The 71,480-nt window shown below is 38.8% G+C and overlaps 5 protein-coding genes across 6 annotated transcripts in view; all 5 read left to right on the top strand.

The window, feature by feature from the left end:
- LOC111587636 (E3 ubiquitin-protein ligase MARCHF9-like) overlaps positions 1–8,357 on the top strand; it is a 13,756-nt gene extending 5,399 nt beyond the window's left edge. For both annotated transcript variants that reach the window (XM_023297680.3, XM_055010986.1), the window contains 3 exons: positions 2,444–2,599; positions 4,995–5,187; positions 7,239–8,357. In XM_023297680.3, the coding sequence (XP_023153448.1) occupies positions 2,444–2,599; positions 4,995–5,187; positions 7,239–7,558 (669 nt within the window). In that variant the 3' untranslated portion in view covers positions 7,559–8,357. The remainder of the gene's footprint in view (positions 1–2,443; positions 2,600–4,994; positions 5,188–7,238) is intronic.
- Positions 8,358–9,043: 686 nt separating this feature from the next.
- On the top strand, positions 9,044–19,396 carry mettl1 (methyltransferase 1, tRNA methylguanosine). Its single transcript, XM_023297681.3, has 6 exons — positions 9,044–9,259; positions 9,675–9,802; positions 10,973–11,157; positions 16,202–16,315; positions 17,639–17,740; positions 18,902–19,396. Exons 1-6 carry the CDS (start codon positions 9,180–9,182, stop codon positions 19,016–19,018), a joined length of 726 nt encoding a protein of 241 aa, XP_023153449.1. The 5' UTR covers positions 9,044–9,179; the 3' UTR covers positions 19,019–19,396.
- Positions 19,397–30,969: 11,573 nt separating this feature from the next.
- Positions 30,970–37,144, top strand: LOC111587639 (25-hydroxyvitamin D-1 alpha hydroxylase, mitochondrial). Its single transcript, XM_023297682.3, has 9 exons — positions 30,970–31,281; positions 31,814–32,004; positions 32,389–32,579; positions 33,465–33,665; positions 34,432–34,595; positions 34,679–34,845; positions 34,932–35,013; positions 35,169–35,366; positions 35,954–37,144. Exons 1-9 carry the CDS (start codon positions 31,048–31,050, stop codon positions 36,065–36,067), a joined length of 1,542 nt encoding a protein of 513 aa, XP_023153450.2. The 5' UTR covers positions 30,970–31,047; the 3' UTR covers positions 36,068–37,144.
- Positions 37,145–38,220: 1,076 nt separating this feature from the next.
- On the top strand, positions 38,221–45,371 carry mcrs1 (microspherule protein 1). Its single transcript, XM_023297685.3, has 14 exons — positions 38,221–38,381; positions 39,822–39,979; positions 40,291–40,429; positions 40,525–40,689; positions 40,857–40,966; positions 41,083–41,191; positions 41,412–41,550; positions 41,957–42,032; positions 42,793–42,821; positions 43,748–43,840; positions 43,950–44,032; positions 44,182–44,269; positions 44,724–44,851; positions 44,962–45,371. The coding sequence occupies exons 2-14, from the start codon at positions 39,822–39,824 to the stop codon at positions 45,046–45,048; spliced, it is 1,404 nt and encodes a 467-aa protein (XP_023153453.1). The 5' UTR covers positions 38,221–38,381; the 3' UTR covers positions 45,049–45,371.
- Positions 45,372–54,207: 8,836 nt separating this feature from the next.
- suox (sulfite oxidase) lies at positions 54,208–63,381 on the top strand. The gene is made up of 5 exons (XM_023297690.3): positions 54,208–54,364; positions 58,325–58,395; positions 58,654–58,831; positions 59,552–59,821; positions 60,939–63,381. The coding sequence occupies exons 2-5, from the start codon at positions 58,337–58,339 to the stop codon at positions 62,160–62,162; spliced, it is 1,731 nt and encodes a 576-aa protein (XP_023153458.2). The 5' UTR covers positions 54,208–54,364; positions 58,325–58,336; the 3' UTR covers positions 62,163–63,381.
- The last annotated feature ends 8,099 nt before the right edge of the window (positions 63,382–71,480 follow it).

The raw sequence follows: 71,480 nt of genomic DNA, 5'->3' as shown, positions 1-71,480 counted from the left end.
AAAATATGCATCAGAATAAATGAGAGAAATAAAGGTGCATCTCTATAATGGGCATCTATCACTTATCAAAATGCAAACAGGCCACAAAGGTGAAAGAATACTGACTGTCCTTAGTGCTGGTCTGCAGTCCAAAGAGAAACTGAGGCAGTCTACTTTTAAATAGAAAAGTCTTTTATTAATACATGAAAAGCCGGCGCATTTTAACTTCATCAGGTCGTGCAGTGCAATGGGAGCAGGTGCTGCATTTAAAATTCATTAAGCCGTCATGTGACACAAGTCAGCTGATATGTGAGAAAACCACATCCAGTACCTGATAAAATTCAACTTTGAACATCTACAAAAGAAAAATATATACTTCACTCTGGTGCATTCAAACCTGTTCATTAGTGGTATTTTTTTAAAGTGATTTTTAGACTTTATGATATCAATTTATTATACATGTAGAAGAATTTGTGATACCATTACAATCTGTGCAATTTCAGTATTTTAACATCACTGTTTTTCTACTCATAGAAGAATCTGTGCATTTAAAGTAACCCTGCGCAATATCTGAATTTTGAAATACAGAAGAATCTTTATAGTATCAGCAGAACTTACATGTATTTCTTGCTTACTTTAGATTTTTCATTCTTATGTTTCTACATTTCTGCACTATCTGTGCTTTGCTGCTGAATGCTGCACATTTGCCCATCATGGGATTAATAAAGGCTTATCATATCTCTTAATATCCTACTATAAAGACGTCACCCCCAAAATAACAAAACGATAAAACAAAATCATAAAACTGCGACCTAAAAATAACCAGTGAAATCAACAACCCTAGTGCTTCTCACAGTCACACAATTGTGTTTATATTGGCGGGAAATTCTAATGTTGGTATGTAAACACAGAAATAGAATCATTCCAAGCAACATATGAAGTTATAAAGTAGAATTGTACTGAGATGTGCTGAGTAGTTGTAGATTTAATTCATTTGATTGATTTCCTTATTTATTCAAAGCATGTTCTTTTCAGGAGATTAGATTATTTCACCTCTAAAATACAGTGACAAAGCTTCAGCAGTACAGCTGCTGACACAAAGTAACTGCTCAAAGAGCCAAATAAAGTTCAAAGTAGTGTGAAGTGACAGTGAAGCTGGTGAAGCAGTAAGTGTTAAAAGAAGCTGTCAGAAGAAGATGAGGAGTCAGCAGGACTAGGATGGTTCAGAAAAGAGTTGCAGGATCCTCTTCACCACTGATGGAGACGATTCAGCACTGTGGGAATAATACATATTTATGAAAGAGTGATTCATCATTGTTCAGAAGAGGTTCCTTATTAGTGCACAAAGCGGTTGTAAGAGAGCGCAAGAGAGAGTTACTTTAAGTCTTAATTTGATCGCATAATTGTCACTTCATTGAACATCTCTGTCTCAGAAAACTGTCGCCACAGTTTCTCATGTGAACCAGAGACAATAAATCTAATCAGTGGAACCTATGGATTGTAAACATGATATGAGTGAAAATGAATGTTATTATCTGATAAAACTATTGTAAAATGCTGTTTAATTTGCAATGTATCTAACAGTATTTGCAGTTTTGCATTATTTTTTATATTTAGATATAATTAAATATCAACTTTTCTCTCTAAATATGATGAATATTACTAACCAACAGCGCAGACAGGGTTGCTTATAAACTCTGTCAATAATTCAAACAAATATATAATATTATACATATTAGTGCTTGCTCCAAGCTGTTGTATCTTTTTATATCCATGATCACTAATAATAGCCTCAGTGACTTCAGTGGATAAAATGTAATGGTAGTTGCTGAGATGTTAAAGCTCATGATAAAGTTCTGTAACTGCTGGTCATTGAAAGAGTCCACGCTTCGTACTGATGTCCACAAAAAGGTTTACTCTTCTCAGAAGTTATATCATTTGGTGGTACACCGTGAAAACTATAAACACAGACATAGCATCACATTCAAATCATGAAATTGCAGTAAAACAAATACCTTTGTCTCTCACTTCTCTCTAAACAAATTATACAGTTCTCTGAAACTTATTAAAAATGAATAATTACCCTGTTCGCCTAGATGACCAACAGAAAACAAATCAAAGCAGACGGGATCTCTCTCTCCTGCGCTGCACCTCAGGTCACATGACAAATAATACACCTTTATCGACCAGGACAAATAAATCAAACAAAAAACTAGACTGAAAATAATAAATTTTACCAGGACAAAATGATCAAAAGCACAACAGGAGAAATATTCTAACACTGCTTTCCAATATAAAATTTACTTAATGATCGCAAAATGACCAACTTCCTGTGTTGTCATGGCGACCTAAGGACTCTTAAACAGCGTCAGCGACAAGTTCTTCATTTTTGCGGTCTCCATTCAAGCCTTGATTGAGTGAGTTCCAACGCTGTAAATGTGCAGCTCCGCTTTGTGTTCTGCAGGGGGAGCTGTTGAGCCCTTGTCGCTGTGACGGCTCCGTTCGCTGCACTCACCAGTCCTGCCTTATCCGCTGGATCAGTGAGAGAGGCTCCTGGAGCTGTGAGCTCTGCTACTTCAAGTACCAGGTTCTGGCCATTAGCACCAAAAACCCACTGCAGGTACAGTCCGAGTGCTCAGTGTGACTCTCTGTGTTCGCTGTGGAAAACTGGAGCTGTGTGAAAAAACGTCCTCGACTTTAGGCTGTCGGGCTCTGTGGTGAACAGCACAAACTTTGCCAGATTTAAGTGACTGATTGGCAGAAAAGCTTAGTAGTCGCATTCAGGGTCATCGATCATAAAGCAAATATAATGTGGTACAGTAGAGGCCATGCAGCATTTACATTCCCACCACCAGCAGCAGCTGTACAAAGGAACTCTGTAAATTTACTCAAATGCTGTACTTCAGTACAGTTTCAAAGTACTCTATGTATTTTCATGCTTCGATTTCACAACACTCCAGAGGGAAATGTTGGACTTTCTGTTCCACCATATTTATTCGACAGCTTTAAGTTATGTATAAAATGAGGGTTTTACACAATAGGTTACATAACAAGCTTTTAAAATACAACACATTACAGAAGATTAAACCACTGCTGTTTAATCTGAGTTGCATTTCGGATGTCTGTGAGTTGTAAACAGCTCCACTAAACAGGGATTTTCTCCTCTAAACTCATATGGTTTCATTTCAATATATGGGACAGAGGATCCAATATCTCACCAAAACACAAAGACTAAAGTTTAACAACTGGAAAAAAGGTTTGTGTATCAGATGTTTGTTTTTTCTTCTTTTCTCTACCATTAATCATCTGACAAGTCCTCAGATTTATCAACTCTGTATATAAAACTGGATATGAAGAAGTTTAAACATGCAGCAGCTTGATGTCATATGTAAGAATGAGTAAAAAAAATATCTTTATGTTAATATTTTAACTTCATTTTGCTGGTAGCATGTATACTTTCACATAAGAAGGACTTTGCTTTTTAAAGGAGAGCTTTTACATTTATGTATTGGTATTGGAAGGATCTGAATAAATTTTCCACAACACTGACCACCAGCACAGACACATTTCAGACTGACTTCGTCCAACATTCACTGATTCCCAGCAGAAAGCTCAGAAGCTCCACATTGCTGTCCAGAGATATTTATGCAGTTTTTATGAACAAAAGTAGAAGAATAAAGCCATGAGGACTTACTGGAAGATGCCAGGGACACATTCATGAGACAGTGCACATTTCAAAGACTTGGCAGCAGTGTGTGGCAGCGACAGGGACGGTAGACGAACAGACGGTATCACCAAATGATTCCACTCTCCGAGTGCTGGAAAACAGATCTTATCAGACACAAAGCACCTTCAGATGCCCTTCTGTCTGGCTGATGCTGTAGCCGTGACCTGCACAGTCAGTCAGCAGACATCTACATGAAGAATAAAATGTCACAGAACACTTTTCAAAAGCAGCAGTTATTAAAAGAAAGACTGTCTTACTGTATGTGAAAATAAAAGTACTTTTTGGAATCTTTAATTGAAAAGATTCCAAAAATTATCTACAATTTACAGTTTATAGTAATTTTAGTGCACTATAGTGACCAGCAGGGGCTCAATGAGGTTCATTCAGAATGGAGAACACAGACGTCTTGACATGTTTTCAGTCAAACTGAAATCTACACGCTGTACAAAAAAAATAAATAAATAAAAATCTGTAATTTTACAGAACTTTTCCATTTTATTGTACAGTATCTTCCACATTTTTGAATTACATGAAACTATGAAATTACAAAAATGATTTGAATTTACAATTCTAGTGTAAAACAATAAATAACATCTGTGACATATATAAATAATCACACACGTACGTGTGTGTGCGTGTGTGTGTGTATTATAGCAATATTTGACCATATTTATTGCTGTTTTTAATTGTTTTTACACACATAAATATCCTTCATTAAACATTAAAAAACAAAAAAATACAGATGTTGAACAAAGGCTAGAAACGATGTTTTGATTATGGAAAATTAAATTTTTTAAAGAGAGAGTTATTTTCCATTATTTTTACAGTATTTTTGGTGCCTTGGCTACAGGAAAATTATTACTTTTTTTTAACAGTGTCGACTTCTGTCAAACACAGCAGAAGTATTTATTTATCAGAAAAGTAAGATTCTGAGACAGTTCGTACTAAACGGATGAAGGGTTTGTGAAGATTATATGAATGTGCACTGTATCCAGCGACAGAAAAGCAAGACAAAGAGAAGCGTGTTTGTGGAATTAGGCCCGCCCTATACTTTACTGCAACCAAACACTGTTTTTTAACCATCAGCTGCACTGATTATTCTCCGAACACATCTGGGAAATATGTGCCAACTTGAAACATGCTGCTCTTCAGACATACAACAGTTTGATTTACAAAGACTTTGTCAGGGATTGAGACCAATCCTGTGCTCTCATCTCACATCATCAAGAAGCAGTTTGCAATTTATACCTGAGACCATTTCAGTCTATTTCTGTCTGTCTGTGTTCAGTGGCAGGCCATCTCTCTGACTGTGATTGAGAAGGTGCAGATTGCAGCCATTATCCTGGGCTCTCTGTTCCTCATTGCAAGTATTTCCTGGTTGGTGTGGTCGTCTCTCAGCCCCTCAGCCAAATGGCAGCGGCAGGACCTTCTCTTCCAGATATGCTACGGCATGTACGGCTTCATGGACATAGTTTGTATAGGTAAGACACAGATGTTACTACTGTTACAGAGTTATTACTCTGCCAACGAACGGCGGAGTTATGTGACGATCGGCATACGTTTGTCTGTCTGTCTGTCTGTGTGAAACATTACTCAAAAACGGAGTAACAGATTTGGATGAAATTTTCAGGGAAGGTCAGAAATGACACAAGGACCAAGTGATTAGATTTTGGCAGTGATGCGGCTTATAGTCTGGATCCACGGATTTGTTAAGGATTTCCCATTGCCAGATATAGCTGCCGGCAGTCGCTGTAACCATAACCTGAACACTGTGTAAGTTACCTGCTGACGATCACATGATTGCGATCCTACTACAAAATGACCATCATTTATCAGCTGGAAATCATACAGGGAACAAATGATTAAACTGTGGGGTGTTTCTGAGTCCCATCAATTCCTGCCGCCTGCTACATATGTAGGTCACGTGATGTAGCAAACCCCAGCCAGACACGTGTTCAGTCAGCCTTATTTTGAACACAAATTCACCTTTCTGTCCTTCACTCATTTCTTCACCATAAGAGCTCGTCTCTATTGCAGCTAGGAGCTTCTAAGTTTAGACACATCCTTTGCTAGACTGCAACAGCGTAGAACCGTTTTCTTTCATCTTAATGTGAATTTTCAGACTTTTCGGAAGCTTCTTAGAGAATCACTTCCTGTGCCGCTGGAATGGTGACAAAGTAAAAGCCCACAGCATTAAAAATACGTCTTCAAAGTAAAAGCAAGGAGGGAACGGTTATTTTAACAGTAGCAAAAAAAGGCTTACCAAAAGTGATGAACTGAACAACAGACCTTTATAAGAAGTAATTTACACGCAATTTCGGTATCCATGCATAACACATACCTGTTCTCAGCGCAAGGTCATTTTTTATTAAAGATTTCATCCGCCGGAAATGATACGTCAACTGAGCAACCTTGGTGGAGTACTGTGCTCTCTGAGTGCTTTTCTAGTTTCGCATTTTGGTTTGAATATATCAACAAATTGAGTGTCAGCTTTGCTTTTACTTTTTATTTTACAGATCTGAAATTTTTAAATCACTTCCTAGAAATTTGATGTATGAAATGTGTAATATGGTGGTTCTAATAGGGAATTTAATAGTATCACCAATTTACTGCTAACACACACACACTTCTAAAGGAGAAGTCTTCTGTCTCTTCATTTATTCCCAGACACTTTCGTTTCCTTGTTGTTTTTATGGCTGAAGATATTTCTTTAGGATTCTGCTGCAAATTTTTGGTTGTTTTCCCGCTGCAGAATGAGTTTGGCACCCATCGAAGCCTCTGTGATGGTTCTGATGGGCTGTCTATCTTACAGGGCCATAACTTTTACACATTTCTGTGTGTGAAGAATCATTTAGTTACCATAATAAATTACTAAAATTAGTTTGGTTTAGGGTTTGGGGTGGTAAAAATCATGCTCCCTGTAATTAAAAGTAAATTGCAGAGCATTTATCAAGAACCTTTGAAGTAAACAATTAGAAAATTCCAGACCAATAAAATAAAGGATTACAATTTGGTTTTGAAACTACCACACCCTTAACCACCCTAATTTTTTTTTGAACAATTGATTTAATCTCACTTGCTGTCATTTAATTTGATCTCCTAGTTTTACATTGTTAATTCATTTCTGAAGGCCACACCTCTTAAATACTGAGACAGTTTCTCTTTACATCTTTAAAGTATCTTTACAGTAACTTCTCTTGAAAATGCATTAAAGTGCATATTTGTATACTGTAAATGCACAGACATAAAATTAGTTCATGCTGCATGTTTGCTGCATACTGCCTTTTCCTGTGTTTTATCTTGTAAAGAGATTTTCACTAAAACGTTTCTCACTAAACCTAATTCCAAAACAGCCACAAACGGGCCTGGTACATTTAATCGTTTTATTTTTGAGAACATATAGTTGGTATTAACTCTGCACCTTCTGTACCTTTCAGTTCTTTCTGATTCTTTTGGAACAAACAACTATTTGTCTATATGTAACCCTGTTCCCTGCCTCCACCTCCCCAACCCCTGTGTCCTTTACACCCAGGCCTTATAATCCATGAAGGATCATCTGTTTACCGGATCTTTAAGCGCTGGCAGGCCGTCAACCAGCAGTGGAAAGTCCTGAATTATGAGAAAGCGAAGGACTTAGGTGACCCCGTCAGTTCCAGCAGTAAAGGTGTTGGTCGTGTTGAGAGGAACTCTTCTCACAGCGGCACAGACGGCAGCCGGAGGGCGAGTCGCCACGTCAGGACTATTCTCCACCACCACTGTGGCTATACTATTTTGCACATCCTCAGCCAGCTGAGACCCAACAACCTGCACAGCAACAACCATGAGGTGGTCATGAGAGTGACGACCGTATGAGGCCGACTGAAGCAGACAAAAGTGCTGCAATGTTTGAAGAAAAGTGTTGACTGAGGTTTAGTACAAAAAGAATTGTAATCTGCCATATAAACACTGCCGTGAACTTGTAATCTTGTATTTTGCTCTCAGATTCTCCCTGAGCTAAGAACAATTATGTATTTCTAAGATTTGGGAAAAAGAGAACGTTACAGTTTTATCTTAAAAGAAAAAGACTGTGAAACAATACGAAAAAAAATACATTTTGAAAAAGACAAAGCTTTGATTATTAAAGCTATTTGCCTTTTTTTTTAACCACCGTGACCAATGTTTCGAAATGTAACTGAACAGAACTTTGTTTTACTTTCTGAAGAAAAAAAAAGTTGTTGTTTGATCTGGATTTGACTCTATAAGAGACAGTTTGATGGTGATAATGATTGTGCTCCTGTGTGACCACCATAACAAAGGTCCCCCTGATTTTCCCATGTATTCCTGAGGGTTCGTCATGATCTGGTTCATCTGAGCTGTTGTCACTTGAAGCAGCACTGTTGGGTCAGATATTAAAAAGCCCTATTAAACTTTGAGATGTGACACGATTGCTTAAAATATATATCATTCATGTTTTGTAATAAAGATTTGGTTGATCTGAGTAGAAAATTTTGTGTTTTGTTTTGTCTCATTTTAGGCCACAAGATGAATGGAACGTGACTTTAAAACAAATGTGAAACTCTTGATATTTACAGATTGAGGTTTATAATCTTAAAATGTAAGTCAAATAAATTAATGTGTCCATGTAGTTTTAATATATCCGTTAAAAAATAAAATAAAATGCATCCCTCTATATCACCTGACCAAACAAATGTCCCCACTGTGGTGTATTTTTGTGTAAAATTACCATGATTCATTATTAGTAGATAAATGAAAATAATTCTTGTTCTACCACATCTTGATCATGTTTCTTTCTGTTGGTATAAATTAAGAAGATTTTTAGTTTAGACTTGCCTCTGACTGCTGGTCTGTGTCTCCACCATAATAACAAAATTATTACCCAAACTAATTAATCAATTATCAAAATAGGTGCAGCTCAGTTTAATAGTTGACAACTACTTGATTCTTCAGTTGTCATTGCATCTCATCTACAGTAAATAGTAAATAAACTTGCTGTTAATGCTGTGCCTTGTCTTACAGTACTACACAACATTAATGAGCTCTAAATACTATACTTCTTCATTTTAAAGACAAACTGTACAACAAATATTTTAAACAAATTTACAATATTTGTTTAAATTTCTATTTAGATTTCAGCCTTACAGCAATAAGTGAAGGCACAATAAAAAAAAAGAAAAGCATGCTCTGTCCTCTTTTTTAAAAGGGGAAATTATAGCTTTTGTATGACGGTATTGAACTAGATATGAGCATTTTAATGAATTAAACCATCCTACATTAAATGTTTCAAACGGTTTCAACAAATCTGGCAACCCTGAGAAGTCGCGTGATGATGACGTAAGAACTCCGCGACGCTCAAGCGGTGGTAAACTAGAAACGAACGTGACTCTGGGAAAGTCGCCGTTCAGAAGTGGATAACTGTGTTTATCTGATAATTATTCGACAGCGAGAACATCGGGTTTATTATTTTTAGTCCAAAATGAGTTCGTCAATGCCGCAGAAGCGCTACTACAGACAGAGAGCCCATTCAAACCCGATGGCACACCACACGTTTGATTAGTGAGTGATGTCCATGTGTCTCCCTTTAACACACCACACAAGGTTTTCTTTACTGTTGACAGTAATATCCGGAGTCTTACCTGTGCATTTGTAAATATACCAGTTTACAACAAAAGCAAGTTCTGGCAGGGAAACATGTAAGCTCACTTCCTGCTGTTGTAGAAGCTAAAAGTTTCACTTTTAGTAACCTCCGATCAGAAATAGTTTTGTAAGATTCCTTCTTCAATTTTGTACAGCCAGTAAGCTTTAGCAATAAAAAAAATTAGCATTTAAAATCTCTACAGTACCATCTCCTTTCAGATACAGTATCATGCTTGATAACTCTCAGAATACAATTGTATTATTACAGTTTTTAAAGACTTCCTTCAGTTGAAAAGTCTCAATTTATTGCCTTCACCTTCTCCTTCCCACTCAGTCCTGTGTGTCCTGAGGAGATGGACTGGTCCACGCTGTATCCAGACTACTTTAGTGGAAGCCAGCCTGAGGAACAGGCCCACAGAGTGGAGTTTGCAGACATCGGATGTGGATACGGGGGGCTTTTAGGTAGTTACATCACAGATCTATCTACCTGTAGCAGAGCTGCACGATTTATCATTTCAGCATCAAAACTGTGGTGTTTGAAATAGTCAAATCCTGGGAAGTGAGATAATTAACTCATCATGCTACAGTTTTGTTGCTGCTTGATACAAAAAGAAAACTATCTGTGTTTGATCTACAGGCGAAGTTTTTCTGGTAAAATATAATTTACTCAGATTTAAGGACAGTTTCTCAGTGATTAGCACTGTTGTCTTGCAGCTAGAAGATCCCTGGTTCGCATCCCAGCCTGGGCCTCAGATCTCTCTGCATGGAGTTTGCATGTTCTCCCTGTGCATGTGTGGGTTTTCTCTGGGTTCTCCGGCTTCCTGTCACAGTCCGATAACATGCTGAGGTTAACTGATAATTCTAAATTGTCCGTAGGTGTAAATGTGAGTGATTGTCTCTATATGTAACCCTGTCATGGACTGTTACCTGTCCAGGGTGTCTCCTGCCATCGCACTAAGTTGGCTGGGATTAAGCGGTGTATAGATAATGGATGGATAGATGGATTATTTAAGGATTCTTGGATAAACAGAGTTTGTTGACATCCAGGTTTCACGTGTGCACAGTGAAATAAGCAAGGAGCAGGATAGAAGAAAGAGAAGAGGAAGAGGTGCTTGCAAAAAAGAAACACAACATCCATTGTTTGGGAGTGACTGGACTACAGAAAGGATGATGTTGACCAATGACAGGTGCTTTGTTGGCAGTGATGTGCATCTGTTGCCACCACACAAGGCAACTGTGGCTTACGTACTGTGATCATTTAAACCAGCACAAAGCTTTGTGTGACAAATGCAAACCTAACTGCTTTGGGTGCTTTTGCCAGTGATGCAACATATTTGAAATGTTCTAAATGGTTAATGCTTTTTTTAAAAAAAAGTCTTCACAGATTTATTTAAAATGTGTTTTTATTTTCAATACCGATGCTCTCCCCAGTCATTCTACAATCATGTATTCTTACCAGATAGAGTTATTCTTTATCTGCTGAAAATTTCTGTCTTTTTTCATGTCACAATTCATATTGCAGAAAAACAGTACATTTTCCCAGTATCATGCAGCCCCAGCTATAATTTTGACAGGCCATAATTTTGCTCTCATACTTGTGTCTTTCTGCTTGTTTATTTGTCTCCATTCCAGTGGAGTTATCGCCACTTTTCCCAGATAAACTCATGCTGGGTTTGGAGATCCGGGTGAAGGTGTCAGATTATGTTCAGGATCGCATCAAGTCGCTGCGTGCCTCTGAACCTGGCAGCTACCAGAACATCGCCTGCCTTCGCAGCAATGCCATGAAGTATCTGCCCAACTTCTTCTCCAAGGGACAGGTAGGTCTGCATGTGTGTGTTTGCTGCTGGTTGATGAAATGATGAATCAGGGATGTTTCTTGGACTCGTTGATGAGCATATCCCTCAAGGGATGTTTGGTCTCGAGACCTTACAAAAGATTTCATTTACAAAAGTACTCGTCCTCTTCTCGCACAACATGGTTCAGTCTATAAAGGCTATTATGAGTGCAATGTAAGAGTTAGGAGTCCAGCAATTCATTTTTCCAGGACCAATATTGATTATTAGTAATCAAGTAGATCTAAAGCTGATATTTGGAACTGATACACAATTGCAGTAAAAATGAAAATCCTAGTGACAAAGTTTAGAATTCAACAAACATCAAAAAACTTTGTTAAACTATTTTGGTTTTATGTTCTTCTTATGTCTAATTAAAGGTGAACTTTTCAGTATTTATCCTTAAGTGTTAATTTACTATTATTTGTGACGTGTAACCAATCAGATAGTGTTGTGGGCGGGACGTTGCTCTGGTGGAGACTGTAGATAAAGTGCCAAAATAGAATATTTTTAAATTAACTTGTTTTTATTGGGAATCAGTTTTAAAAATAACGGGAAAGTGCTGAATATTGTATCTGATAATTGGCCAAACCAATTATTGGGTTTGAGTTAAGAAACTAAATAAGTAACATCAATGTGTTTGTCTTTTTAGATTTTTGTTTGCATTCAAAATATATCTGTGAAATATTTGCATCAAAGGTTGTTTTATCATGTTTTCATTAAAAAAAAAAAATAGAGAGTTTTTTTCACTTTGAAAGTGATTAAAGAAAATGAATTAAAGGCATCCGGCATTTTCACTAGATTACGTTTTTACGAATCTCTTTTGCATTAAATAATAGCGTATAGCGTAAATATTTTTACTCTTCTACGCTGTACAACTCCTCTTTAGTTTTCCTTTGCTTCAGTACCCACATTTGCTGCCTGGGGCTGAACAAATGATTGAAAAATACCTAATAGGGGGTTTACTGGCTGATATTGCGATCTTATTTGTGTTCTAATTTTTAAAGAACTTTTGCTCAGGTCTCACTGTGTAAAAAATGTAAAACATGCGATGGAGCAATGAGCACATGAAGTACCACTAAAATCATGACCATCACACAAGCAGGACAGCAGGATTTTGTAAAACCATTGACACTGCAGTTTAAACTCAGAGTCAGTGAGCTGCAAAATGTACGAGGACTCGCTAAGAAACAGTTTGAATCTGCTCATGTCAGTCAAATCACAACACAAATGGCAGAACCACATAGTATACGTTGGTCAAAGACAACAGAAAGAAAAACTAACCCTGAAAGTTTTAGTCTGCTTGAAATGAATATCATTGAATTATAGTAGAATCTCATTATTTAATAGTCACAACTTGTTTATCCTATTTTTTTTTTCAATTTGTTAATTGCAGTTGTGATTTGAAATCAGTGATTTTTTTAAAGCCCTAATGCCTGAATCAAAATCAGTGTCATTAATTAACCTAAGAAAATTCAGACACTGCCAGCTTCACCAGTACTGGCTCCATGCTTTTTCCTTTTCCTTTCAGTCCATACTAGAGCTGCGACATATGTGACGTAACTGTGCAAGAGGTTGTGGGTCAGAATTGCTAGAAAAGCAAGCTTGGTCGCACATTTCAAAATGTAAGAGAAAGTAGTAGGACATCTGGTATTTATTGGCTTATTACATTTAACGTACTGTGTGTTGGGACATAGTTAATCATTTTCTAGCAAACTACATAGTATGAAAGTATAGATGTGATGTCTGTTTTTGTTGTTGTTTTTTTCCCCAACTGTTAGCATTAAAATTTAATTTCTGTTTAACTTTTTTCATGTAAATAACATTCACTGCTGTTTTTTTCTTTTTACGCTTGGCCACACTGATACAGTGTTTACCTACAGTTTAATACTTTTATGTTAATTTGGAACACCTGCAGCCAATCAGATTTGAGATTTATCAGTGGTACAATCAATTACTAGAAAAACAATCAGAGAGCAGTACTCCGCCAGGGCTGCTCAGTCGTATCATTTCCAACAGCTGAAATCTTGAAAGAAAAATCCATGGATCCAGACTATAAGCTGCATCACTGCCAAAACCTAATCAGTTGGTTCTTGTGTCATTTCTGACCTTCCCTGAAAACTTCATCCAAATCCGTTAATCAGTTTTTGAGTAATGTTGCCAGCCAGACAGACAGACAGACAGACAGACAGACAGACAGACAGACAGACAGACAGACAGACAGACAGACAGACAGACAGACAGACAGACCGACCGACCGACCGACCGACAGACCGACAGACAGACAGACAGACAGACAGACAGACAGACAGACAGACCGACAGACAGACAGACAGACAGACAGACAGACCGACAGACCGACAGACAGACAGACAGACAGACAGACAGACAGACAGACAGACAGACAGACAGACAGACAGACAGACAGACAGCGATTGTCACACAGCTGTTACTCCGCCGAGACGGAGTAATACAGACCAGCACACAGTCTAGATTTGATGCTATAACTATAGCTGGCTTTAATGGTTGGACTAAAGGGAAAATGACAACTATGTGTAACAGTGATGGATCGTTTGTCCAAATAATCTATGAGATTAAATTTCTTCTGCTATTGATTAATTGTCGTGTGATGTAATTTCATACAGTTCATGGTGTTTATATGTTCTTCAGAAAATGTAAACACGCTTTTCTTAGTCTGACTCATGATCAAAGCTGATTCTTGTGCTGACTTTCTCAAGAAGTTTCTCCTTTGAAGCTGATTCAGTGCAAAACATGAATCATCACCACGGACCGAAAGACCCCACATGTACCAATTATTTTCACACAGGATCACTTCTTCCAAACTGTTAAACCACAATCGGTGACCTTTCTTCTTTCTTTTTCTACTAAAGAAATAGTTGAAAAGTGTAAAACTGCTAAAGTGCATCTTTTCATTGCTGTGAGCAATGATCCAGTCGCCTCCAAGCAGAAAGATTTTACTAGAGAATTCTGCTGGCCAACATATTCTAATATACTTTTGGTACCATTGTTTTAAAATGTACCCTGAGGCTCTATTCATCATTCTGCATTAGAATTTATCACTGTTATGACGCTCATCACTGTGAGCTGTAAGGCATGATAGACACCTTGTTTATATATTTATGAAGCTCGTACTAGTTTTTCACGCTGTCACATTACCTCGCTACCGTCCTTTAATGTGGGCCTTCATCATACAGCCACAAATGATCAGATCACACTGCAGGTGCTGACTGTTTTCACTCAGCTAGTTCCGCTCACTGTGCACCTGCAGAACAGTCTGAAGCTGAGCTCATTTTTATTGTTTGGACAATTCAGGTTCTTAATTTTGTCCTATTTTACTTCCAGCTGTTCTTGATTTAATCGATTTGCTTGTTGTGAAAACTCAAGTGCTCTAACTTTTTTCATTATTTTACTAATTTTGTTGATTAATATATATTTTTTTGCTATTGTTAGTTATTTTATTTCCTCACTTGGCTACATTATAAATGAGGCCTCTGTACCTGAATGTCCTCCAAGTTTAAGTGCAGGCTGAATGAAATCAGTGAATGTAAATTCCCCATACTGAGCCTTATTATGTGAATGTGTGCAGTATTGCGATATATCCAATGCGGCGTGTAATAACCTTAAAATAGGGCTTACAGTCTGTCCTGGCACTGCCAAGGCAATAAGAGCGCACAGGCCAAATGTTCCCGACTAAAAATAATTACTTTCCACATGTTCGACATATGGACTGAATTAATTTATACAGATTGCTCAATAAATCCAGGGATTTCACAACAATGGGGTCATTGACTGACACGCAAGGCATCACATCAGCTGAGCAGAGAACAGTGCAAGACGGCATTTATCCGTTCCAATTAGCTGCGGTAATCTATGACTTGTTGAAACTCGCTTTAGATTACACAGTGGGCTTAGTGTACCAGGGTTAATTTAGGTACCCTGGATAAAAACCTTCACCTCAAATGCCCGAAGCAGGTATAAACCAAGAAATGAACACTGGAGAGTAATTGCTGTAACAGTGGCATATTTATGGAACAACCCCATAAGTGTTTCATATAGAAACACATGGACTGATTTCAACCAGTTTTATTTTAGGGCTATTTCAGGTAATTTAATATAATAATTTGACTCCTATTTGTGCGTGCTGAGTTAAGTCTTTGTGAGATTTGGAGCGTTTAGAGGACATCTGCATGGTTTGTACAGAGATGTTTTCGCTTTACGGTGCCCTTAAATAAACTACATCTCAGGTCAATTTACCAGGGATAATCATTGCAGCTGCATCGTACGTTACTATTAGTTGTCTACTTTGCACACAATTAACACAAAAACTGTCCAGACTTTCAAAGTGGAGAATGAGGAGAAGACCACCCAGAGTAGTGCTTAAAATCTCACCCCAATCCTTCTCACATGCATGACATGTCGCAAGTGTTGAAACAGCAGATTCTAAAAGACACGAAATGTTTTTTTCTTTTTTCTTCTTCGTAGTATGTTTTGTAACCCAAAAATAATTCAAAGTGTTGAGGTTTTTCCATCTTCCATCAGCACTCAAGGAGCCCCTGAGGCTGCAGCCGTCCCCAGTGATTATCCCCACATCTCTGTCTGTACCTGACGTTATTTATTTTCACTAATAAAAAGTGACTGGAAAGATTTTTAATATAACAGCCAGACTAATATCGATGGAGCCTGCACTTGCACACTTGTCAAAGACAGACACATAGGGAACTTTATGGGGGGAAAAAAATTCAAGGAGGGAAATTCCAGTTTTGCGATCCACAGTGTTTAACAACCAACCACAGAATAATAACGGGACCACAGTTAAAGTGCGATTCAATAAGTTTTCAGACCTATTTCCTTTTTTTTTTTTGCCTGTAATGGTGTCGTAGATGTGATTTTAAATGGACAAAATTGCCCATTTTTTGCCTGTCAGTGTTTACTTAGTCACCAATTATGACAAAGTTAAAACACCCTTTCAAGTCTGACTCACTGTTAAGCTTTTTTGTGTGTCTTTTAGCTCAGTAAGATGTTCTTCCTCTTCCCTGACCCTCACTTTAAGAAGACCAAGCACAAATGGAGGATCATCAGTTCCACTTTGCTGGCAGAGTACGCCTATACACTGAGAGTCGGGGTACGTATGTGAGGAGTGCTTGTTCCAGCTAGTGATGAAGCAATTAGCCAGTCTACAAAATGTGATTTAAAAAGCAAACAATTCAACCATTTAATGGTTTGAGCTTATTTTTGTTCAGATTTGCCTTTAATGGGTAAGAGCAGCCAAAATTCAAAACAAAATCATATATTGTGTGCCTCTATTTCAGGATCCGTGTTATTCTGTTCTTATTGTCTTTGAATCCAGTAAAAATTATTGTTAAAAAAGTTGGTTGCTGCAGACAAATGCATTTTTGGTGCTCTAGTGAATACTCACAGCTGCTTTGCAGTGCACCCCTTATAATACTGTACTTCCAATTATATATCATTGGAGGGATTTAAGTATATACAACTAAGACTTTTGTCTTAGCTGCAGGACAGTTAAAGTAAACTAGATTTTACTTCTTGATTTCAAAGACATGAACACAAAACTGACATTTCCTCATCACTTTATCTCTTGATTGCACTGAGCAGAAATCCGTGCATTCACTGGAATAAAATTGAGCAACCAGTGCGGCCTGCAGCTGGTTGACGTCTGTACACACCCAGCTCCTGCCTGTCAGAGCAGCAGTGGGACACTTGAACAGAGTGTGAACGCTGATGGAGGTTCTGGGGAACAATGGAAGGCTTGTGTCTAAATTTGGCTTTATCGTTTTTCCTCCAGTGTGTGCATCCGTGTGTGTATGAGTGTGTACATGGACCCTCAGCAACCACAACTGTGCCGGTGGTTTGGGAAGCTGTCAAGAATACGCTCATTCATAGTGGCAGCTCCACAGCATGATTAACCAGAGTCTGTGAGCCTAAATTAAATTGTTTTCAGACTACCACCTGCAACATTAAATGGCAGTGATTAACGTGAATTTTGTGCTGATAACACACCTGCCTTTTCTGGAAAAAAAAAAACAAAACACCCATATGTGCCGTCATGCACCGGTGTGGAAATCTGTGCCACTGCTAAGTTTCTAAGAAATCCCTGTTCTAGTAATTTTATCAGTCCAGTCTCCAAAGTAAACTACATTGACACAGGTGATTCACCTCAGTGCTGTCTGTTGGTTATTTTTATCTTTTCAGATAAATGGCTCCCTGGAGGTGATGAAACAACTTCAACTCTGGGTCTGAAATGTGTTAAAAAGACACACAACTGAGAAAAGATGAAAAAGCTTGCATTTCGGTTCTTGATGTGGTGCATTGAGTTTCCTTTTTGATTTGATAAATGGATCCATGTTTGGCCGCCGCTGAAGGTTCGTTAGCGAACTTCTCCCAGAACCGTGTTAATAACCTCCATGTGTTTGTCTGCTCATGTCAGGGCTTGGTGTATACCATCACAGATGTGGAGGAAGTCCACCTCTGGATGGTGAAGCACTTCACTGAACATCCTCTGTTTGCACGTGTCCCAGATGAAGAGCTGGTATGTGGATGTGGAGCTTTTCTTCACTGTGTTTACAGGTCACGGCACTTGTTGCTCATCTGATCATTAGGGGAAAACAGGTCAAGTGGGGGTACGGCATAGGACTAGTTTTCTGTTTTAGGCATTTTACTTTCTTAGATAGAGGAAATCATTTCTCTGACTAAAATATTTCTATACTAGCAGGCTGGAGTTATTGATTGATTGATTGACTGCCAGCTATGGAAGCATTTGCAGACATTTCCTGCATTCTGCTGACTCTTTTGTATTTGTTTTGTTTTTTTTTGGCAAATAGCAGATAACTTATCAAAAATTCTCAATATCTCCAGATTGACTAGAGAGCTGTGTTATTTAGGTCAGGACAACATGAAGTGAACTCAGAGAACTGTGAGAAGGTGAAACGGATATCCTGTGTTGAAAACATAGCTTATTGTTATTGCATTTCTGTTTGTATGCAGATTAATCTTAATCTGTTAATGAATAAGAATTAGAGATGTTTCCTCCTACTTCTGGTCTGTATGCTGCACTAAGCTACTCGCCTCCTACTGTAGCTTTAACTACATACCTTCTTACAGACATGAAAATGGTATTAATGTATCTCAACAAATGTCCTACTTAAATGACCTCTGGGTTCTAGTCAGTGTAAAGGCAAAGATTAATCATGTTGAAATGTAGTTTCTTTTGTTTTCAGTTAACATTCTTTAAAAGGAACTGCATGTAGGATGTCATCTGGTAGTAAGTTTGCAGATTGCAACAAGCTGAGCACCACTTGGCTCAACTTCCTAATCCAAGTGTTTAGGAAAGCCTACAGTGATCTCTAAAATCCTGAAGGAGCAACAATTTGTTTAAAAAAAATAGTGACGAAAAATGCCAGAACTGCTACTTTTGTAGCTATGAAGGACTCATTTTGGGGGTAACTACAAAACCAAATGATCCTTACTTTCAGGTAATGAGACTCTATAGAAAACAGTTCTGAATATTATGCTCCATTTCTACTAATACAATACTCAGAATCCTACAGACTGGTCTTTTAACTACAACAATGAATACTGTTGTTGATGACTTAAAGCCAATGAAAAAACGGTGAGAATAAACTGTCACAAATCCTAATTTAGGTGCACTACATTCCGACATGTGACTCGGTCTTCTGTCTTCTTCTGGCAGGTGGACGATGTCATTGTAGGTCGTTTGGGTACGTGTACAGAGGAAGGAAAGAAAGTCCAGAGAAATGGAGGGAAGAACTTCCTTGCAGTTTTCCGGAGGACTGAGGACTCACATTGAGATCGTCATCATGCATGGAGGATAACGGATTCTGGGGTTTGTTCTCCCAGCAGATGTACAGTGATATTTTGTCTTTCTTGCATTTCCTTACAAACATTTAGAGTATTACCAGAAAAAAGACTTGTTTGATTCTTTTTTTGTTGTTGTTTTTTTTAAAAAGCTTTTTCATGTAATTAATATATTTCATTCCTCACAAGAAAGAATCCAAGAGTAGTAAATCGTAAATGGATTTAGGATTGACTTGTGTATTGTGAAGCTTTCTTTTTAATTATTGCCTTTTTTAATGATGTTCTTCGGTTTCTTTTGACAAACTGTATGATGCTGTCTTGGATTTCTTGTGAAGCTGTAAAGATCTTAAAGTAAAACAACTACTCAGAACATTAAATGTCTATATGTTGTATTCAGAATCACACATCTCACATTAACAGCTGACAAAGTTAGCAGGAGCGCAGCACTGAGGAAAACCCAGAGCAGCACTTTCTGACTGCAGTCCAAGAGTTAAAGTTTGAAGAGGAGTTCAGGTGTTAATGAGCAATCTAAGCAACTATTTCTTTTAATCCCACCTCATGAGATAGGATCTCAATGTTCTATTTAAATCAAAAAAACCTCGTCTATGTGATGATATAACTTTGTTGGCGCCTTTATGGTGTTAGTTAACATGCAGTGAAGTCAGAAAACAATTAGAGTTTCCCAACATTCTGCATCTTGCTTTTTGATTTGGGTCATTGTCTGGTTTAAAAATGAAAAGAGTTTTTGATCTAAGAAGAACCTGTTTCGTCAAGAAAAAATAAAAGTTGCTTAATTATGGTCTTTTAAGTATAGTATTTTAAATTACTTAATAGTTCTCTTGTATGTAATTAAACATAATTATTTAAAACCAAAGTGACCACAATTGGTGTATCCTTGACATGTTGTGATATCCAAATAGATAATTTATGTTTTCTGCTAGACGTCTATGGGAAGAATTTTTGTGAAGTTCAAATCAAAGTGTGTAACAGAAACGGTAGCTTTCTGTTCATTTTATGATTTTAGCTGCATATTACAGGTTTGGTATTTCAGTCTGTCAGGGGTTTGGAAATGGGACAGTGCAGGTTTGAAGTCCTGCTGCTGCAGACTGTGGTGAGCAGGTTAGCACCTGCCTTAATGACTGGAACCCAGGGACTGGAAAGCTTTAGATGAGAACAGTAATTGAAGCACTCAAACTAAAAGTCATAATAATAATAATTAGAAACCGTTACACTTTTGTGTCCTTTCCTCACCATATTTGAAAATACTCAAGGTTTAAGACTCCAGGTTTTCTGTTACACAATTCACCTCTTCTCCGTGGTTTTCATGTTGTAGGTGAGGACAGGTAAAATACAGTCACGCAGCAGTATTTAATCAGGTCCTTGAAACTGAACATTTGAAGCTCTGAATTGTCATCTTTGTCCATGAAGCTCTTATTCACAGATCCATGAGCAGTAAAGCATTCCCAGATAAATTGAATTTCTTTTCATTTTTGGATATTTAAAGTGATTCTCTCGGCCATGAGTGGAGAAACCAATTACTCAACTGCATTTTTTTTTTTTAATCGCATGACATGAAATTTTGCAAGAAGAAAAAGTTAAAATTTCATCTATGACAACTAAGCAACTCCGTCTACTGAGAAAGGCCATGAGATGTGATTGAAAATTTTGTTAACTTCAACTTAATGGACCTTGAAGATTTTTGGACGAAGCTTTGATGAACCAAGGAATGCAAATCATTTCCATAAGTCTACATATGCTTCACTAAATACAGGAAGTATTCACAGGATATTTTAATGGTGTGAAGGTTAATCAGTCCATCAAATCTGTGATGATGTTGAGGAGCCGCTCTTCTGTTATCACTTATTATTGCCATATGGCAACAAAGCCGATCGAGCCAGCCATAGTACATCATGCAGCATTTTAGTACCATCAGGTCATCGAACAAGAGTTTAATTAAATGCTCTGCAGGGGAATCAAAGAAAGAGAAACTTAATGATTAGCATTTGGCAGCACCAGTGAAGCGATGTGGATGTTGCCTTTGCTTCATACGCAAAGAATCTCTTCCATCTGGACGTCAGAATGTTATTGAGGTCAGAGGTAATTCCCCTCTGAACGTGTTTACAGAGGCAGCTGCCCACTGGTGTTGTCTATACATCATCAAAATACCCCCATTACACTATATATTCTTTACATCACAATGCACAAGCATGTGTCGCAACTTGAACCACTAATTACATCACATCTTTCTCAGCTGTTGTTTTCTTTCCTTTAAGCCAAATGCATATGATTTAACGTAAAGCCACTCTCATACCTGACCCTACATATGGATACAGCTATTGTTGGACTGTTTGGGATATTCAGATTTTAGTGAAGAATAGTTGACATGTACACAGGATTTTTTTCAATTAGTTTTTTATCCTTTAGTCTCTAAATGAAAACACAAAAATGTGATATAAGTGCTGTCAAGAACTAAAGCTATAAACAGTGATGCAACCTTAACCCTGAAGCCATGCTGTGCTAATCAGAGGCTTGAAAAAGAAGCTATTACTGGTTCCAGTAGACTACCAATAATGGTGCGTTGGGCACGGAGATATCATGGCAGTTCTGAGTTTCCAGTGACTCCTAAAACTCAGAATTTTCTATGATGGAATCATTGAAACACATGACAAAAAAAAAATCATGCATTTTGGTTCATATATTTATTGTAGGTATTTTGTGAATATGACAAAATCTGCTGTGTCAAAAATCTACATAAATGCTAATATTTAATATTTTGTCCTTTGGCCATGTTTACCTCAGCTAGGCACTATTGGTGTCCATCAACAAGACTGCCATGACACATATGGTCTTTACAAGCGTATGCAAGTTCACGACTGCATTTGTGGAGTGACAGTGAAGAGGAGTTATTCCTTGGTGTAATTTATATGAAAACATGTATAAAGTTCTCTTATCAAGGCCAGTACTAGCACTATTTTGGCCACATCCACCAATGTGTGAAATGAAGAACGAAGATATCAGCACACAGTGTGATGTCACAGGCCAAACACTTAGTTTATATCACTGCAAATGGAGCTTCTGATTATATTTAAATAGGTCTTTTTTTTTTCTCAGTGGCCCAAAAGTGCGTCTGCATTGGAATGTCTATACCGAGGCTTCACAGTGGCTCCATATCGCCTTGCAGCTAGAAGATCCCCGGTTTGCATCCTGGCATGGGATCTTTCTGCATGGAGTTTGCATGTTCTCCCCGTGCATGTGTGGGTTCTCCAGCTTCCTCCTACAGCCTGAAAACATGCTGAAGTTAATTGGTAATTCTAAATTGTCAGTAAGTGTGAATGTGAGAGTGCTTGTTTGTCTCTATATGTAGCCCTGCAATAGACTGGTGACCTGTCCAGGGTGTCCCCTGCCTTCACCCCGAGTCAGCTGGGATAGACTCCACCCCCTTGAGACCCTAATGAGGATGTATAGATAGTGGATGGATGTCTATACCGAATTGCCTCAGAAGAGAAAGTGGACACTCAAGTTTGTATACTAAGTGTGAAACTACCTCCAGCAGCTGATCAGCTTAGCTTAGCACAAAGATTGAAACAGCTAGCCTGACTTTGAGAGTCAGAGATAACAAAATCCATCCATTGGCAGCCTGCACTTTCACAGAGGCCACATTTATTAAACCCCAACTTGGTTTTTGTACAGCTAAAACAAGAAAATTAAACATGCCGATTCATGAATGTGAAGGTTCTGGCTTGCAGATTGATGACAAAGCCAGGGTAACCTTCATTTCAAACTTTGCCTCAAGATGAACTAAGCCATAAATAAAGTACTGATATGAAAGTGTGTTCAGTATTCTCGTATAATTCTGCAAGAAAGTGAATACTTGTCAGCGTGTATTAGGCCAACCTGTTATGTAGTTAAACATGCTGCCCCATTAATTTAAACTACTTCATCTTCCTCAGTCTTTATCCTGACCCAGCAGATGCCATCACAAGCCAACAAGAGGATCTGTGGATGTGTTCGCTTATTGTTTGCATCTGAAATGTATAACTGAACTCAGCATTTTTATGAAGAACGTCTCTGCTGTGTTTCCATTGAAGTTCCTGCTGCTCTTCTTTCAAATTTCATAATGATGTAACACAGTATTTCCTACTTTTTCTGCCAAGTCACTGGCACTATATTCTGTCTCTTTTCCTTCCTAACACTCAGGTCATGACATGTGTTTCTGCTGCCTGACGTCTCCAGCTGGATGTCTGCCCTGCCACCTGAAGCTCAGCCTAAACCAGACTGAGCTGCTGCACTTCCACAGCAGATCCAGACTCGCTCCTTCCCACAACACCAACAATTCTGGTGGGAATTTACACAGCCACATCAGAGAGGCTCATCCTGCAGGTTCACATTCAGTGTCAGATCCTTCCTCATTTGGGATTCTCAGGTCTCAGCTAATGAGGTACCTCTACTGACCCGAGTTTCCAATCTAATCTTCTCAGAGCCGCTAACAAAGAAAAGCTGTTCACTTTATATTCATCTTCCTTTGCTCACCTCATTCTGCACAGCTCCCTGTGGCTATTTATATCCAAGGGAAAAAAAGTCACTTTGTGGTTGAGTCTGTTCTTCAGTCCTGCTCTCTATCAGACTGAAATCACTTTTCTTCTTCATTCTGTGTTTTGTTGCAGATTTATATATCTTCAAAAACAGGAAAAATAGTAATACAATAGTTTTCTTGCATTCATTGTGCATTTTTATGCCTCCACACCAGCGACAGCCAAGCCTTTATCCATTCATCCTATACTCATACATGCGATATCTCACGTATACAAATTTAGCAGAGACACTGTCTTAGAATATCTCAGATGAATTGATCAGATCTTGATGGTGAAAGGTTAAAAGTCACTGTGACCTAAAGTGCAACCAGTTCTGATGAACAGGATAAATCAAGAATGCCAAATTGCATCACCTACAACTTATGTACATATATATATGTACATATATACATAAGGAAGATTGAAATTTGGTGGTCGGGTCACTGTGACATAAAAAAACTTTTTCTTTCCATAACTCATATGCTAATTGTGACAAAATTTCACACAAAAAGTTAAAATGATGATGTTTTTTTAAATCCACGATCTCAGGGGAAGTCTGGACATACAAGGATGTAAACTGCATCTTGACTGATTGGCAGAGACATACAACCATAAGGCAGTAACTCTAGTTCATTCATTTTAAAGGCATCCAGTCAGTGTACTATGTGATGATGACTCTGGTGTGTAGGTGTATTCTTTTTCTTGGCCTTTTTATTTGACAGTCACGGTGAGAGGAAGACAGGAGACAGGAAAGTGGGGAGAAAGATGGGGGAATGACCTGCAGCAAAGGGCCATGGGCAAGAATGGAACCCATGACCGCTGCATGGGGACTACAGCCCCAATTTATGGGTGGCCTGCTCAACCTGTTGAGCTACCCGGGCCGTATAGGTGCATTCTAAAAGTGTTTTCCCAGGGCACTCTGAATAATGTGTTTTAAAAATGTAAATATCAAAAGCAGATATGAACAATGAAAGGTTTACAAATGAATGACACTCAGAATAAAGGAATTCCTATACAGTCCTCCACAAGTCAAGCCAACAAGTCTGCTCTTCAATTCAATTTAAATGCCTTGTTAGAAATCAATATGATGTCTTATTTCTCATTTAAAATGTTGAACTGTCTCATACAAGATCTCTTCTGTTTTACTAAAAAGTCCATTGGATGAACCCTGGAGGCATCTGGCTTCGACATCACTCTTGGCTTAGTTTCATATATTTATGAATATTAATAACAATAATAAAAATTTATTTATATTGCACTTTTCCCAACAAAATTAAAAAGTGCTGAAAAGAGAAAAAAGAAAAGAAAATTAGAAAACATCAATTAAAAACAAGACAAAAATAGATCATAAAGTAGAGTGAAAGAAAATAGGACAAAAAATATAACCTGTCAAAAGTTGGATAGTAAAACAACAACATATCAAATATTTATTAAAGCTTTGATGGACCATGACTTGCTTTTGAAGTGGCTGTGATGCCACAAAACATGCCCATACATAAATGTCTTGAAGTGAGATTTAATCTGAATACACAGGAACTTTGAAAACAGCCTGATGTCAAACTGCCTGGTGAAGCTCAAACAACAGACCTAACAAAGGCAGAGCACATTTTTGAGTAAAAGGGACTTCAAGAAAATTAACTTTTTTTTTAAAGATCATATTCAGTTTGATGTTAAAAGTGAAAAGGCACAGATGTCAGGCTATTATTCAAAAGAAAGCTTTAAGGACAAGAGTATGTGGAACACTGATATAAAAAAGTCAAAGATGAAAACAGCCCAAACCGCTCAATAAAACCTTTCAAACATGACATACACAATGTAAATAACTGTCACTATGGCTGTACCAAACAATGCAATTCATAGCCGGTCCATTATTCTCCAGCCAGCATATGTAAGTGATAAACAGTGCGAAATGTGATCTGTTCAAACTTTTAAAAGTAAACTTTGCTGCTGATGGACACCAGTAATTATGTTGAAGTGGAGAGCAGCTGCAGCCTTCTCAGTAACTGTTTACACCTGCCAGTCATGACATCATGACTGCTTCATTATTTAAGTCGGCTTGCATCAGACGACCAAAATATATGTGCTAAGTGGTCATCATTCATGTCTGGACTGCTGCAGGCTGGCTGGAGCTTCGGCTGAATCTGCACTTTGTCCTTGTTTTGATGGATAGAAATGTCTCTGAGTTTGTAAAGTCTGTGACACAGTTCTAGCATCCCTCTTTTCTTTGTCCTACCTAGAGTTTCTTAACCCATTTATTTTCCTTTGCTTGCAGCACAGCCAGGTTGCGGACGTTGTTCTATTCATCGATCAGTTTGACACTTTGGTCCAGAAGAATTATCAGCGTCCTCAAGAAAGAACTTTAATCATTTTATTACCCCTCTCAACCTTCTGCTTAGTGCCAGTATAACAGCACTACCATGAGGATAAATCTTTTCCATTTTTGACATTCTGCATGAAAAATCTATTTTGCACACAAGATATCAACCAATTTTCTATACAGATTGCAATCCGATTTACTGAGCTCATTTACGCTGATCTGCCCAAACATTAAAGCCACATACAAATGAAGGGAACAACATTGATCGTCTTGCTACAACTTAATGTTCTCCTGGGAAACCTTGGGTCTTGCCATTCATGTGGACGATACTTTGAAATGTAGGAGTCGAACCCTCATACACACTGTTGGACACCAACCACAACCCTTCCAGATGCCAGAGGACAGTGCTTTCTGCCACACCTTAAATACTGTATAGGACTATTTGATGGAGATCACCCACCTGGAGGACTGGTGCAGAGACAACAACCTCCTCCTGAACATCAGCAGGACCAAGGAGCTGATTGTGGACTACAGCAAGAAGCAGCAGAGGGATCAGCGGGCCAGAGGTGGAGGGAGTGAAGAGCTGCAAGTACCTGGGTGTTAACATAATGTAGGACCTGACGTAGTCCTATCACATCAACACCCTGGTGAAGAAAGCTCGACAGCGTCTCTACCACCTCAGATGTCTGAGGGACTATAAGCTCCCTCTCAAGGTGCTCAGGAATTTTTACACCTGCACCACTGAGAGTGTTTTGGCTGAGAGTATCACCACCTGGATGGGCAGCAGCACCCAGCAGGACTTCTTGGCCCTGAGGAGGGTGGTCCGCTCGGCTGAGATCACCATCAGAACCACCCTCCCCAACCTGCAAGACATTTACAACACTGCAGGTTGAAGGCCAGGAAGATTGCTAGTGAGCCCACCCACCCACCCCAGCCACAGACTGTTCTCTCTGCTGCCATCAGGGCGGTGTTACCGCTGCATGATGGTAAACATAGAGAGGATGAGGATGAACTTCTTCCCACAGGCTGTCTGCCTGCTGAACCTGAAACAATAGACTCAATAGACTATCAACCTGCAGATCCTATCCACCATACTGTTTACACTTCGCCTTGTATATATATATATGTTATTTTGCACTATTTGACACTTTTATATTTACACACACACACACAACACACACACACACACACACACACACACACACACACACACACACACACACACACACACACACACACACACACACATATATATATATATATATATATATATATATATATATATATAGGACTCTCCATGTGGTGATGATTCTCCAAGGAATTTTCCTCCAATAGCTCCTAGATCCTTGGTGCAAAGAAGCGGCTCTGATCCTCGTCGCTCCTCTAAGCTCTTCTTGCATCAGAGAAAAAAAAAAGAAAGGATTCCCAGCTACTGACTTATTGGCGACCATTTAACAAACATGTCCATTGACATATCAGAAGTTCAGGGAGGTCCATCACCTCCCTAGACTCAGTCACCTTAACTACACCATCCTCAGCGGCCTGCTGAGTGAGGAAAAACAGTCAGACATATAGTCATTCACTTGGTACACACATATATCTGTATGTGCATGTGTGTGTGTGTGTGTGTGTGTGTGTGTGTGCGTGTGTACAACGACACTCTTCTGATACCACCCAGACAGGCCAACTGCAGACATGAACTCTGACACACTAGTCTGGGAGTACAACAGCCTCCCTTCTGGGCACTGAGCCAATACAGTAAAGGGAAATACCTCTGAGGCTATCCCCACCACTCTATAGCACGATCTACAACTGGGCCACATCTCTCCTCACCACACGACAGCACAAAGAAGCCATTCTTTCTCAGGATTTGTTTTTATGTTATTCATAATCAATATTAATCCCTCATTTCTCAGGCAATCGCACATTAATTATAATGTCTGCTTTTTAGGAGAGTTCCTGTGTGGTCTTAAATTACCAGTCAGCTTTACAAGAAACTGAAGATGAGCATCTGAGCTGCACAGAAAAGTGTCAGAATATGGGTGTCTTTATTAGAAGAATAAAGGGAATAAGAAGTGGGAATGACACTTTTATCACATGTTAAATTTTTTGGTTGATGCAATCAAACTTCAAATTTGACACCAGTGCGAAAACAGCACTTATGCAATACTAGGTTAACTTTACTTGCTGTTCATGGATGGTTGTGACCCCAGTTGGTGTCGCTTATATATATATATACTGCTGTTAGTTCACTGGGTTTCTACCTATAGGACAAGGGGCCTTCTTCATTCCAGAAAGAAATCTTACGGTTGATTTGTTTGCAGAGTGTTGTGTAATACCAAAACTCATCCAGACACGTGTGTTAATGAAAATTTCAGAGGTTACCGTTTATCTCTCAGCCTTCAAGATAACTGCATACGTCTTTGACGTGAAGTCTCGTGTACTTGTCTCGTGCACAGACGTTTTCTGACCGAGCAGATTTGATCTTTGCTCGATGTTGCACTTTCATTCTCATAACTCACCATCAGTTTGTTTGGAGCTCCTAAAACAGAATTCACGTGTTCAGGTCAGGTACTGTAAATAGTGAGGTCAGATATGTAAGGACTGTTGCAGGACTTAGAATAATCTTCTGATATTCCCCCCTTTCCTCTGGAGGCTTTCTCATATGCAGCTGGAGCTGTTGTCATTGATTGCATGTTTGCCAGCTTTAGTTTATTGAACAAAACTTTGCTATGTCACAGTCCTGCTGCTGTTTTTAGCATTCATGCTTCAGGTTTCCTTGCATCTGCGCTATCTCAGAAGTACAACACTCCACACTGTAAGAAAACCCCTAATTAACAAACATCAGCTAGTTATTTTACTTTCTTGGTCTGTCAAGAGCTTAACCTTAGAGACATCTTAACCATAATCAATGTTAGTTGGATTATTTCTCCAAATTGAAAACAGGCCAAAAGCGCAGAAAGTCATTCTCACGGGACTGAATCTTGCTCCAGCCTCCAGCCAAATAAAGCACATTTTATCTGCCCTTTGTTGAGCACTGACACATGAAATTGACCCAGTAATTTCTAAATAAGACAGAGTTTAAGTGGTCTGCACGAGATTGTACACCATCAACTAACAGCTAAAAATCTAAACGTCTAAAGTGGCCCTATAACCCTGCAGCTGGACTTATGATGTTTCAACAACAAGAACTTGTCTGCCTGTTCATAAATGAGTCTAATGTCTACTGTAACACTGGACCAAACCACCACTACTGTACTCCTGTATGAATAATATGCAAGCTGTTGTCATGCTGCACATTGTTACATAAGAAAAAATGGAATGTGTCATTTCTGTAATGACCTTTAGCAGGCTGAGACTCTAATTTAGGCAAAGACCCATAATTCTTCCTTCTTCAGGCTATTTGCACACTGGTGGGATTGTAGCATTTGCCTGGCACGTTATGCTCATAACATGTGATCGAACACAGTTCGGGCCTGGGGATAGGTAGCTGAGAGGATGATTATTAATCATCACTATATTTCACAGTGATTGTGCTGAAACATCACAGAAAAATGACAGTTAAAAAAACTTAACAGCAATCTTTTAGTCATGTAGGAAGTGGGTGATTTGTTGTTTTGCTTTGTTTTTTGGTGGAAGATGGTCTAATGGCAGCAACCCGGAACATTTTGGTCACTTTGCTAACAAGGGGGATGGCATTCCCCCTCATTCCATCTTAAATCACATTAGAGTGTGCTTCTTGGCACTAAACAGCAACCCAGATGTACTTCTTTAGTACTTGCAAGGATGCGTCTGGCTTAAAGTATTAGACGAAAAATGTTTTTAATCTGCCAGTTTGTTGGAGGCAGTTTTAAAGGATGATACCTAAATGTATTCATCAGACCTTCTGATCAGCCATTTCTCTCTGTTTACCTTTCCAGAAATTGATTTTTACAAGGGTCTTTTCTAAGGCTTCCTGTGTTTGCACAGAAGAATTCCATGACCTCTTTTGGGTTCGTCAAAGTTAGACATTTTTCTCATTTATTTCTGTGTATATTTTTGCATGCAACGCCCATGCAAATTCATACAGTTGATAAAATATAATGATTTTTTCCAATCAAGAAGCTTATTCTGTGAGCATTAAACATGATTTAATGTGCCATGATGGATACAGTAAGTTAACTGTAAATTTCCTGCTGAGATGAGGCCCGTTGGTCCCACTGGGAGTGCATGTCTGTCTGGCCTCACTATTCTTTGCCAGTCAGTCTACTGTGTTTCTCCGAATCTGGATGATCTAAGTTTTCTAGTTAGAGCATACGAAATGTGGGAGCAAATGTCAGAGCAGATTCTGAGTACAGCCTCGGGGCTGTTACTTCACAGTCCGCACACATGGTGCTTTGGACAAATTCCAGTTCAAATGAAATCAGGTCAGGATTTTCTCTCTCGCTAGGAAACCCACCAAGTCAGCAAAAGAATTTGTCATAGCTGGGTAAACAAAGCGCCACCAGGTCTGGAAAAGACAGAGAGCATCTCTGCCTAGTTTTCCAATTTGGTGTGAAATAATGCTTCAGTGTTTCAGTCAGTGGAGGCCTGCAGGAGGCCTGTTTGGGATGTTTTATAGTTTTTGGGTCAACGGGGTTTTCTGCCCCCCTGTCTGTTTAAGGTGACTCTAACCTCCAGCCTTCTAATCACTTATATAGACCTGGCCTCGTCCTTTCAGATAAATGGAATCTATAATAACATTGGACTTGTATGCAGATCTAAGCGCACAGGACATCTTCTCCACACGTCAGTTTAAATATGTCAATCTGCTGGACTATCAGAGACCAAAGTGCTTTACAGGGCCAGCGATAAGCCTGAACAGTGACTCTGAAGCCATGTATTATTTATCCAGGACTTCCACGTGTGCTGTATCTGGGATGGTCTGAGTCCAGCCTTCTGATTGGACACACCTTCTTCCCGGCTCACGCCTTCGCAGTCTCATCCCTGCGGGGCGGGACCAGGCCCTGTATCACACCCATGATTGGCCCAGAAAAGAGAACTTCACAGCTTTGTCTTCTCGGGGTTCGAGGAGCAGGTTGAGCGTTATAAATACAGGCTGCAGCCGGGAAAACAAAATGAGCATCGACATCCGAGGGACCCGGTCAGCGCTCCATGATCTTTGTGAGGAGGATGTTGCAGCAAGCGCTCAAAGTGTCCGTCCGGAGCTCCTCTCCTCTGGTCAAGTGGATGGAGAGGTGGGCTGAAGGAGCAGCAGCAGCAGCAGCAGCCGGGCAGGAGGGCACAAAGGAGCTGAGGACTCTGGACGACATGCCCGGACCGTCGGTCGCCAGCTTCGCCTGGGACTTATTTGCCAAACAGGGGCTGTCACGGCTACACGAGATGCAGGTAAGACACTAAAGAGGCGCATAACACTGCAATATCCAATGGAAATCCATAGGATGCATCACAGGAGTAAAAATACGTTTCTTTGCATGTATGTGGTCATAGAGAAAAATCCTGAAAGCGCTGAAACTGCTCACTGATGAGTTTCCACACATTTAGAAATACTCACAATTTGTGAGTGAGAGTTAGTTCTAAAAAGTCTTACTCTATAAAAAAAAAAACACCCCCCACCCCACCCCCACCCCCACCCCCCCAAAAAAACCAACAAAAAAAAAACAGCATTTGTAATAGTTGTTCATTTACTGGTCACAGTTTGTCTCAGTGTATATGTACTGGGAACTTCACACTTTAGGATGTTAATTTAAACGTCTGCCATAATTTCATGCATCTTCAGTGAAAATGATCCGATATTTGTGCATTTCAAACGACTGCAGGCTTCTTATTTCTGCAAACTAAGTGCATCTAAAGATGATGCCAGACATCTAGCAGCCTGCAGGATTTCTAACCAGGTCAAGCCTTTTGTCTCATGTCCCAGCTGGAAGGAGTGCAGCGGTATGGTCCCATGTGGAAGGCCAGCTTTGGTCCCATCCTCACGGTTCATGTGGCAGACCCGGCGCTCATCGAGCAGGTCCTGAGGCAGGAGGGCCAGCACCCCATGCGCTCTGATCTCTCCTCCTGGAAGGACTACAGGAAGCTCAGAGGACATCACTATGGACTTCTGACATCGTGAGTGTCCCTTTATCAACTCAAATTACATTGCAGACTTCCCCTCTCTTCCATATTGTGTTCCATTTAACACCAGACGCCTCCAAGACAATGTTAACCTGAATGTAATGTGGCCAAAAATGTAACAGTCACGGATCATTCTTTCAACTTTGCTTCACTGATAGTAGAAATAGGAAAGACCAGAGCTGGAAGGTACTCAGTTTAACTACAATCTAAGATTTCACCAAGTGTAACAGTGAGAAGCCAGACTTGCAAGAATTTAAATTATTTAATCTCTCCCTGAAAAATGTCTGCCGCCAACTTGGATCCTAAATGCAAATGGTCTTGAGATGTTAAAGAAGCTGAATTGTATGTGCAACTTTTTAATTGAATCTGTGTCTGTAGTGAAGGAGAGGAGTGGCAGGGGGTGAGGAGTCTCCTGGGGAAGCACATGCTGCGGCCCAAAGCGGTGGAAGCTTACGATAAAACGATGAACAGCGTCGTCAGTGACCTCATTGCCAAACTTCGCCTCAGCAGACGTCCTGAAGGCCTCGTCACTGACGTCGCCAGCGAGTTCTATCGCTTCGGCCTCGAGGGTAAGGTTTCATGCTGTCTGAGGTTGCAGCGATACGATGCATCACTATAGCCATGTAAACAGCGGTAATTGGGGCCAGATGCATGCAGGAATATTGTGTGATATCACTGACTTTTTAAGCATACATGCTTGTGAAAGCCTGGCTTGTCTTAATAGCTTCAACATTTCCATCATAGATCAACGAGTAACCTTCATCTCACCTTTGCAGTCTTTTGCTAAAGTTGGTAATACTCCAATATAGAAATACAAATAAAGACCTATTTAAATATAAATAAAGAAATATGATCAGATAAACTGAGTTATCAGACTTACACATCACTTTGTGCACAGCGTTTTCCTGTTATAGCTGGTTTACATGGAGTTACATCCATTGAAATTCCTCTGCCAGATTTTCTCAGACTAAACACAGCTTTAATCAAATGACTGCGTTCGCACGCGCAACTCTCTAACATTTACTTTACTGTCGTCACTGTTTTCCTACTGTTGCATGAAAGCAGCGTATAGACACGAACACTGATGAGAAATGGCTCATCCTGCCAAAATTCCCATTTCTAACGACTCCTTATGTAATATTATAAATTGCCATCAGTGAGACCCTTTTGTCTTAGTCATTTCTGCAAGAGCCAGATATAAATATTGAAAAGTTTGTGTACATCAAGCATGTAGTCGTTACTGACAAGTGGTTTTTTTTCCTCCAGCTCTTAAATTTTAGTTGGTATCAAGGGTTCAAGCCAACAATATTTAAAATCATTTTGTTTTATAGAGCCTCTTGGCCATATTGTTATCAGTCAGTGCTAAGAACTCTTAAGTGCAATTTTATCTAAACAACATACTTCTTCTTCTTCTTCTTCTAAGGTGCTTTGTGTTTTCTATGTGTTTTTAACAGGTATTTCTTCAGTGCTGTTTGAATCCAGAATTGGTTGCCTTGATGAGGTTGTTCCTGAAGAGACGGAGCGCTTCATTCAGTCGATTAACACCATGTTTGTGATGACGCTTCTCACCATGGCCATGCCCAGCTGGATGCACAAGGTGTTCCCTAAACCCTGGAATGTCTTTTGTCAGTGCTGGGACTACATGTTTGAATTTGGTAGGTTGTTTCTCCTCATACAGCATTTGAATTTGGCAGCAAAATGTGTGACCAGGTGGAAACAATTTTAGTGAAAATTCAAAATAAAATACCACTGTGTTTAACAATCATTCTTTTCGAGTACGAAAAAGGAAGATATGATGAAAAAGACATTAAAATGCACAGACGTCAACAGAATATCTAACATATGTGGTAAAAACGTGCGCCAGCGGGGAGATTCAGCAGATTCTAGCGGATATTATAAAGAAGCTGTGGCTATACTCAAGGCTTGGAGATGCATTACACAAGCTAGCACTACAACATGTACCCAAATAAACATGGAGGCGGAACATACTGTATTTCTTTCCACACTTGATGTAATTAGATTTTCCCTCTCCTCACTTCTCATTGGCTGCTGCTGGTTTCCACTCAGCGCTGGGTTTCTATTCGTTCTTACAGTACATTGAGACTTATGCCGATCCGAGACGTCAAACATATTTAAAATAATCATGCTGGTCCAAGCTAGATCAGAAGGCGGGAGATTAAAGTGTTTAACCCTCACGCACTACAAGATCATCTGCAACGAGCATGAAGTCTTCAACTGCAATTAACACGTGGTTTTAGGCACTTGTTAAGAAGGATGACTTGATTTCACTTTATCAAAAATTACACCCAGAGAGCTTTAAGACTTACCGCTGCGTGTCACGATGCTTAAGTGAATCTTTGAGTTTACTTGTACTTGCACATTGTAGCTTGTCTGCTATAATGACCTCTGATCTCTCTGCAGCAAAAGGCCACATTGACCAGCGTCTAACAGCTGAAGAGGAGAAGGTCACTCGAGGAGAGAAGGTGGAGGGCCGATATCTCACCTATTTCTTGTCGCAGACCGGGATGCCCATGAAGACCGTCTACAGCAACGTCACAGAGCTGCTTCTTGCAGGCGTTGACACCGTAAGAATGACTCCTCTGCCATCTTTTTATACCGCTTTTAGTCCAACAGGAAGTTAAAACTGTCCTCCCCTGGGTCGTTTCAGATCTCCAGCACTATGTCCTGGTCGTTGTATGAACTGTCCAGACACCCAGAAGTGCAGGATAAGCTCCGGGAGGAGGTGTTAACTGTACTGGAGGGTCGAAGGATGCCAGAGGCTGCAGATGTGGCCCGCATGCCTCTCCTGAAGGCCACAGTCAAAGAAGTTCTCAGGTATAACTCAAAAGGGTCGGATATTTTGAAGACGCTTTCAATCTTCAAATTTAATTTTGCTAAAAGTGTTGAACCTTTTTTTTCAGGTTGTATCCTGTTATTCCTGCTAATGCAAGGGTCATTACAGAAAGAGACATCCAGGTTGGAGGCTACCTCATCCCTAAAAATGTGAGTCTTAGCACTATTTGTTTGAATTAAGGGTAGAGGTATATGAAACTAGCTCACTATCTAGATCAGAGTTCATGTGATCACTCTAGATGGAGCTTTTACTTTGGTCTGAATGCATGAATGAAAGAATGTGACCATGAAATCTTCCCACCCAGACTCTGATCACACTGTGCCACTTTGCAACATCACGGGATCCAGCGGTGTTTCCAAATCCAGATGATTTCCAGCCCTGTCGATGGCTGAACAGGGACCAGACTCACCACCCCTATGCCTCTGTGCCCTTCGGTGTGGGAAAACGCAGCTGCATAGGACGCCGCATCGCCGAGCTGGAGCTCTATCTTGCATTAGCAAGGGTGAGCTGGCTTGGTTGGTTTTAAAAGCAGATCATTTGTGATGTGACTCTTTTATTTGTTACAGTTACAATGTACTATCGTCAGCAGGAATTGAATGTTTGAGTATCTTTTGAGATAAGAACAGTTTTATTCTCCAGGCAGCTATTTAAGATTGTTTCATTATCCTGTATGTGCATTAAAAATATAAAACATCAAATATACAATAAAATGAGGTTGAAGAGGTTCATCACATGTAATTTTCATGAATACATATATATAAAGGAAATAACGCATTCTAGGACATACTGTACATATACAGATTGTTTGAATTGTTGAATAAGTAGTTTAAATAGTGCATGGTTAAATACCGTTTGTCACAAACTGCAGTATTTCCAGCTAATCCTCTTGCCACACTTGGTCTTGGAATAATGCAAGAAATAAAAAGAAGGAGCTTTAAGCAGTTGTGCAAATCCAGCTCCTAATGAATTAATTTGATTAGTTAATCCAGAGATTTCCCAGTCACTACCCAGCACTTGATATATTTATTTATTTTCTTCATTTCAAGCACCCAGCTCTTAATCTGTTTTCTCTGTTTCTGGTCTCATTAGATCCTTATAGAGTTTGACGTGAAGCCAGACCCAGAGAGAAATTCTGTGAAACCCATGACAAGGACGCTTCTAGTTCCTGAAAATGTCATCAGCCTCCAGTTTAGTGAACGATGACCCGCTCTCCTGAGCTGATCAGTTACGTGAATGTGAACGTGAGTCCCTCTGCAGTAGGAAGGACTAGCGGGCGCCGTTATCACAGGAACCGTGAGCTTGCTGCACGCAGCCGTTCGTGTCAGAGCGGACCTTCAATCTTCAGCACAACGAATGCCAAACCCCTCCGTACCTGCAGTTTATCGTGTGCAGGTCGATACGTGGAGAAGGACAAGTGAAAGAAGGATGAAGAGGGGCGCACAGCTCATCAGTGAGGGATTTCACTGGGAGAAGTGTTGCAACCAATTTAACACTGTTTTTTACTAAAGATGATCACTGCTGAGTGCTTATTTGCACACAGGCCAAGAGCAAACAAGTGATCTCCTTGTGTACTGTTCAACAAATGGTCCTCATTTTATCCTCAGTGAGTCGGACCATGTTACATTTCATGGAATCTGACACAACATGACAGTTTTCAAAGCAGATTTTCCCTGAATCTGGTAACCCCTTCCTGAATCTGATTATGAACCGTGATCTTGTGCGCTCTTAAAAACATAGTATCAGCAATCTCCTGCGTGCCCTGATTGTGCAAACATTTTATTTCAAGAGCGCTTCTGTATTTGTTCAGTATATTCAAAGGCACCAGAGTATTAGAAGAGCTTCAGGCTGGCACATGGAGCAGCTGTTTTTCATATTTTCAGCTCTGACTGAGCTGCTGTGAGGGTGCTGTGTAGATATGATGCCCTATGTAGTGTGTTTTATAAGGGGGAAAAGACTTCTAGTTATGGGTTCCTTAAAGAAAAGGCAGCTGTTGAAATTATTGTATATTACTGTATACGGAGACCTAGTGCCAATGAAATCCCAAACGTAGGCTACTCCGCACTGAGGCTTTGTACATCTGTTCATATCGTCTTCAATTCAACAGTGCAGCACAATGCAAGTTCATCTGTCTTTAATTTTTTTTTTTGCATCTAAACCCACTATGAGCGATTTTTACATAAATTTGTAAATAATAGGCTTCAGGATCTGAATTTTATTTATTCTAATTTAACTCGTTTTGAAACTGTTACTGTAAGTGTCAATAAAAAGTTTCATGCTGGATCTCTGCCTGTTTGTTGATTTCATTTCCCCTAGCTAATGAGAATCCTGTTTATAGCAGTAATATCACCCGTTTCTGTGATGCCCCTCTGTCACGACTCAGCATTTAAGTCGGCTTTACCGCCATCAGCTGCATCAGATTAGGTATTAAACCGATCAAACATGCTTCTAATTGGCGTTAGTTTGATACCAGTAAACAACCACTTGGCACGTAGGCAACAGCGCTTTCAAACGTTTACAAGAAATACAATGCTGAGTATCAAAGTTCCTGTGTGATATGACCATGTGAACTGGTGCAGAGAAAGCTGTGCTGCAGCAGCTGTGGGTCGATAAGTTGGACCAAGTTACTGCTTTGCACGTTGCATCAACCAGATCATGGTAATCCTAGGAACTTCAGTAGAAATCAACTGAACATAGGCAAGAAGTTAAAGAGAAGATCAATATTTTACTGTAAAATAATATACAAATTGTTGAAACAACACTGGAATTGAGAGAAATGTTGCTTTCGTTACCCTGTATTTTGAGATCCTTGTTGGAAAAGGAAAAAGAATCAATGAGGTGTAGTCTGTTAGGGGGAAAAATGCAATAAATTATCATATTAAGGCTGCTTATCTTTAATGGTCTCTTGGACTCTTGAATAATAATAATAATTATTATTATTATTAGTAGTAGTATTAACAGTAATAATAATAATAATAATAATAGTAGCAGTAGGAGTAGTAGTAGTAGTAGTAGTATCAGTATTATTGATGTAGACACATTATAAAGACACAGAGAGTTAACTTTAAACCAATAAACAGTAAGTCAATAAATGTTATTTATAATGTAAACCTATATGGATGTGTAAATGTCACCAGTTTGTAATACATCTATATAAAACAACTGTCAAAAAAAATAAAGTAGCCTACCACTGGAAAAATAAACTACAACAATAACAAAAAAGAAAACATACAAACACCACCAAAAACAAAAACCCATAAATTCAACTTATATTCAGTTAACAGCGGGCCTGTGTTATTCCAGTCCAGCAGGGGGCGGTAATGAACCGCTCCGCTGTTTGATGAAACCATACAGGAAGAAAACAACAGTTTAGCTGAGCGGCTAATGCTAACAAGGCGGACGACAGTAGTTCGAGTTAGTCATGTAGCCGAGACAGCGTATTAATAAAAATACATAAACATACTATACAGGCTCAGTTTAACGGATTAAATTCCACAGCGACGGAAAATAGTCAGGAAAGGTGAGTCTTAAGACAGAGTAGCTGGTTGTATTAGCTCGTTAATCAACCGAAGGCCGCTAACAGAAGGGCGCTATGCTAGCTTAGCTAATGTCAGCTAGCCAACATAAACTAACGTTATTTGGATTAAATCATTCTGTTGAGCCAAACAGAAGGAAGTGAAACAGTGTTTAAACTATCGATATTGATCGCCAGTTACATATGTATTACTTAATACGGCATTTTGAAGGCAGCAGGGCAGGCCCCGTGGCTCACATGACATGTAAACAAAGGTATCGAAAAGCTAATTTGGCTGCTGACTCTCATAAACAGTAACATAGTTGTTGAGAAATGCATTTAATGCAGTGTTATAACGTAAACTTGTAGATAACAGTTGAATCCGGATCACAATCCGTCTGTCTGATTTTAACTTTGTTTTCAATAGGTCTGAACGAATTTTGGAAGAAATAGTTATGTTGCTGACAAATATTGTGATTTGCGATCCAGTTTATTAAAGCTTCAGCTCAATATACGCCTGGTAATGGATTTGAAACGTGATGGATCATTACCACGAGACACCTTGCTCTGTATTCTCTCAGAACATAAACACATAAAATGCCTCACACATCTATTTATTTTACTTTATCAATGGCATAGGAGATAAACCAGTTATCACAAAAGCTGTGGTTGTGTTAAGATGAATAAATACATTACCAATGATTTTTAAAAATGAAGTAATTCTAACAACAAAATAATAGGACCTTTCTGTAAACTGACATTGAAATGAGTGGGTCATTCATTCATGGATCAGGAGCAGCATCTAAGTATTGCACATTTCAAACTGTGATTTGAAATTGAGTGAAATATTTAGGCCTAGCTTTTAATTTAGCTAACATACAAGTATAATACTAGTGTTTCCACAGTGTTATTTAAATATTTACTTGTCATATGAAGCTAAGCTAATCATGAGACTTAAATTAATTTATTATTTATTAATATTTTCCGCTAATTTCAAAATATGTTACAATAAATAGTGTTGAGATTCTGAATCTTATGTTTTTTTGTTTTGTTTTTTTTCTTTTCAAATTATGTAACATTACCCAAAATAAGTTTAGAAGTCAAACTAAACAAAATCAAAGGCAAATAAACTTACATTGTGCTGAACTGTTGAATTGAAAACAATACATACATATTGGCACTGTGTTTTCCTTCTGGCTCACCCCATAGTTACACAAACCTGTGATGCCACCTGCTCTTTCAAAAAAGATAAACCTGCTCTTGGATTGACATTGCATGCAGCCACAGTGTACACAGTGATGAACAGTGCTGCTCTGTGAAGCTAAGTTTAAGGTTCATATTGTGAGGCACAGAAAGGCTGTCAAGTTTTGTCATCTCTTGAGTCTTGATACTCTGAGAAATGTTTCAGTTATTCCCTAATGTGCTTCCTGATCCTGATGTGAACAGATGCAGGCCGGTGATCCTGTGGTCGGTGCGGCGATGGGAGTAGCTGGGGCTCAGAGTCGATCAGAGGATGAGGAGTCTCTTGGAGTGAAAGATGTGAAAAGGACGGCAACACAAGCATTTGGCAGCGGTGTTGTTCCCAAACGCAGAAGTTCATCCAGGTTTGATTTATAGTCTAGTACACTGAATTGTTCTAGCAGTAAACAAACATAGTGTGGTTTGTTGAAAGTAAAAGTTAATACAACTGTTGTGTTGCTTGATGCTGTTTTAAATACCTGATGTTGTATCAAGGAGTTCAGTAAAAGGCAGCTGGACTTTAAGGTTCTTGCTGATGTTTCACTTCTCACCTGAGAGGCTTCATTATAACTGAAGAACCAGATAAAATGCAGCCTCTTTTCTGATACAGCTGGGATCATGAAAGAGCTTCCTTCTTTTACTTTTTCTATACATTTCTACACTATCATGTTCTTAGGTCTATAAAGAGAAAGAAGTTTGACGATGAGCTGGTGGAGAGCAGTCTTGTGAAGTCCTCTAGCAGAGTGAAAGGTCCTCCCGTCATAGAACCTGTCCGCTGTTCAGGAAGTGAACCTTCATCCAGTGAGAAAAAAAAGGTACAAAAAAACCCACAAAGTCGTGGAGGATCTCTTGACCAAGATGATGAACTTGCACAGGTTTGATGAATATTTTTTGTTCCTTTGTGCGACAGGTGACAAAATCAGGAACCGCTCTCACACCCCCTCTCACAATGTTAATAAATCCTGCACCTATGACCAAAAGAGTGAAGAAAAGCAAGCAGCCTTTACATATTACTAAAGACTTGGGACGATGGAAACCTACAGATGACCTGCTGCTAATAAATGCAGTGTTGCAGGTGAGCAGTAGAAAAAATGAAGACCATTGGCAAACAGTCATCAATATTGTCCTGGATTAATGTGATTTCTTTACTGCTTCTCTCAGTTGATGATTTAGTAAGATGTTCCAGTGTGGGTAGTACACACCATCAACCTTGTGTGTTTGTTTTTCCGTGTTTGTCGCCAGACCACTGATCTAACGTCTGTTCATCTGGGGGTCAAGTTCAGCTGTCGTTTCACTTTGCGGGAAATTAAAGAGAGGTGGTACGCTTTGCTGTACGATCCTGTCATCTCAAAGTAAGAAACACAGAGCAACTTTGCACTGTTTCGTGTTTCTATATTTCACTTTTTGTTTACACTGCTATTTTTGAATGTTCTTTTAAGCGCATTCTTGCTTTTGTCTGTCTGTGCAGGCTGGCGTGGCAGGCCATGCGGCAGCTTCACCCAGAAGCAATAGCAGCAATCCAAAGCAAAGCTCTCTTCAGTCAGGCTGAGGAGGCACTGCTGGCAAAGATTGGCTCAGTAAGTGACATTAATACTATATCAGCAGTTAAGGTCGTTTTTTAATGCTGACAGAGTGACACGTTGTGGATAAAGAAAGTGAGGAAAGAGGATTTACCCAGCACTACTGACTTGTTTTCTAGATGTTGCGCAATTGGTCTTTATAAGATTTGTGTTGTTTAAAATGGCACTTAGAATTTCTTTAAAATTGACACGTGACCATTGTATTCCCTCTATACAGACTAGTCAGCCCAAACTGGATGTTTTCCAGGAGCTTCTGAGTAAACATCCTGGTGTCTTTCACCCATCTCGCACTCCCAAGAGCTTGCTGGTCCACTGGCAGCTGCTAAAACAGTACTACTTACTGGATGACCAGAGTGGTGAGTTATGTTACCTACACATTTAAACCAAATGAAAGTCATTTGTTAACACAGTTTGATTTAATGGCAACCTAAAAACAATACAGCTTCAACTCACATGCACATCAAATATCCTTGTAAATCCTCACTGCGTTGTAGGATTTGGAACGTTGTCAAAAACTTTTACAGGAAAGCTCTTTAAATGCATCAGTTATGATGATGATTATTAAGATGATTATTTTGTGTCTACAATTAAGTGTTTTGACCTTTCAAATGGAAAATAGGGTAGCTAACATGGCACTCAGAATGGATGGATAGTTTTCATTTTGACATGCCTATTGTTGTAAATGCAGAATATCTATATAAAATGTTGAGTGTAACATGAGTTGTAATTAATGACATTGTTGACTGTGATTGTGCGTTGCAGTACAGCCCCTTCCTAAAGGTGACCAAGTCCTCAACTTCTCTGATGCTGAGCAGATGGTTGATGATGTAAAGTTAAAGTAAGCTGGCCTTTTACTTTGCAACATTCATGTTTTAACTGCTAATAACATTTCAGTATACAGTGGTCCCTCACCACTTTTCACGGTCTAACTGTATCGGGGATTTTTATATTGTATGTAGTATCGTGGGATTATGCTGTATATCAGTATTTTCATATATTTATTATTTTAATTATTTTTGCAATAAAAGCATTTTCTAGCCTAAAAAAACTGAAAAAATATAATAAATATTAAAAATAATAATTAAAACCTATTAAAAGAGCAGCAGATTGAAATAAAATGCGTAGCCTACAGCGCTGGGTGCTGATTGGCTCATCGACCGTATCATCAGTCTCCTCTGTCTCCCCTGTATAGCAGCGTTCAGCATCTCGCTTTGTCCATTCTCACTGTGCAGTACATTCATCTCATCGTCATCAGTACTGCACAGCTAATTCATCATCATCTTCATCGTTTAAGTTGTAGTATATTCACTGGAGAGTACCAATATAGAAGGTTTAAGAGTGTAGAAAGTGTTTAGGAGCATAGGAAGTGTTTATAAGAGTGTGGAAAGGGTTCATAAAGCCTTAAAATATATCTAAATAATAAAATAGGTATGGTCGCTACTTCGTGGATTTTCACCTATCACGGGAGGGTTTGGAATGTAGCCCCCACCATAGACGAGGGACCACTGTATAGTAAATAACCCTATTTTCCACCCTCTAAGTATTGTGTGACCATGACTTTAAAGCCCTAATCAAGTGAACTGTGTCTTTTCATACAGGGAGAGCAGAGATGAGGTGTTGGAACATGGTGAGAAATCTGATTGTGAAGAAACACATTTATTGCAATTCATTTTACATTAATGTGTGAATGAAGAATTAAGTTCAGTTGCTTCATGATGATTTTAACTTCATAGTTTGACCAGGTAGTAATGATTTTGGTGATTTGCAGCTCAAGCATCAGAATGTAAATTTACATCTTAACATCTTGTTCAACAGCATTTAAGGACTTCTCTAGTAAATTAAAACACAGTATGCTTTTAAAAACAAGTTCAGCCTGTGTCCTCCATTTCAAAAGTTAGTTTTAAATTACATTTAGTATAGTTTTTGTGTAGTCTTCATTCCTTACTCTGTCCTATTCACACAGTCTCAGTGGCACTAAGATAGTAATAGTCAATCAGTTTGACCAGTCAAAACATGATAAATAATTATTCATAAGTCACAAACCTGCATATTCCTACTTTTTTATTTACAGTAATGTACAGTAAACATTTTCGTTAAGGGAAACAAATTGATAACCTGGCTGTTGTCTTCATGGCTTCAGAATCGCAGTGTCATAAAATCATGCAGATAATGGAATGACGATGAATGTGAAGACAAAGATCAACATTTTTGTTCTTACACTGATGACTGATGGATCATAAAAGTGGCAATATTACTAAAAAATATGCTGTAGTAACAAACTATTATCCCAGCAGGATTTTGAATCAGATATTATTGCGCTTTGATATTCTCTTTGTTGTCACCTGAAAGGAAACTGCATATTAGATTTTTTTCCTTCAGGCTTAGCATTAGGGGAGAAACGCTGCAAAATCTGCCAACAGTCAAGTTAGGTTCACAGTCAGTTAGCATGGAGACTGTCTAATAATTAGAGTGAGCTTCCCCTCACCTCTGAGTGTTCATCACTAATGTACTTCCTGAAATAAACCCTCGGTTTACATTCTTGTCCCCTTTCAGAGCTGATGATTTCTGATCGTCACCAGAAAAGGGAGATCAGACAGTTGGAGCAGGAGTTGCCTCGATGGCAGGTTCTTGTGGACAGTATCACAGGTATGTAAACTTCTACGGGTCAAGGACAAGCAGCTGTTATATCTATATTTGTTTTGAGGATTTTTGATTTGTAAAGCTCATTTGTGTTCATGTGTTTGTGCTCCACCAGGGATGAGCATGCCTGACTTCGACAACCAGACGCTGGCAGCGCTACGAGGGAGAATGGTGCGCTACCTCATGAGATCACGGGAGGTAAGCAGCTTTTGAGAAAATGGAGATTACAGAGCAGCAACGTTGAGGTATCAAAAAAAAAGAAAAGCTTCTCAATGGAAGCAGTGAACTGAATTTCTTATCTGTGAAGATGTTTGATGCTGATCGTCTTTTCATTCATGTTCACACAGATTACGTTGGGACGAGCAACCAAGGACAAACAGATAGATGTAGATCTTTCACTAGAGGGACCTGCCTGGAAAATATCAAGAAAACAAGGTGGCTGAACTCATATATTCTCTCAAAACAATGTTCTTAAATGATTAGCTGTTGCTGAGAGAATGTAAACAGCAGAACAGAAACCAGTGAAACATTTCCACAGTTGTGTTTTTGCAGCATTTGAACATATTGCACGTATATATTTAAATGTGTTTTATAGGTATACGTTAAATTCAGATAAAAAGATAGCAATGTCTTTTATATTTTTTAAAGTGTTTGCTCACAGTACTGTCAGTCACCTCATGAGCATTTCATCAATATACAAAGAGATATATGTGAGATTTGAGTTATCCAGGCTTGTATAAAGAGTGTAACCATTCATTTCTTTCTTTCATGGCTCATATTGTCAGGTTGAATCTTAGTGTGCATCCCTGTGATGTTGCTGGAACAAATAACCTACTAATAATCAGTCAGTCATTTTGATTTACATGACCTTTACTGTTTGTGTTGACAGGAATTATTAAATTGAAAAATAATGGTGATTTCTTCATCGCCAACGAGGGCAGAAGGCCCATCTACATAGATGGCAGACCGGTCTTGTCGGGAAATAAATGGAAATTAAACAACAACTCTGTGGTGGAGGTGTGTATGCATGTTTACCAAGTTGTATACGACTTAAATTAAACAACTGTGACATATATCAGTGATGCTGAGTGAGAATTTTCCCTCAAAGCTTGTATCTGTCTCTTCAGATTGCAGGTCTTCGCTTTGTGTTTCTAATTAACCTGGAACTCATCTCACTAATAAAAGCTGAAGCAGCCAAGATGACACAGCAGTGAATGTCGGCCATCCAGCAGGAGAACCGGTCTGTAGCAGGCAGTCTGCGTAGAACAGTGGATACAAACGCTCTGGTGAGGCACAGCAGTGCTACCGAGAACTGGACTGACAACGGTGTTGTTACCCATTAACTTAAATTGTGAAGTTTAAACAGACTACAGCTGATTCCTGGAGCAGAATAGTAACATGTTTTACTCAGTGTGTGGATATTTCATGTTATAATACACACTCTCATTGTAGAGCCTTGTTTTTTCCAGTTTTTCAGAACACTGTATTTAAATTCTGTAGCAAAGCTTTTTTCACAATATTAAACTTGTATACACAATGTCCTAATGCTCTGTTCAGTTCACTTGAGGTCTGATCTACTGGGGGAAAAAATAATGTGAAGAATAGCACATTCTGTTTTCAAAATGAATTTAGTAATTTGTCTAGTTGGATACAAGAAGTTAACAAAAATAGGTGCATACACTGAATAATCAACACTTGTGGAGATTTCAAAAAAGGACTTTAGGCATCATTTGACTTGTTAGTATATGTTTGGTTTAAGAGTTGTTATGTTATGACTTAATTGTTTAGAACTAAGACAAAAGTAAAGTTGACCTGTAGTCTGAACTGCAAAAGATGATTTTAGATAGATGGATAAATCGATAGATACTTTATTAATCCCGAAGGAAATTCAAGTGTTCAGCAGCTTACATACAACATGAATAACAAAAAAGGCAGGGCAGGCAGATTAGTAACATTAACATTAAAGTTAGTATATACTCTAAAAATCTTGCTGTACAATGCTATAATAAAAAAACACTCCTAATTTTAAAATCTATAGAATACTAAATGTAATTAAAATTCATTATACAATATTTACACATTTCAAGGCATGGTGATTAAAGTGAATTTGAGTGATTTAAAGTGACTTGACAGGTAGTAGGAAAACATCAAACTACCTAAGGTGCATGGATATTCTACAATCAATTTTATTTTTTACCACAAAGCAGCAGAGAGTGCTACCACCCACACCAAAAAAACCCAAACAAAAACAGTTAAGTCTTGGATTTACTCCTTTTTTATATGAACAGGCTCGGGTAAAGACAAAAATGAAACTGAGTGCATTAAGTTTGAATCTTGTAGGAAATTAGTTTCAGCACATTGAACTGTCGTCAAACCTAATAAATACTCTTTTCACCTCTAGAATATTTAGAAAACTTGTATTAAACCAGAGAAGTCTAAATTCACACTTAACAGACACATCTCTTGACAAGCTAAGGATGAAGAAATCATGGTGCAGAACATATTTACTTATTCTATATCTTTTGTTCTTGTACCTCACATTTCAACCTATAGGCCTCCTCTTAAAATCAGGCAAGAACAACCTGCTGTTGCAGTTCATTGAAATGAACTGTTCAGTTGTTAAATGAGTTGAACCTCTGCAGTCCTGAACTCTGGGCCCTGTTATTCAAAGTGGTGCAACTAATTCAGGTTAACATGCTGTTATCAGGCTACAATAAGTCTGATTATTCTGGCACAGTTAATGTGGTTCTTTGAAATCAATCTGGTGATTGATTTATCAGTCCTGGACGACGTTATCTTGCGTAACAGAGGAAATGAGCCAATGATTGCAGTTTGAACAGGAGCAATAATAAATCCATAGACAGCAAGTCTGAGGTTTGTTTTTCCTGCATTGTTACTGGTGTCATTTGTCATTCAATGAGCTCCACACTGTTTCCACACTTTTTAAACATCACGAGTGACTGCAATTGCACAGTCAGTAAAGCTTGGTACATGACTGCTGGATTTCTCTCGGTGGATATCTATAGGATGAGTATAAAAACACGATCCAACAGACTGTCAATAAGCCTGCACAGGTTTGGGTCAGGAATGTTGCTCTGATTTGGTCCACATTCGTTTTAAACAAACTCCAAAGAACCAGAAAATACAGACTTACACCAAACTGTCCTCATTTTAATTCTCAGTTTGAATAATGGGGCCCTATAGGTATGGTGCCAGTAGGTAGTGCTAGAGAGCCAGACACTAATAGACAACAGGGTAGATAGTCCAGGTTTTACTGTGCACAGAAGTGACAAAAATGTCTATATAGATGTAAAAGCATTACACAATGCATAAAACAAACCTCTCTCTCTCACTTTGCAGTGAAAATGAAAAGCTACAAGCCATACAAATTCTATATAAAATGCACAGACTATTGTATCTAGTCATATAGTGTAAAACAGCATTAAATTGATGTTTCCACTAAACAGAACTCTGTATCAAATATCTTTACAACTCCAATAGATTAATCTATCACAGTCACTGGACAAACTACACACTGAACACACCACTACTGTTAAACCAATATTAGTTTGAGGTGTGTGTAAAGTCTAAGTGTGTTCTGATTGTTGGTTCTCCTTATATAAGGAAACGTCACATATCTGACCTTTATCTGGAAGGATTTTTTTTCTCTGTTATATGTTTCAATGAACAACAGGATGTTCTGGTTCATTCACAAAATGCCGTTTACTAACCTGAATGTGTCAGAGGGCAAAACACCTCAACACCAATGTTCCCTGTAATTTTTCATGAGTCTGAGCAAACACACAAACCCCCTGAGCGTCCCTTGGACCACTGTGAGCAACATCAGACGTGTGCACTGTGGTCACACCAGCATCACATCCATTCAAGTTACATGGTTCATTAAAAGAATCAAATTATAGCATTTACATTTCTGTTAAAACACTTTGTCAACAGGAGCCAGTTGAAGGCTGCAGTGATTTTAGTGACGCTACAATGTATAAGAGTGAAGTTATTGAATATTTGTCTCTCTTTACTGTTGCAGCGGTTTTGCAAATTGCAGACGGACCCTGTTCACTCCATAGACACCAATGTTATTCCTGTAGCTTGAAAGACAGCTACTTTTGATAAAACTGGGCTTGTAGCACATTGTCTGCCTTGCAACAATGGGAAAGAGGCACCGTTTATGTTTTGACAACCTATATCTAATGAGTTATTGATGCTGGAAGTCCGAATCTGTGAATATCTTTCCAACTTTACTGAACTTGGGGCCACTACCACCTAAGGAGTGATATATTTAATTTTGAAAAAAGCATTTAGCCATACTTAAAGCTTTAAGTGCTTTATTAACACGGAACTAAAAATTTTGTATTGTTTTATTATCACAGGTTCTGTCTGAAAAGAGGTGGCATCATTTTAAACAGTGAAATCAAACTAACAAAATGTAATGACCAACTAGTGAGCAACACTGTATTCTGCAAAAACATAAACTTTTTTTAAAATCTAAATCTTATCTTAACACAGTTAATGTATTAACTTATTTTTGTGTGTATGCATGTATTTATTGATTTATTTAGTACTGTTAACATATCAGAGTTCTGAGTGAATTTTTCTTAAGATAGGCAAAGGCCATTTATTGATTACATATAGGCTGTTAAATGTTTATTAAAAACTAAAAAGCATTTTAAAAAAAACAACTTAGGCATTTATTGAGTCACTAAAATACTGTAGAGTACAGACCACATCAGCATGATTATAAGCATCCTCTGGTAAATGAACAACCAGATACTGATGTCTCTCACCATATGGACTTCAGGAGATGACTGGGGGATGATAAACTGACCTACTGGTTGGGTTCTCTCTGTTCTCATGTTTCTTACATGTTTGTCCCCTGACAGCCGGGTCCTAATGTTTTTTGAGCAACACACCATACTATGATGTTTTTACAATGATGGTTCTACTATGGAACCAGTTTGACATGTTCAGGTGTTCTTTGTGTGAAAACTCAGAGATTTCAGGTATCAGAAGGTGGTTTTCAACTTTCTTTGTTAACTTTCTGCTTCAACTTTAAACTAAATTTCCTTCACTAACCCAGCCCTCTGGACTCCCAGTAAGCTGTGTTCCTATTGGCTGTCCAGGTGGCTGCTTGGTGTTATCAGGAACACCTGAGCAGCTTGGTGTTATCAGGAACACCTGAGCAGCTCAGTGTCTTCCTGCTTTATTTAGCTGCAGACAAACATTTCCTCTGCTTCTCTTCACCACAGAACCGGGTTAAGCTCCATTGCTTCAGTTTGTTCTTTAGGCGTTGGCTTGCAGCTTCCAGCAGTAAAATCGTCTTTAATGTGTTTCTTGGTGTGTTTTAGGGCTTTGTACTGGATAGTTGTTTGGTAAATGTGGTTCTTTACCCACAGTTAGCACATGGTGCTAATGTGTGCAGTGATTAGTGGGTTTGCTGCAGCTGAGTTGTGTCTTTATCTTGGCTGTAGTGAGTCTTCAGAGGTTTTTGATCAGACACATTCTGTATTCTTGTTTGAGAACCAATGTTGGTTGTCCAGAAGGTAAGAGTTCCTGTCCTGATTCTCTGTTCTCAGAGGTTCTCTGGTAGGCTGCAGGAGACTTTAGCGTTTGGGTTGTGCTAGTTTGGTTTTTGTACGGTTTCATTTGGACGACTATCTTGAGGCCCCTCCATGTGGTTTAGTGAGGTTTTCTGCAACAGTTCTACAAAGCAATCTGCAGCAGAAGAGACTTTGAGAGTTTTTAGGAAGTTCTGGAGACCAGACTTTAGAGCAGCAGAAACATTTGTCAGCAGTTTGAGCAGGAGAAGGTGAGCTTCAGAGTAGAAATGAGACAGAAACCTCCTTGACCCGTGTGGTGAGGTCCTGTACCAAGAGTTTGAGAAGGTTGTGAAGAGTCTGTAGTTCTTTGGTCTGAAAGCACAAGAAGAGTCGACTCATTAAAGGAGAAAACAGGAGATATTGTTGGTTCTTCTGTCGCTCTGCAGTTTCCTTAGACTGAATATCAAGTTTGTATTTTAAATGATTTACCATGTGAGCCCAAGAAGACTTCAATAAACTCCCTCCATCCCCTGGACACAACATATTTTATTACATTAAATGTTGTTTTTTTTTTTTTTTTTTGAATGTGTTTTTGAGTTTCAATCATAGTTTTTTCTCATTGCTTGTTTAGTTTTGTCATCTGTGTAAAAGGTGCTAAACAAATAAAGTTGAATTGATAAACTGAATAATTGACTAACTCATGATTGTGACAACAAAAGTATTTTCATTGTGATTTAAGGGTTTATTTCATTTTTAAGGTTGGGGTTAAAATCTTGACAGAAAAAGACGATTAAAGAAATAAACTACATAACAAAAAGCAATTAAATCAGAGAAAAAAAATTTATACAATAGAACTTTTAAAAAGTTTTATTATTAAAAAGATTTAAGAAACTTAAGATGTAATTTTCTAATTAAACATTTAATTTTTTAATTAAATGTTTTGTCTTTGTAAAGGTTTAATAATCTAATTAAATGTTTTGCGTTTTTTAAAATGTTCAATATTCTTCTTGTTTAATTGTATTTTTTAAATGTTTAATTATGGAAAATATTTTATCTGTAATTTTGAATATTTGTATTTTAAAAATTTTGTTCAATTTCATAATGACATATATTGTATCTTGTTATCTCATTCAATATTTTGTCTGTTTAATAGAGTTAAACATTAAATACAATTAAATTATATATATATATATACCACCTTTTAATGTTTAGTTTTCTTTTTAAATGCTTCATTGTATTTTCTGTTTAATTCCTATTTGAAGTTTTATTGTCTTTAAGATGTAATTTTCTAATTAAACATTTAATTTTTTAATTAAATGTTTTGACTTTTTAAAGGTTTAATAATCTAATTAAATGTTTTGTCTTTTTAAAGGTTGAATAATCTAATTAAATGTTTTGTCTTTTGAAAGGTTTAATGATCCAATTAAATGTTTTGCATTTTTTAAAACGTTTAATGTTCTTCTTGTTGAATTGTATCTTTTAAATGTTTAATTCTGGAAAATATTTTCTCTGTACTTTTGAATATTTGTATCTTAAAAATTTTGTTTAATTTCATAATGACATGTATTGTATCTTGTCGAATTATCTCATTCAATATTTTGTCTGTTTAATATGATTTAATGTAATTTAATGTTATTATTATTAAACAGACAAAAATATTGAATGAGATAATTCGACAAGATACAATACATGTCATTATGAAATTAAACAAAATTTTTAAGATACAAATATTCAAAAGTACAGAGAAAATATTTTCCAGAATTAAACATTTAAAAGATACAATTCAACAAGAAGAACATTAAACGTTTTAAAAAATGCAAAACATTTAATTGGATCATTAAACCTTTCAAAAGACACAACATGGGTGCCCGTATAGCTCAACGGGTTAAGCGGGTGATTCATGTACAGGTGCTGGTCTCTGACGCAGCGTCCTCGGTTCGATTCTTGCTCCCGGCCCTTTGCTGCATGTCTTCCCTCCACTCTTCTCCTGTCTGTCTCTCACTACGCCTATCCAATAAAAAGCTGAAAAAGGCCACAAAAAAGAGAAAAAGACAAAACATTTAATTAAAAAATTAAATGTTTAATTAGAAAATTATATCTTAAAGACAATAAAACTTCAAATAGGAATTACACAGAAAATACAATGAAGCATTTAAAAAGAAAATTAAACATTAAAAAGTGGTAAAACATTTAAAAAGAAAAACCTTAAAGATTTAATCGAAACATTAAATATTGGGAAAGAAAAAGAAACTCAAACAAGCCGATAAAACATCTGAAAAAACAACTAAACATTAAACGTGTCAGCAGTGCGCAATTGCGCACGTGCGCAGCTTAGAGGGAACAGTGCTCAACACCCAGAGAAAAGACGTGCGTTATTTGGAAAACTCTACTGACTGCATGTCTTGCTACTCCCAGTACAAAAACATACTTTTCCCACATGGAGGGCCTGTGTAAAAATGCACCAGGGGAGTTCATTTGAAATACTGTCACCAAAACACAGACGGTGCAGTCGGGTGAATCTGCTGTTGCCATAGCAACTCGGTCCTCTGTCCTGCTTGGGCTGGATTCCTCAAACATGGCACGACCACAATGGCGAAGTTTAAACAAGGGAAACATGCAGACACAACAGTGGTCCGACCTAGACACACACTCATGTCATATTCTTACAGTGTCTCATTTCGAGTTGCCAAACTTTCAGTCGAAATGCTGCACTGAAAGAGAAGAAACTGATTTAGAGAGCAGTTGTACCTGTTGCTTTAGAATTAGAATCATACAACTTTATACTACTTTTACATTATACTGTATTTATATCTTACATATACACTATATGCACCAGTCTGATACAATAATAAAATCACTGGTAGATGAAGTGAGAACATTGATCTTCTTGTTCCTAGACAATGCTCTGCAGGAAAACCTTGTGTCCTGGCATTCATGTGGATGTTACTATGACATGTACCACCCACCTAAACATTGATACAGACTGTCCATGGCAACAGCACTCCCTGATGACAGAGGTTTCCCCCAGCAGGACAGTGTACCCTGCCATACCCCAAAAAACTGCTCAGAAATGACTCATTTGTTTCCAGACACTCCTCTTGATTTTCCCTCGGGATTAATAGAGTATCTATCTATCTATCTATCTATCTATCTATCTATCTATCTATCTATCTATCTATCTATCTATCTATCTATCTATCTATCTATCTATCTATCTATCTATCTATCTATCTATCTATCTATCTGTAAATTATATGAAATCATCAAATTGCTACAAAATCAGTGCAAACATTTTCTGGTCTCTCAGAACTACTTGGCTGGCTCCCTTGTTAAAATGCATCCATATGGGATCAAGAGCTGTAGAGAAAGGATTCTGCAAAAACATCCTGCAAGAAAATAAGTAGTTACTGGAAGATAATCCAATTCAAAGAGCGTGTATGTGGCCCTCAAACAAGTTTCACCATTGGTCCGCTGTGGTGCTGGTTGGCTGTGCCTGTGGCCCAGATGTCGATGATATGCTTCTGCTTCTTTTAGAGGATAAACGATATAAAATTCCCTCAGCTGCTGCCATTTTCATTATTTTGTTCAAACCCTGCATACCACTCGGTGTTTAACCTGTAATTTAGCTGTCTGTTTGTAAAGATTGATTACTGGAAGACAAAGAGCTTGTGAAGTCAGTGTGTTGTGTTTATTATTTGTATCAAGTAAAATGCAGCTTAAAAATGTCAATAATACACCAATGACTAAGGGATAATTTGTTAATATGGATTTTATTCAGAATACATTGCAATCATTTTCCTAATTGAAAGTTGATGGAAAATTATTTAAAGGGCATTTTTGCAACCTGGAAATCTATAATTTGCAATTGGGGGCTTATAAGTGATTTATAAAGTTTTAGTCAACCATTTATTAACAACAGTAAAGGCATTAAGTTCAAATCCTTAAAAAAGGGCACCTTAATAGAATAAAACAAGGTAGGTGTGAAAACACTGAATAACCACTGCAGCTTCAAATCCTGTATCCTGAATCACTGTATATACCATATATTGCACACAATAATATTTTTTATTCCAGCAGCATTGCTCCATTGCACTCAACCAATTACCTCATGTATATAAATGGTAGAAAATATTAATTTTTAGAAACTATATATTTTTTTCCTGCATCATCAGAATCTTCACAATTTGCACCAAACTTTTGGTTCAGTATAACTTTAGATATTTTGTTTATTTCGTTTATTTTTACAGGTACAATTCACAATTAAAGGTAATGACACTAAGGTTAGCTAGCAGCTAATTTACATTGGTTGTCCCTGGTCTGCAATAAATACATTTCATAAAACAACACAAAACTTAAAAAGTCCATCAGTGTGAGATAATAAATAAAATCAGTAAAAACAATAAATACATCAATAAATAAACATTTCAAAGATTTCTGAATCTCAAATGTTTGTGGGGAAGCAATTCCACTTTTTTTTTTACTGCTTTAACTGAGAAAGTGGACTGACCAAAAGCTGGCTTTCTGAACTGAGGTACACGATCACCTCTAGTAGATGCTAAACAGGCCTTTTATAAATATCTGTTGAAGTACATGGAGTTAAACACTTATTTCCTTTCTTTTAAAGTGTTTCTCTTCAGAAAATGTTCTTGTTTGTGTACACAGAGGTGGCCAGTAAAGGTGATTTATTTGTTAGCTAGATTTGCCAGCAGTGTTCCTCCCAACAATGATTCATTTCTAAGGGAACACTGACGCACAGTACACTCAGACACTTATTTTCATGCTGGATTTGGGCGGTTCTCCTGCCTGCCCTATACACAGTCTGTAGGTGCCACATGCCTCTATAGACCGAGATAAGCAGCGTGTTGTTCTTGAACGCAGCCCGCTCGGTGTTTTTGCTGCGTTCAGAGCTGAGCGACTTCACTGTTTGTTTGATCGGTGCATCTTGAAGAACATCAAGTAGGAGACTGACACACCAGAAGTGAGTACTGTGATTTTAATGAAGAAAAGGCAACGAAAATGCCATTTTTCCACCCTGTTTGTGTATATAAATGAAAGCCGGCGGAATCGGAGCGACACGTCTGCTAACTTGAATGTTAGCCAAGTTAGCCAATTTAGGCTAAATTAATGATACTGCTAGCTTACATATGTTCTTTAAACGTTAGCCAAACGTTTGTGTAAAAATATATAACAGGTTGTCGGTGTTAAATGTGTTTATAGTGATGTTGAATCAGTTAGCTGCGATTTTAGTTTATGTTCAGTATGTGTGAATGACAGGAATTTGTAGGAGTGATTTTTTTTTCTCGGCTGCTGTCAGGTGGTGTCTGAGGTTTAGCTAATGTTTACAGATCCCGCAACGATAAAACACAGAGGGAACATTGCGAACTAAAAGAGCCTATTAACTGTGTTTTTAGAGACACTATGTTCACACAGTTCTTCAGCTTAGCTTTTCAGAAATACACCCAATGACAGGTAGTTAAACGAGATTTTTCAATAGCCTTTGAATATTTTAGTGTACAAAAACATTTCATATACACTGAGCAGAAATGTAAACACAGCATGCAAATGATTCTCTATTCCTTTTTCCCAAACCGTAAAAAAAAATCTATCTTCTATTAAATTTATCCAGCTGTGCACCAACATTTTTGAGCTGTCCATTTCGATGGTCATAAATTCTGGACCAAATTAATCCATCACCTTGTACAGGTGTGACTTGAAAGCACACTGACCAGTGACTGTAAAAACACACGTTAAAATGTTGCTTTATTCAAATGACACCATGCCACAGTTGTTGACATGCTGGATGCTGGCATGTCGCAGCTGTAGTCATGTACTTAAGTGCCCACAGCTCCGTTATTTCTCATCTAAGAAATGATGATCCATGATCCCAAAAATGTCCTCCAGCTTCTGCGAGCCCTTCAGGAACACTGGGACAAAACTCCTCAAGCAACAGCAACAACCTCAACGTCTCTTACAGATTACTAACTTGTAATTTCTCATCTGTAGCCCCTCTTTCTCATTTCCAGTTTAGTACAGACTTGTTTTTTCATTACATCCATTCTGTCGTTGAGATGCTGTATGTTGAAGCAACACATACTTAATTCACTATTTTGAAAGGAATGGATTCAGATTCAGAAAACTTTATTTGTTTCCAGGGGGCAATTTAAAAAAAAATAGATAGAAGTTACTAAAATATCGCATGCTGCTTTCATATTTTTGGTAACTTGAAGTGGGCTTTACCACAAACAGCAGGTTGTGCATCTCATAGTTTGTAAAATTCATGATTGAAATGAACAAAGGTGAGGCAAATGTGACAGAGTCATATTATGGGTTCTACAGACCTACTGGAGGTTCACGGTGGGGGTCTTTAGTCTTCCCCATTATCAGTATGAGCAGTTAGTGTGTCTCTCATGTTATCATACGCTGACAGTTTAAAGAAATGTTCTGCAGATAAAAACGATGATGTGACCCTTTATAGGAAGCGTTTATTTGTTCATTGCTTCTTTCACAAAGCAGACCTGCCACAGTTATACAGTCTGTCAATCTACTGTGCTGAATCTGTGGCGCTATAAATACATCTAACCGAACTATTTAAACCCACTGTGCTTTTATCAGACACCACAGATGTGTTTCCATCACACCGCAGGAGCTGCATGTTCGTGGTCGGCTGATATGTTTTTGTTTGGGTCGACACAGATGCTGATTATTAGCAACAAGGAGGCTGATAACCAATATTTTGCAGTTAAAATAAAAACCTCAGAGTCAAGATTTAGAATAACACAAACTTTGTTGAAATGTCCTTGTTTGTGTATGCTTTACACGTTTACTAAAAAGACGACTTCTCAACATTTACCCTTCAGTGATGATAAGTCGTCAGAAAGTGCTGTTGGCAAGAAATTGCTCGAAACCACAGGAGGACTGCAGATAGAAAGAGGCGCTGCAATAGAGCCAAAGGAGCACTTTTTATAAAATTACAGATAAAACAATGCTGAATATCAGCTCTGATAATCAGTTCACCTCTACTGAATTTGGCTAGTAGTGTTACACACATTTTTAAAATAATGTGCCGAGCTTGGACACCTTGACATATGCCATTGTTTGTCTTGCTTTGTGTACTTTCTTCACATATTATGTTTTGTTATTATTGTGAGCTGGTAGAGCACTTTGGTCAACCTTGGTTGTTTTTAAATGTGCTATAGATAAAGTTAACTTGAATTGATTTAACATGAATCATAACAGCCACAGCTACCGCCACAAACAGAGTCAGCAGTGAGAGATCCCGGTGAACTAGCTCCTCTAGTTTTCTAGCTATTGTAATGCTGCAGACATGCCAGATCAGCTAGAACTGAAAGGGCATCCACCCAGCAAACTGTTTCCAATCCAAATATGATCACACAGCCTGTCGCTGTAGATCAGAGGGAATGCAAACATTTGAAAAGTCATTGCCAGATAATGTCAAAGTATTCTGTAAATCCGATATTATCCAGTTAAATCAAAAATCCACTTTGCCCACTCCTTTGATTGCTGTCCAGTTATATTATGGTTCTATGATCAGTTGTAATATCTGGTGTTAACTGGGTTTAAAATGATAAAGTTGAACACAATTCATTACAAGTGAGACTTTTTAAAATTTTTCCAGCATAAATTTTACTGAAGCAGACTGAGGTCGTTGCTTTGTTTTGAATTCAGCTGCAGTAACATATGACTCAATTGCTGCACATTATCATGCTTGCTCTAAAAAGGAAAGTTGTTCCTCATTGTGGTCAGATTCAGTAGCAGAAATGGTGAGAGATTATTGTTGTCATTCCTCTAAGTATTTGAGTTTGGGTAATGTTCTTTTAGCTGCTAGCAGTGAAAGATAGTGCAGAGTAATCTTAATGGTCCCTGCAGACAGTGATAAGACACATAATCAACTGATAAAGCAGAGCTACTTGTCGTTTTATAGCTGGCCTGTTAGGAAATGCCTTTTTTTGTTTGATTGTGCTTCTAGTTTTGGTATGATGCTGCAAATCAGCAGACAAGATCTATGATTGTTTTATGCATCCAGTCAGTCAGTCACTGATGTTTTGTCGTGAAGCAGCGCTACGCCAACAGGCTGGAGTCATTACTGGAGGAGTTATATAAGGAGTTGCTCATTACTGAGTCATAACTTGTGTTTTTACTGTTTAAATGTCAAAGCATTGAAGATAAAGTCCTGTTCTTTTCTTTTTCTGTTGAGTGGTAATATATTTCATTTTGTCTCCATACTGAACGCTGGACAACTTATCTCTGTTTACTGAAATGGACTTACACATCACTCACAAGAGTCGGCTCAAAGTGGAGCTTCCTCCTCTTTCCTGTTCACTCCCCCTCTGCTGGTTGGCTCCTTTTAAAGTGTGAAGTCACAGCTGGTTGGCCAGTTGAGGTGGAGTTGAAGAGTTTAAAGGTTCAGTCAGTCAATAAACAAGCACTAATTTTCTGTAAAGGTCGACAAAGTTTGGTGAGCAGTGCAACAACGACATATCATGTAAACTTTGAAACATGTTAAATCTGTTTTAACCGGTCATCACATGTTTCACATCACTAACACTTAGTAGGGCTGTTACAGGTCTTTGCAAGCTCATCTGAACCTGTAAAGTTTACATATTTCTTACATTTTAAGTACTGCTGAAAGCTGTAAGATTTAACCTAGATGGAAAGGTACCGGAAAAGTATTATTAGTGCTTTATGTAACGCATTGGCTGCTCTAGACAAACTGACACTTGTCAAGCAGACTAATTTTAGTCGCATGAATAGTCTACTAGCTTCTGTAGCCTGCTAATATATATCTTTGAGGACAGATCTGTATTGTATCACTGTGGGCAATGTTGCAAATCCCTTTGAGTTCAGCAGGGTATATTTTTATGGTATTTGTGTAATATTTTAAATCTAAATGTGTTTTTTCAATTTAATTTCTTGCCAGAACATCAATGCAATGCTGCTTCTCAGACGCTGCCACAGCCTAACTCGGTTTGGTTCTCTCATCACTCAAAGGTACGTTACTGTAACAAAAAGGTGATTTGTCATGGGGTATTGTTCTGAGTAATTAATATGCTGTGCTTGATTATTATTTGACATGCCTTTGATGAGGTAGTTTATTGCAGTGAAGCCTGAGCTTCACCTTTGCAGACATCATATTTTACACTGTGAATACCCCATAATTTTACAGCTACTCATGCACTTGTACTCACTACTCAGTGAGATGAGCTTTAACTGTTTAAAAGTTACATTTCTAGTTTCTTCTTGTCTTAGGCATCAGGTGACACCTGCTGTGGCATCGTGTGCAGCTCGTCTCTGCAGCAGCAGCAGCAGCAGTGAGGATCACAGATCGCACCAACGAGTCCACAGTCTCAGCTGGAAACATGGTCTGGCAGGACTGCTGGCTGGTACAGGGGCTGTACTGGCTTACGGCCTGCACCACCACCACAAGGTTAGGAACAGATGAGAGCTGTAAATCTCTGTAACTCCGTAATTTCCCTTTTTGCCAAGGCAAATTTATGTCAGTGTTTTTTTGTTTTTTTTTTAAACTGCTGTGCAACTTCAAAAGAAATTTGAAATCACACATGTTGACATCAACAAAGCACAAACTTTTACAGGCATGAGTGTACTTCTCTATAAATATGCGAATAATTAATGAAACAAGGCTGCAGACTGTCAGTTTCAAGAGTTTTTGCAGTAGCAATAGTAGTGGAGGGAATAATACAAATCATTTATTTATTTTAAAAGCTTTTACTGTTTGTTCTGCCATGCTTTGTTTTGTTCCTTGACAAGTATTGGCCTTTTCAAAAAACAAAAAAACAGAATGAGCAACTGTGCAGGAACATACAGGCTCTTGACAAACAAAAACCATCTGGTGGCCAACATGGTGTTTGCACAGTGAAGACTAGGGCCTGTTGTTTCACAGTTGTGTGGTTTGCTAGTGTTGGCTGGTAGAAAGGCTTCAACTATTGGCTTCAGTGATAATTTGTTTCTGAGTGTTTGTATTTTCTGCTCTAAAGTGTCAGGGAATGTGTTGTATTTCAAGTGCTACGCAGCTTTATCAGTGAGAATGCCTAACTACTCAAATAAAACAATGTGGAGCCACTGCTGAGTAATTATTTGTTGAAGCATTTCATATTGTTGCTATTTTAATGCCTCTGATCTTGCGCAGGCTGAGCGCGCAGACATCGGAGTTCAGACTTTAAAGAAGAGTTCATCTCTTCCCGTCTTCAGCCAAGAGGAAGTTACAAAGCACCGCTCACTGGAAGATGGCATCTGGGTCACGTACAAAGGTGGCGTCTATGACATCACTGAGTTTGTGGCCATGCACCCTGGTGGAGATAAAATCATGTTGGCAGCAGGTGGTGCCCTTGAACCCTTTTGGGCGCTTTATGCTGTGCACAACCAGGAACATGTGCTGGAAATCCTCTCAGATTACAAGGTGGGACACCCATTTGTTTCAGTTGATGACTGAGAGTGACAGGACTGAAAAAAAATGAAAGGCTTAAAATCTAATTCTATAGTGAGAACAAGCACTTTAAGTTCATGTAGTAAGAAAACTGAAGTATTTACTATGAAACGAGTGCAAACAGTAAATGAGGGGTAGAATGTTAATACTGGAGCCACTCAGAGGAAGATGCGTTTTCAGTAAATAGTCTTGTGGGTGCAACAAGTTCCATTAAACAGTGTCCAACACACGGCTCATGCAGAACCGCCTGTGAACATAAAACAGTATAGCCCATGTGTAGACGTTTGTATTTCAACCATGCAACAGACTTTAAGTGCCAACCATCACTGATTTCCTTTAAAAGTTTAGCAATAACATATCCAGTGTGCAGTGTTAGTTTTGCAAGACTCCATAGCTCTGCCTTATGGCTCTCACTGGAAAGAACTTAAATAATATTAGAGTAGAAAAGCCCTAAAGTTATTTGGAGAAATTAAGTGAAAGGTAAAGTTATTCTCCCTGTCTGTCAGTTACAAAAATCCATCAGAGATTAAAGTCTCTGGTTTAACTTTGACCATCTGTACTTGCTTTAATTTTGCACACTAAGTTAATCTTGCTAAGTGGTCGGTTATTTTACAGCCTATGTCATCACCTGACTGTTGCTGTTTATTGCCCATAAAATGTCTATGTAAGTAAAACTGTAGCACAGCTGATAAAATCAGTGGCCAAAGCTACAAAAATAAAGCCAAAGTGACAATAAGCAGTAGTTTCTTTTAGGCACTTTGCTTGTATTGCAGTTGATATTTTAAATACCCCCTTAAGTATTTATTAGGCATACAAATCCATATAATAATGTTTGTATGCCTTAGACAAATAGGGATTTATGTGAATCAGCTAAGTTTATCCTTAAATGAACTTGTCGTCCATGCTGTCCATCCAGCACCTGGTCACTGCAGACACATATGAAAAGGTCTACTGCATAGTGTACACGAAGGAAAAACTAGCAGCTGTAGGCTGAATACTGGCACTCCCTCGAGTGGTGAGAGAGAAAAAGTGTTTTCAAATATCAGTCCCATGTGGTGTGATAAAATCTTTGTGTCTGTGGTTAATAAAGGTTGGTGAGCTGAATCTAGAAGACCTGAAGAAGCAGCAGGCTGTTAAATCGTCTGACCCCTACTCCTCTGACCCCGAGCGTCACCCTGTCCTACGCATCAACAGCCTGAAGCCCTTCAATGCCGAGCCGCCTCCTGAAATCCTCTCTGACAGCTACATCACGCCCTCTGCTTTCTTCTTCAAAAGAAACCACCTGCCAGTTCCTCAGGTGGACCCGGCCTCATATCAGCTGCATGTGGAGGGTCTGCCTGGAGGAGTGCTGACGCTGTCTTTAGAAGACTTGAAGACGCGATTCCCCAAACACACTATCACCGCTACACTGCAGTGTGCAGGGAACCGCCGCAGTGAGATGAATAAAGTGAAGCTGGTGAAAGGACTGAACTGGGGCATAGCTGCCATCAGTAATGCCACATGGAGCGGCGCTCGGCTCAGGGATGTGCTGCTGGCCGCTGGTTACAAGCCAGATGTGGCCCAGTGGGCTCGCCATGTTCAGTTTGAAGGACTGGATACAGATGTGACGGGGACTACGTACGGTGCTTCTGTCCCTCTAAACAAGGCAGTCAGTGAGGAAGGTGATGTGCTTCTGGCGTACGAAATGAACGGCGAGGACATTCCTCCCGACCACGGCTTCCCTGTCCGGGTGGTGGTACCGGGAACGGTGGGTGCACGCAACGTGAAATGGCTGGGTAAGATCATAGTCAGCGCAGAGGAGAGCAGCAGCCACTGGCAGCAGAACGACTACAAAGGTTTCTCTCCTGGGACGGACTGGGACACGGTGGACTTCAAATCTGCTCCAGCCATCCAGGAGCTGCCCATCCAGTCTGCCATCACCACACCAGCAGACAGCGCCACGATTGATCGCAGCGATGAAACACTGACGGTCAAGGGCTACGCGTGGAGCGGCGGCGGCAGGGAGGTGGTGCGTGTGGACGTCTCTCTGGATGGAGGAAAGACGTGGCAGGTGGCCCAGCTGAGGAGCGGTGAGAAGGGACAAGCTCCCGAACCTTCACCTCCACCGGGACGAGCCTGGGCCTGGAAGCTGTGGGAGATAACGGCTCCTCTTCCTCCCGACGCTCAAGAGCTGGAGATTGTTTGCAAGGCAGTTGACAACAGTTACAACATGCAGCCGGACACAGTTCCTCCTATCTGGAATCTGAGGGGCGTTCTGAGTAACGCCTGGCACCGAGTGAAGGTGAAGATCAGGGAGGATGAGGATGAGGAGTAGACTCAGTGGCTGAATCCACTTTTAGAATTCAGAGGTTTTACATCTAACAGAGTCATCATAGAGCAGACTGTATTTGTGTGTTTCTTGGACTCAGCATAAAAAAAAAAAAAAAAAAACAGGAAATGAAGCAGTTTTATAGCGACAGACAGCACTATATTTTGAAGTATTTTTGACACAGCCTTGAAGTATTTATACAATCATGTTGCCTGTGAGATATGAAATATGTGCAATTTATACTTAGGAGAAAACTAAAAAGGCTGTAAACATCAAACCAAAACATTTCAGTTGTGAAAATGCGGTTCAGTTAATTCTGAGTCTTTATGGAAAACATTTATTTTTGTAATCAGTATCAGCATTCATGATGCTAACGATGAGTATGTTTTAAGAGTTTAATTCATTTTATTATTAACATGGAACATCATTTATAAAACTGATTTTATATCATTATTTTCAACCTCACACAAATGTAGAGTGACAACTTTAGCATCAAGTTATTTTAAATCAATGAGTGTTCACTTCACCGAACAGCTGGATACTGACAAGTAGGATCAAGCTTGAATATTTAAAACATAGGAGTGTTTCTTCATCTGTTGCTATGTCTTTGCTGATCAGTTACCTCTGCAGGTGAGATGCTATTTAAATGGCTTTTTATTGAAGAATTTTTGATCATTTAAAGAGAATTTAGCAGCATTAACTGTCAGTGGATCTGTCTTCCACTGTTTCAGAGGTGATACGAAGTACAAGGCCACAAAATGAAGATCTAACTGAAGTCCAGCTGTGTTTATGCTCTAACACTACAGCACATTGCAGAAGTCTGGGCTCTGCTTGACCTGTTTTGTCTCTGTGTTCTGGCATTTAGTGTAAGGAGAGACCAGAAAGAAGCATGTGTTTAGAGGAAAATGGCAGGAGCTAACGGTTGATACCTTTCAGGGTGAGAGGGCAGGAAAACAACAGCCGCACAAGTTCTAACCTAATTATTAAGCTTTTGAGGAATTAGTTTGAACAGTCGTGACTGCACAGCTTTTCCAAAAGGAAGTCTGCTTTCAGGGTCAAGGAAATATGTAGTCAGACCACCGTTAAATCATTCAAGTCATATTTGCAGTTCCTGTCATGTCAACCAGCCCTGTGATGTGCACATGGATTACACAACTTATTTTGAATGTTTGAGTACTGTAAAATGTACGTCAGAGCTGATGATGAATAAAGACCTTTAATTTTACACTCACTTACTTCCGCTGATTCAGTTGCTTCTTAGTGCTACAACTGGTCAGTGTCATGCAGCACATCTTAGATTAGCTCCTGGTTTGTCATCAGATAAGTGAAGACTGCTGAGTGGCACATATATGTAATCGGATTGCTTTTCTTTAGATTAATTTGAAGGAAAGACATTTTACTATTATAAATATTACTCGTGCAATAAGTATCTCAAGTTTAATACAGTTGTGCTCATAAGTTTACATACCCTGACAGAATTTAGGAGTTCTTGGCCATGTTTCAGAGAATATGAGTGGTGACACAAAAGCTTTTCTTTCACTCGTGGTTAGTGGTTGAGTGAGGCCATTTATTGCCAAACAACAGTTTACTCTTTTTAAATCATAATGACAGTAGAAACTACCCAAATGACCTACCATGAAACCCCAGTTCTTAATACCATGTATTTCCCCCTTTAACCTCAGTGACATCTTGAAGTCTTTCGTGGTAGTTGTGGATGCAAGCTCTTTAATTTCTCAGATGGTAAAGCTGCCCATTTTTCTTGGCAAAAGGCCTCCAGTTCCTGTAAATTCAGAATCACAATCAGAATCAGCTTTAATGGCCAAGTACGTACACAACGTACTAGGAATTTGGTTTCGGCTGTTTGTGTCACCCTAGGAATATGGAAAAGAATAATAAAAAAATATAGACACTATAGAAAGAGGAACAAGGAGGGGAAAAAATAGAAGTAATAAAATTAAATATAACACAATAAATACAGAAATTTACAGCTAGAAAGGAATATTCCTGGACTGTCTTGCATGAATTGCATGTTTGAGATCTCAGAGTGACTCAATGATACTGAGGTCAGCAGACTGAGATGACCACTTCAGAACCTTCACTTTATTCTGCTGTAGCCAATGACAATGGTGGTGTGTTTTGGATCGTTGTCACGTTGGAACGTCCAAGTACGTCCCATGTGCAGCTTCCGGGCTGATGAGTGCAAGTTTTCCTCCAGTATTTTCTGATAACATGCTGCATTCATCTTGCCATCAATTGTGGCCCACTTTCCTGTGCCTTTGTAGCTCATACATCCCCAAATCGTCAGCGATCCACCTCCGTGTTTCACAGTAGGAAAGGTGTAGCTTCATCATAGGCCTTGTTGACTCCTCTGCAAATGTGACGTTTATGGTTGTGGCCAAAAAGTTCAATTTCGGTCTCATCACTCCAAATGACTTTGTTCCAGACGTTTTGAAGCTTGTCTCTGTGCTGTTTGGCATATTGTAAGCGGGATGTTCTGTGGCATTTGCATAGTAACGGCTTTCTTCTGGCGACTCGACCATGCAGCCCATTTTTCTTCAAGTGCCTCCTTATTGTGCATCTTGAAACAGCCACACCACTTTTTTCAGAGTCCTGTATTTCAGCTGAAGTTATTTGTGGGTTTTTCTTTGCATCCCAAACAATTTTGTTGGCAATTGTGGCTGAAATTTTTGTTGGTCTACCTGATTGTGGTTTGGTTTCAACAGAATCCCTCATTTTCCGCTTCTTAACCCTTTAGAACCCAGCATAGCGCCGGCGCTACGTTTTGCATATTGATTTTTGATTGGCTGTAGATTTTAAACCAGGTAAGATAGATCGATAATTCTTTTTGCATATAAAATCTGGGGAGTTACACTAACATTTCACACATCCATCGGGTCTCGGGGTGCTTTTTCGTTGCAGTGATGGGTTTGTAAAAATACACAATAAAGCACACACAATAAAACTCTTTATAAACCAGACCACCGGTATTTGGAGGACTTCTTATGTTGAAATAAGCATGATCACGTTGTGGCCATGACCTGTCACATGATTCTTATGTGTCCATACCCGAGAGGCTCCCGTCCCCATCAACAGGAAGTGATGTTGTTGCCGGGAGTTGTAGTTTTTCAGCCGACAACTACAACTGTAGTTTTCGGCTGTAGTCTGTACAGATACGAGCTCACTCGTTTCAGTCCCACTTTTTTTTTTTTTTTTAATTTTTTACAAAAACATTCAGACGCAGCCCACACACACACCAGACATCCACCACGGTCCGTGTACGGATCTGGTAATTGGATTTTCCGTTCTGAAACGGGTATTGAAAAACAAAAAACGAGTGGTTATTTGATTTTCGTTTTAAAATAAAAAAAATTGAAATTGAAATAAAAGGCGTTTTTCCTTTTCATGATCAAAAAGGGATATACGATTTTTTTAAAAAATGCTTTAATTTTCGTTTTATATTTAGAATAACAAGACTGTACATACATTTTTTTCGTTAGTTTTCATGATCAAAATGAGAGATCAGGTGGCCGATCTTAAAATAAATCAATATTGATTTTTTTATAGAGCGTTAAAGTTTTGCGAAGCCAGGGGGCGGGACTACTTGATTGACAGTCCGGTCTGGAATGATTGACAGGTCCTATGGAGGAAGCAGCAGAGACTCTGTTCTCCTCGTTTGGATTAATTCTGATATAATAACTGTTGGTTTATTTGTCGGTGGAGCAGCACAACATTTTCCACAGACAGTTTTCCTGCCCGTTGGCTTGTTTTGACCAGTTTTCTACCTTCGGCTGATTCTACCAGCAGACACTGAAAGGACTCTAATAGTTCGGTAAGTAAATGTTTATTTTCGTATCGGTGCCGCATTTAATGCACTTTATATGCAGCTTTAGTGTCAGATGTAATGTGTGCCATGCACTCCAGATGTTGGTGGAGTTTGTTTCAGTGTGTGTTGACCAGAGAAGAAAGTTAGCATAGTAAATATTAGCTTTAATGTCAGCGATGCTAACCGAGCTAGCTGCTCAGTCTTAGCCTGATTAAAGCTAACGTAGCATCAAGCTAATGTGTTGAGTTTCATGTAAACAGCTGAAGTGTGTTGTGTTCCTGTAATGTGGTTCATTAAGTTCATAAAACTGTGGCTGGTTGACATTAATGTAACGTTCAGGAAACTTAAATGTGATTAAAACAGTAACGTTAATGTTCTAGTTGTCAGTAATCAGCTTTAATTTGACACTAAAACAGACTCTGATAGTTTTAAATGACATCAGTTTCATTAAATAGTTGAAAATTGTCTCATTTGTTGTTGTGATGTTGCTGCTGATTCATTAAAAGCAGATGATCCGTGTTGAAGATACGTTTAGTTCTAGTATCAGAAGTACAAGAAGGAGAATGGAAGTTTAGTTCTGCTACATCAAAGATTTCAGGATTAAAATAACTAAATGAGTCTTTATGCCTCAAACTTTATTTTTACAAAAAAGAAATAATGAAATAACCACAGATAATAAAAATATAAATAGCAGAGAAAACCTGAGAGAATAATTTCCTGAAAAGTCTGTGAAGGAAAAGCAGCTTTTTATCCTGAAAGTTCAGAATCAGCTCCAACATCTGCATCTGACAGCATCAAGTCAACCAGAAAGAAAATAAAAAAAGAAAATGACTTCTTTCTGATCACATCTGTTCCGCTGCTCACAGTCTGCTGCTGCTCACATTCTTCACATTTATAGTCCACTTTTAAAAGTTCAGCAGACAGGTCTCTGCTTTGGAGTGTGACGATGTCGTCGGTGATGTGGAGTGAAGTTTCCGTTTCACCCACAGCGTGTTTTAGGGCAGCCAGGTCGGACTTGATGTTTGAAATACTGACCGACAGCTCAGATTTAACTGTCTGTAGTTCTGTTTTGATGGGTATTAAACTTTCACTCAAAGCCACCAGGAGCTATTCCATGATGTTTTTTGGACAACATGCTATACTATGACGTTTTTTGGGTGACATGCTATACTATGACGTTTTTAGAGCGACATGCTGTACTATGACATTTTTAGAGCGACATGTACGGTGGCCGAGGGGTGCAAACGCAGCACAAAAATGGAACGCCCTGCAAGAGACAAAAACACCCACAAAAAATAAATTCTACAAGATAGAAAACACCTACAAAAGAGAAATGCTGCAGGAGACATAACACCTACCAAAATGAAACCCACTTCACAACAGAAACGCACGGCAATCAGGAACGCGCTTCACAAGAGAAACGGACCACAACACAGAAATGCATTCCAAAACAGAAATGCACTGTAAAACAGAAACGCGCCACAAATAGGATAACACAATGGAGGGGATTCCACAACGGAAGTGCTCCAGGTCACTAGATGGCAGAGCTGAGTTTCAACACCAGAAACAGATAACGAGTGAATAAGAAAGTTGAAGTTGGAGGGAGAGACTACTCGAAAAGGTGTGCTTTCCTCTTTCCTACGTTTTTACGTGTCTCTCAGATGTTGCTGTGAAAATATTGTGTAGGTATAGTTGATTTACATAGCTGATTTTAGTGGGGTTGAGATTGTGAGTACTGTAACAAACACTATGGGACACACCAGGTGTGTGTGTTGCATTCATTTTAGTTTACATTCATTTAATTTAATCACTTTATGTGTTTTTGAAGCAGTCCACAATTATCAATGCTTCTCTTCTAGGCTGCCATGTCCCATGCGCGAGTCGTCCAGGTACCTTGTTAAATACCTGGTGTGTCCCAGAAATTAATGTTTGTTACAGTAACGTTAACACTACAAATTCACTTCTCACAACCCCAAGCCCACTACAATCAGCTGTGTAAATCAGCAAAACCTACACAAGTATTTTCACAGCAGCATCTGAGGGCCACATGTAAAAACTTAGGAAAGAGAAAAGTATAACTTTTCAAGTTGTCTCTCCAATTTCAGTAAGATTTAAACAACTTCGAGCCGTGTATTAGACCGCTCTAAGCCACAAGTTGTAGTGGGAAAACCAAGGCAAGCTGCGGATCAGGAACACCAGGACAAGCTGCGGATCAGGAACACCAGGACAAGCTGCGGATCAGAAACACCAGGACAAGCTGTGGACTGCGAACACTACAACGTGCAGCAGAGAGGTGTCACTCCACGGAGTGGTGTTACTCCACAGAGGGCCCTACAGCTCCTTAGTGGCTCCAACTTGTTTAATCCGCCTATACCATGGTCCCAGAAAACTGAAAACATTAAAACAAATATTGAATGATTTTTCTAAACTTGCTAAATGTGCTTAAGTATAGGAACATTTCTTTGTTGTTCTACTACTTTTGTTTTTAGGTGTTAGCAAAAAATATCAAGAGACATGGAGAGGCCCCATAATGTTTTTTTTTTAATTCACAACCCAAAAAACAACGAATAAATATTTCTATTCTTTTTTTTTTTTTTTTTTTTTGCAGGTGTTTTGTCTCTTGAAGCATTTATCTTTTGTGTGTTTCTGTTTCGTAGTGCGTTTCTGTTTGCAGTGCGTTCCTGTTTGCAGTCCGTTTCTCTTGTGAAGCGCGTTCCTGTTTGCAGTCCGTTTCTGTTGTGAAGTGCGTTTCATTTTGGTAGGTGTTATGTCTCCTGCAGCATTTCTCTTTTGTAGGTGTTTTCTATCTTGTAGCATTTATTTTTTGTGGGTGTTTTTGTCTCTTGCAGGGCGTTCCGTTTTTGTGCTGCGTTTGCACCCCTCGGCCACCGTACATGTCGCTCTAAAAACGTCATAGTATAGCATGTCGCTATAAAAACGTCATAGTATAGCATGTCGCCCAAAAAACGTCATAGTATAGCATGTCACTCTAAAAACATCATAGTATAGCATGTCGCTCTAAAAACTTCATAGTATAGCATGTTGCTCTAAAAACGTCATAGTATAGCATGTCGCTCTAAAAACGTCATAGTATAGCATGTCGCCCAAAAAACGTCATAGTATAGCATGTCATCCAAAAAACGTCATCGTCTAGCATGTCGCTCTTGAAACATCACAGCATAGCATGTCGCTCTAAAAACATCATAGCATACCATGTCGCTCTAAAAACATAATAGTATTGCCTTTTGTCCAAAAAACATCATAGTATAGCATGTCGCTCTAAAAACGTCATAGTATAGCATGTCACCCAAAAAACGTCATAGTATAGCATGTCGTCCAAAAAACGTCATCGTATAGCATGTCGCTCTTGAAACGTCGGAGTATAGCATGTCGTCCAAAAAATGTCATCGTCTAGCATGTCGCTCTTGAAACGTCACAGTATAGCATACTGCTCTAAAAACGTGATAGTATAGCATGTCGCTCTAAAAACATAATAGTATCGCCTTTGGTCCAAAAAACGTCATAGTATAGCATGTCGCTCTGAAAACGTCATTGTATAGCATGTCGTCCAAAAAACATCATAGTATAGCATGTCGCTCTAAAAATGTCATAGTATAGCCTTTGGTCCCAAAAACGTCGTAGTATAGCATGTCGTCCAAACAACATCATCGTATAGCATGTCGTTCTTAAAACGTCATAGTATAGCATGTCGCTCTAAAAACGTCAGAGTATAGCATGTCGCTCTAAAAACATCATAGTATAGCATGTCGCTCTAAAAATGTCATAGTATAGCATGTCGCTCTAAAAACGTCATAGTTTAGCATGTCGCCCAAAAAATCTCATAGTATAGCATGTCGCTCTAAAAACGTCATAGTATAGCATGTCGCTCTAAAGACGTCATAGTATAGCATGTCGCTCTTAAAAACATCATAGTATAGCATGTCACTCTAAAAACATCATAGTATAGCCTTTTGTCCAAAAAACTTCATAGTATAGCATGTCGCTCTAAAAACGTCATTGTATAGCATGTCGTCCAAAAAACATCATAGTATAGCATGTCGCTCTAAAAACGTCATAGTATAGCATGTCGCTCTAAAATTGTCATAGTATAGCCTTTGGTCCAAAAAACGTCATAGTTTAGCATGTTGCTCTAAAAACGTCATAGCATAGCACGTCGCTCTAAAAACATTATAGTATTGCCTTTGGTCCACAAAACGTTGTTTTGTCCCGGCTGTCTGAAGTAGGTGAGGAGCACTGTTCCCTCTAAGCTGCGCGCGTGCGCAATTGCGCACTGCGGACACGGTCTCCGCGCACAGAAAATTTGCGCTGCGCACAAAAAAAAATTGTAAATAAAATAAACATAACAATTCATTCTGTGCTATTTTTCAATGTGAGTCAGTGAGTGACCAGTGACTGGCTGCTGCAGCCAATGATGCGATTCACATACGTATTTACCATAGACTGTATTTAATGGTATTTACGCAGCTAATCAACGTCAGGCATCCTTATGTGCAGCCACCGTTGTTCTCAAAGATATGAATGAGTAGATGGGACACGCCCCTTTGAGCTGTGTGCTACGGCGAGGCTAAACTAGTGGGGGCAAAGTTTCAGTGCATTCCGTTGATGTAGACAGCGTGAAAACGGAAAGAAGTATGCCGTCTCACTGTGCTGCATACAGTTACACACTACGTCGTACGATTGAGACAAGGAAACTTGGAATGATTTTTCATAAGTAAGAATAGTTTTTGGCTCTTTTTTCATTATGAAATCTTGTTGAGAGCTTCCAGTCTATGAGAGCTAACTAGTTAGCCACTAGCAAAACACTAAGGCGAGCTAGCAGCTTGACAACCAGATACCAGACGATTAACAGTAGCTGTAGTATAGTTGTACAAGCAGTAGTAGTAATACTAAAAGTACAAGCAGCAGTAGTAATATAAACAGCTGTTAGAGTCGTAGAAGTAGTATCAGCATTTGTAATAGTATTACAAGTTGTAGTAGCAGTGCCAGTATCAGCAGCAGTAGTTAGTGTACTAGCACTACTACTAGTAGTAGTCACGTTGCTATTACTACCACCAATACTACCAATAGTAGTTATAAAGCCTAACTCATGTATATCCAGATTACCATCTATGTTCTTCCTCCAAACCCATTTTACGATTGGGATTACAGGCAGTTCTTTAGGACTACTCTCAAATAATTGAAATGTTACTAAACAAGGTTATACTTATCAAATTAAATAGCTCTGGTCTCCAGTATATTGGCGAATTCGGTTCTTTGTACTTAATTTATTAGCATGATTTCTTTTTAATATGTTGTGTACAGACTTAATTACTTCTCTGTCTACTTTTCTTACTCCATGTAGGTTTCCCAGAGACTATGGGTTGAGGAGGAATTGGAAGTTTGTCGGCTTAAACCTGGTGTCATTCCATCAGTGTTAAACTTCCCGGCTCATCTTTGAAGAGTACGTGCCAGAAAGACCACGACCAAGCAGCCTTGAGATC

This window comes from Amphiprion ocellaris, chromosome 5 (genome assembly GCF_022539595.1).
Source record: "Amphiprion ocellaris isolate individual 3 ecotype Okinawa chromosome 5, ASM2253959v1, whole genome shotgun sequence".
NCBI lineage: Eukaryota > Metazoa > Chordata > Actinopteri > Pomacentridae > Amphiprion > Amphiprion ocellaris.
The sequence above is the reverse complement of the archived record's forward strand: the minus strand, read 5'-3'. Positions and strand labels throughout refer to the sequence as shown.

Excerpts from the sequence above, each read along its gene's own strand:
- mettl1 (XM_023297681.3), top strand. The coding sequence starts at position 9,180 with ATGAGTTCGTCAATGCCGCAGAAGCGCTACTACAGACAGAGAGCCCAT. Across the intron at positions 9,260-9,674 it reads GCACACCACACGTTTGATTA|TCCTGTGTGTCCTGAGGAGA; the intron begins GTGAGTGATGTC and ends CTTCCCACTCAG. Across the intron at positions 16,316-17,638 it reads CCTATACACTGAGAGTCGGG|GGCTTGGTGTATACCATCAC; the intron begins GTACGTATGTGA and ends TGCTCATGTCAG.
- LOC111587639 (XM_023297682.3), top strand. The coding sequence starts at position 31,048 with ATGATCTTTGTGAGGAGGATGTTGCAGCAAGCGCTCAAAGTGTCCGTC. Across the intron at positions 32,580-33,464 it reads CTATCGCTTCGGCCTCGAGG|GTATTTCTTCAGTGCTGTTT; the intron begins GTAAGGTTTCAT and ends TGTTTTTAACAG. Across the intron at positions 34,846-34,931 it reads ACAGTCAAAGAAGTTCTCAG|GTTGTATCCTGTTATTCCTG; the intron begins GTATAACTCAAA and ends CTTTTTTTTCAG.
- mcrs1 (XM_023297685.3), top strand. The coding sequence starts at position 39,822 with ATGCAGGCCGGTGATCCTGTGGTCGGTGCGGCGATGGGAGTAGCTGGG. Across the intron at positions 39,980-40,290 it reads AAACGCAGAAGTTCATCCAG|GTCTATAAAGAGAAAGAAGT; the intron begins GTTTGATTTATA and ends TCATGTTCTTAG. Across the intron at positions 44,033-44,181 it reads ACCTCATGAGATCACGGGAG|ATTACGTTGGGACGAGCAAC; the intron begins GTAAGCAGCTTT and ends ATGTTCACACAG.
- suox (XM_023297690.3), top strand. The coding sequence starts at position 58,337 with ATGCTGCTTCTCAGACGCTGCCACAGCCTAACTCGGTTTGGTTCTCTC. Across the intron at positions 58,396-58,653 it reads GGTTCTCTCATCACTCAAAG|GCATCAGGTGACACCTGCTG; the intron begins GTACGTTACTGT and ends TTCTTGTCTTAG. Across the intron at positions 58,832-59,551 it reads GCCTGCACCACCACCACAAG|GCTGAGCGCGCAGACATCGG; the intron begins GTTAGGAACAGA and ends GATCTTGCGCAG.